The following is a 63,716-nucleotide window of genomic DNA, read 5'->3' as shown; positions in this document are numbered from 1 at the left end:
ATATATATATATATATATATATATATATATATATATATATATATATACATAGATATATGCATATCCAATACTACAATTTGTTAGTACACAGAGATGACTTATTAACACTGTGGTAAAATCAAACCCAATTACTGAAGCAAAGGTTGCTTTCACTGATGCTTCTTCTAACCATATTGCCACCTATTATATTCCCCTGAAGAGAAGCATGTTTCTTATACACAATTTTCCTCCACTCAACAGAATGAGATCTATGCAATTATATTAGTGTTACAAAGTCATGATATTATTAATTATTATTATCTTTTAATTATTATATTGTGTATAATATCATATTATATATTATATTATAAAAATATTATTATCTATTAATATCTTCTCTGATAGCAAATATGCTGTAGGTGTGGTCAATAACATAGAAACAGCAAGGATAAAAGTCAACTCCAATTACCCTATTTTGCAACTCTTTATTATGCTTCAATAGCTTATAAGGGCTAGAAAAGCACTTCTTTTTTGTACCCATATATCTTCTCATACTGACCTCCCCAGACCTCTATTTTAAGGGAATAGAATAGCTGATTCACTAGCTAAACCTACTCTACTTTATCTTTGACTAAGGCCAAATATCCTCATGAAAAAATTCCATCAGTCTACTGAGATGCTTAGGAAACAATACAAAATTACTAGGGATCAAGCTAGACACATAGTAAAGTCATGCCCAAGATCTTTTCGTTCACCTCCTGCAAAAACTGCCTTAAACCCTCAAGGTCTAGCACCTCAAGAACTTTGACAGATGGATGTTACTCATTATTCCAGTTTTGGAAAACTAAAACTCATTTGTTTCACAGTGGACATTTATTCTTCACTCATTATGGCCTCTGCACAACCTGCAGAAGCAGTTGTCCAGGTTATTGACCGTATGTTTCATTGTTTTTCTATATTGGGCATTCCAAAGTCTATAAAAACGGACAATGGTCCTGCATATATTTCTCAAGCTTTTCAAAAATTTTGCTTGTCTTTCAATATACATTATGTTACTGGTATTCCTTATAGCCCTACTGGACAGGCTATAGTGGAAAGAAAAAATAGATCTCTAAAGATGATTCTTCAAAAACAGAAAGAAAGAACTACAGCACGGCCTCAGAGACAATTATCTCAGGCAGTGTATACTTCAAATTTTTTAACACCAAAGAAGGGCACACCCTAGCTGAAAGGCATTATAGAAGAAAAGTAGAATTGGAAAGTCCTCAACAAAGAGTAATGTGGAAGGACCCAAAAACCAATTGTGGGTTCAGGCCTGATAAATTGTTAATATGGGGACAAGGGTATGCTTCTGTCTTTCCAGATGGTGCCCCTGAACCTGTACAGATCCTGGAAAGGAACATCAGAACCTGTCAAGGAGCTGATAGCAAAGTTGCAGGCCATGTAAATTAAATCAAAGGTAAAGCTCTGACAGAGAGGCACCAGAGAAAACGAAGACCTTGGAAAAGGAGAGGACACCAAAGTAAATCGTTAAGTTGTTTAATGATGCTCCAGCTGTGTGTTACCTGTGCACAATCTAAGGAGGTTATGCTATGGACTTACATAAACAATCTGCCTTGGCCAAGACTGCTTACTTGGGAAGATAAGATTAAGGATATTGTTCCGGAGGGAACTTTATCTGAAGGTTTTGGACAATAGACAGGAAAATCTTTCAGTAACTTAACAGCAATATATATAAAATTCAATTTTACAGGACATACGGGGTGGGGGGTGTATACACCATTGTGCTTTGAATTCAATGTAACTAGTATATATGAATATTGTGTTAGTCTGGAGAATATTACCCATGCTGCTCAGATGTTTTCACCAGGGCTGGTCTGGAATATGTCTATACATGGAATGAAGGTCAAACAGAGTATTCAGAGACCCATTCATTTCTCACCATGGCCTCCATGTTTCAAAATCTCAGTCCCCCTCCCCCCCATGTGGATAGCCTATCCTCCATGGGCAAAATGCTACCTGGCCAAGAGTGGAGCATACAACAACAGTAGGGGTTTAGCAATGCTCACCAGACCACTGGGCTTGCTTCAAGCCATGGAATCAATCCTTGTGGAGAGAAGATGAAGGTACATAAAAAGGAGGAAGATAACAAGGGGAAAGAGTAGAGTGAGTGATGCTCCAGGATCAAATCAAGGGTTAGCAATGAGGGAAAGAAATGGTCTCAGAAAGAAAAGATCCTAGAGGGGACTAAGTGAGAAGGAGAAGGGGAAAGACTGAAACAAAGGAGGTCTTACTCTGGAGGTAGCAGGCACTGATGAATACTCCTGAGTGAAGTGATATGGTAGTGAAGGGAGGTGAGGACTTCACCTTGGATAAGACCTAGAGCATTTGGAGCTTGGAAACTCTTATTGTCCTGGGGCCTGGGGAGGGTGAGAAGGGATGAGAACCCCTGGGGGCAGCTGGCACCTGGAAGAGTGGGATAGGAGGAGGAGACTTCCAAGGTCAACAATAGAAGATATAGATCAGTGGTGGGCTGCACAATAGGGGAGGGGCCTAATCATGGGGCATCGTCCTCTCTGACACCTGAAATAATTGGCTTTTTCTGGACAGAAGGCACAATGAAAAGGGGAATCCACAAGACAAACCCTAGAAGGTGATGCATAGAGGGGAGAGACTAGAATGGACACATTGGACGCCATAATTGCATGAAGAATACAAAGAAAAGCCATAAAATTATTGAGGCCACAAGCCGACTGATGAGGGTCTGCAGTGAGTGGGAAAAGGAGACCAGTGGGTGGTGAAGAGAACGGGAAAAAATTGAGAGGACGGCGAAAATGAAATTTAAAAATTAAGAAGGAGAATAAAGGAGAGGAAAATACTAATTGAGAAGAGGGGATTGGAGTGAGGGAAGAGACCAGGAGAGACTGGACTACCTTTAAAAAAAGATTAAAGTAAAGTAACTAAAGGAACATAATATATTGGATTTATAGCAGAAGAAGGAACTTGGAACTGAAAAGTTTCTGCACAAACATTAATGCATCTAGGATAAGAAAGGAAGTAGTCAAATGGGGAAAAAACACTTTGTATCAAATTTTTCTCATACGAGTTTGGTATCCAAGATACATACATACATATATACATATGTGTGTTTATATATACACATACATATATATATATATCATTAATAACCATTCCCCAATAGATAAATGGTCTAAGAATATGAACAGTTTTTGAAAGAATTGCAAAGTATTCACAACTACATGAAAAAATGCTCCAAATCACAAATAATAAGAAAAATGTAAATCAAAACAACCCCAAAGTTTCAACTCACACCTTGCAAATTGACAAAAAAATATTACCCAAAAAATGGCAATAGTCAATACTGGAAGGTTTGTAGAAATGTAGTCACACTAGTACATTGTTGGTGGAGCTGTAAAATGGTACAATCATTTTGGAAAGCACTTTGGAATTATGCAAGTAAAGTGATGTATCAGCAATGCCATATTCACAATGCCTATGGAGATTACAAATATGCTGATATAATTATCCATCACAAAATACATCATGCTTGCCATATGGGGGAATAAGCTGGAAAATTTATTAAGATACCAAAAGACTGAGTCCCAAAATCAGAAAGTGAAAGCCATCAGAGTAGTTATGACACTGGCACAGGTAGATAAAGTAGAAAGCACCCACATTTTCAAGCCTTTAAAACGGAACAGACTACCTCAGGCAAAGGTCCTCCTCTCCCCACTCACAGCAACCACCCAGCATCTGGGAAGCGCGCTCCCAGCAGCTCCAGCCCCTGGCAGTCCTCAGCAGGAGTCCTTAGCAGAAATTCTGGCTAACTCAAAAAGGGCTTCGCGCTGCCGCTGCCACTGCCTCTGCTGCTGCCGCCGCCGTCACCACCACCACCAGCCACCGCAGGAACTCCAGCTTGGCTTCCGCTTCCTCTTGCTCCGCCCCTTCCTGCTACGTCAGCAAGTCCAATGGGGCATGGAAGATCTTTAAATCCCATAACCCTTACAAGTGACTAAAAAGCCCAGAGATTCTATTACTAAGTTTATGCCTCTAAAGAAGCCATTTATAAGGGAAGGGTGGAGGGAAGTCCCCATATACTTGAAAATATTTAGAGCAGCACTTTTTGTGATAACCAATAATTGGAAACAAAGTAGATACTCATCAATTGGGGAATGGTTAAACAAATTGTAGTGCATGAATGTAATGGAATATTATACTCATTATATATAAGAAATGATGTGTGCACTGAATATAGAGAAACATGGAAAAATCTATGTGAACTGATGCAGAGTAAAGTAAGTCAAGACAAGAAAACAATATACACAATTAACTATAACAATGTAAATTGAAAGAACTACACACCAAAAAATCAACAGTAAATGTAAAAAACTATAAAGAACAAGTGGGACTCAAATGAAGGGATATGAGAAGATACTCCCACTGATCTCTAATGGAGTGAGAGGTCCACAGATGTAACAGATTGCACATGTTTCAGACTTATTCAATATATAGATCAGTTGTGCTGACTTTTTGGTTTTTTTCCTTTTCTTCTCTAAAAAATACTTTTTTCACATGGGATAGTTCTTGATGTAAGAAAGAGAAAATATCAAGAAAAACTTTTTTAAAAGACATTACATGAAGACTTTGGATAATATATATAGATAGATAATTATGCATATATACAAAGATACATATGTGTGTATATATATACATATATAAATCACTAAAGCTCTCATATGTAACTGTTCAGTGCAATAAGCAAACTATGTACAAAGGTGCACACTATCTCTCTTAGTAACAACACCCTGATCCTTGCTTAACTCAACGAAGACAAGCTGGATGAGGACATAGTTGGGGGAGTTTCCATGGTAGGGGAAACTAGACTAGATTAGACTAGTAGTCAAAAGGTCAGAGTTGGAGACCTGTCTCTACTACTGACAGTGAACAAACTGCTTCCCCTCTTTAAGACTCAGGTTTCTGTAAAATGAAAAATTTAAATTAAATGGTCTCCACAGTCCCTTCGAGGGCTCACAATCTCACAAGCAGTCACCAAGGATCCAAGAGCCCAGGAACAAGTAAAACCAGCACTGCCATATTCTCAATTTCCAATTAATCATAGAGTCTAGAAGATAGGGGTCTTAGAGGACCTAGAACACCAAACCCATCCCCCATTTTACAGAGGAAAAAACTGAGGCGCAAGAAAGGAAATAACTTGTCCAAGATCACACAGGTGAATCACCTCTCCCTCCTCTGAATTCCTATGACATTTATACATACACTGCTTTATGACATTTTTTGCTGTTGTATTATGTGGTTATTAAATGATTCATACATATTTATCTTATCTCCTCAACTAGACTTTAAGCTCTTGGAGGGCAGGGACTTTTTGTAAATCCCCAAATATATTTACATGTGCTTCTAGTTATCTCTCCAAGATGCATAATTAGGATTTAGGTGCTCAAAAAACATATAAAACGGATAAGAGATTTACAACTTGAAAAAACTTTTTTATTTTTGGAGGTGGAATGCAGGGCAATTGGGGTTAAGTGACTTGTCCAAGGTCACACAGATAGTAAGTGTTAAGTGTCTGGAGGCCAGATTTGAACTCAGGTCCTCCTGAGTCCAGGGCTCTACTCACTGTACCACCTAGCCGCCCCAAGGCCCTTGTTTCTTAAATAAGAAAATTGATTTCCAGACAGATTAAAACTATCTGTTCAAGGTCATACAGATAGTATATAGAGGGTTACATGAACTCAGTTTTCTAACCCTGGTCCTTTGGCTTCGGATCTAAGTCTCTACTTGTTGAGTGATGAATGGATGAATGGATGGATGGATGGATGGATGAATGAATGAATGAATGAATGAATGAATGAATGAATGAATGAATGAATGAATGAATGAATGAATGAATTTTACCCCACCACATCTCAGGTCCAGATCTGTGTGAACAAGGATGAAAATAAAGTAAATAGGCTGAAGCTATAACAGAAGAAACGGAGTTCAAATATGAAAGAACGACACTTACACCCCTTTGAAACGAGAGATGTCCAGCTGGATGTCTTTGTTTGTCTTCCCCAAGTGCACACCTCTGAAGTGCCCTCAAGTCATGGGGATTTTGTTCCCCTGCAGTTCCCTCCAAGGGACACAGCCATTTTCACACAACTAGCTGGGGAATAGGATGCTGCCATGCTCCCATCTAGTGGTCAAAGGTGGGGATTGCGCCTTAAAACAACTCATTCAGTTGAGTGATTCTTCTTGATCTCATGTGGAGTTTTCTTGGCAAAGATACTGGAGTGGTTACCATTTCCTTCTCCAGCTCATTTTACAGAAGTGACTTTCTCAGTGTCACACAGCCAGCAAGTGTCTGAGGTCATATTTGAACTCAGGAAGATGAGTCTACATGTCAGGCCCCTACCCTATCCACTATACCACCTAGCATGTGTGTATGTTTGTATATATGAATGTATTTACACCCGGTGTACTACTCACTTTTATATAACTACATAATGCTTTGTCTCTCCCCCTGTAACTGGACACAAGTCCTAGAGCTACTTCCTTCTCAACTAAATTTGACCCCTTCCATATGGCTCTGGTCCAGAAAACAGCCATGGACATTATCCCCAAGATACAGGATACCTTTGTGATCTGTGTCCCAGGGACAGAGGTGAACGGGTGAGCTGAGGAAGTATGAGGGCCTTTCCTACAAGATGCTCATGGCTTCAGACTCACACAGCACCTGGCTTCATCCTCATTGGAAAAAGAGAAGCCTATCTTCTTTCACACTCTCTGACCAGTAGGTCTACAAACATTCATTAAGCACCTACTATGTGTCAGACATTGCTGAGCACTAGGAATACAAAGAAAGGTAAAGAGACACTATGCTAAGAGCTAGGGATGCTCACAAGGAACTCACAACCTAATGGCAAAGACAACACGCAAACAATTATGTATCAACAGGACACAGGATAAATCAGAGATACTCAACAGAGGGAAGGCACTAAGATTAAGGCGCTTTCAGGAGAATGGGAAAGTGAGACTTGAAGGGAATCATGGAAGCTAGGAAACAGAGAGGGCAGAGAAAGTTCTAAGTGTGGGGGACAGCGTGTGGAAAAGCCACGTAGAGAAATGGAATATCTAGATGGAGGAGCTGCGGGGAGGAAGGTGAGGGGTGAAAAGATAGGAAGGGACAAAATTATGGAGGACTTTAAAAGCCAGAGGATTTTATATTTCATCTCAAAAGTAATAGAAATTAATTGAATAAGGGGGTGACATGGTCAAGACTTGTGCTTTAGCAATTACTGACACATCGCATCTGTGATGACTGACTTTGATAGACGGGCTCCTTTCAGCAATGCAAAGTTAGAGGACAACTCCAAAAGACTCAGGATGGAAAGGGATATCCACATCCAGAGAAAGAGATGCAGAGTCTGAACGCAGATTGAAGCAGGCTGCTTGCTTTCTCTCTTTTGTGTTTGGTTTCGTCCCTTCTTTCTCACTGTTCACTCCATTGGTTGTGGTCATTCTTTACAAATTGACTGGTGTTTGGTGTGAGGGTATTTGTAGAACCTATATTTGATGGCATGCCGCCATTGGAGGAAGGGGAAGGAGAGGGAAGAGGAAAAATTGGAACTCAAGGGATTGTGGAACTGAATGTTGTAAACTATAGGTAAATAAATAATTAAAAAAAAAATACTTGTGTTCGGGGAGGCTAGGTGGCACAGTGAATACAGCACCAGCCCTGGAGTCAGGAGGACCCTGAGTTCAAATCTGGCCTCAGACACTTAACACACACACACACACACACACACACACACAAAACTAGCCATGTGACCTTGGGCAAGTCTCTTAACCCCAATTACTCTACCTTCCCCCCTCCAAAAAAAAAAAAGCCAAAAAAATTACTTGTGCTTTAGGAAGACCGATTTGACAGCTGAGCAGAGAATGAATTGGTCAGCCATCACTGACCAAAGAACTCCCAAATTTCCAAGGTAGCAAACAAAGCTACAAAATATCCCTTAGGGTTTCTGGTTTCCAGTTGTAGACCTGTGCTTGGGGTAAGAAACACAAAGGCAGAAGAAAGGTTGCCAGGAGTCCAGACTTACACAGGATCCTCCTGCCATGGGCTTGTAGCTGCCACTGCCACTTGGAGGAGAGGAGAGAAAGGCCCTCTTCACTGGGAGCTATAAGTCAAAGGAGAATGGTAGAGTCCCAAAGTGATGTACTTAACAAAAAAAATGGGGGATAGGAGATGTCATCCTTTTTACAACTCCTAGGTCCTACTGAGTGAGTGACTCTTCCTGGCTCAGTACAGACAATTATCTTTAATGTAACTGTTCTCAAGAGAACCAAGAGATGATCAAGAATTTCTGAGTCATGTAGGTACTTTACAAGGGGTTAGGGGTCATGTTTCACAGAAAGGGGCCGGTGTGAATGCCCAGTTCAGTGGGAAGAACTCCTGCTACACATATTGTGTCCATTCAACTTGTCATTCAGTCATTTTCAGTCGTGTCTGACTCTTCATGGCTCCATTTGGAATTTTCTTGGCAAAGATATTGGAGTGGTTTGCTTTTCCTTCTCCAGCTCACTTTACAGATAAAGAAACCGAGGCAGTTAAGTGACTTACCCAGGATTACACAGCTTGCATCTGAAGCTAGATTTTAACTCAGGAAAATGAATCTTCCTGAGTTCAGGCTCAGCACTCCATCCATTGTGCCACCTAGCTGTCTTTCCATTCAATTTTCTCCACCTGCAATTTTCTCCTCCCCATTCCCCATCTTGAGCCACCTCTTCCTCTGCTCACAAGCTGCTGCTCTACGTCCCATCAAGTCTCAACAACATCTTATCACCAGGCACCTCTTTTGGCTTCTGGCTGGAGACTTGCTTATCTCTGTCCCAGAACAATTATTCCCTCCTCCTCCCACCACACTCACCCTTTCCTATAGGAGTGGCATCTCTCCCTCAAGCCCAGAATCAGTCAGCCAAAGAAAGAAACCCTCCCAAAGAGCTAAACATTGCACTCCAAGAGGATCGTAAGTCTAGAGCTCAAGGGGGCTTTAAGGTCATATAGTCTAAACCCCTTTATTTTATGGATGAGAAAATTGAGGCCTAGTAAGTGATAAAGCCATGTTTGAAAGCCAGGCTTTCTGATGCCAAAGACAGAATTCTTTATATTTAACCATACCGCCTTTCTCAGGACAGGGCAGAGATTCTCAGTGGACTCAACCCCATATCAGAAAACTTTTCCCAACCTGTGTACCTTTCAGGGGAAGTAGGTGTGGGACTGTGGCAGTGTGTAGCTGTGGGTGGTAGGGTACATCTCAAGAGGCATTTCCTTGTTAGATTCCTCTCTAAAAATCAGCACCAGTTACTAGAAACTCATTCAAAGGCAGGAAAAAGCCCCTATACCTTAGCCAGTACCTGAACATCTTGCTCTTCTCCTAACCACTCACCTTACAGCATCCCTCTTGGAAGGACTGAAAGAGGAGCTTAGAGATCATTGTATCTGATCCCTTCATTTTATAGGTGAGGAAACCAAATCAAAGAGGAAGGGAAGTGAATTATCCAAGGTCACATAGATAGGAAACAGACCAGCTAGAATTCAAACCCAGAGTCTCTCATTCCAGATTCAATGCACAGTACTTCTTCTCTCCCTTTCCCACTCCATCAGCCTCAATGAAGCCTCATGCTTCCTTCAAGAGCTATCTCAAAACTCACAACTTTCTCCTTTCTCCCATCCCAGTTTGATCAATTCTAGATTCCATATCTCTTCAGCATATACAGTGAATACCATATTAGCTTGCACTTAGAATCACTGACTAGTCCAGCCTCCTCACTGTGCAGATTTGAAAACTGAGATCCAGAATTATAATTAAATTTTTCAAGGTCATATAACCAGCTAACGGCAGAAACACACACAGAATCTAGGTGGCCTGGCTCCCAGTCCAGTGTTCATACCATTATTGCCTTTTATGTAACTTCATAATTGTTCTCTATTTATTACTTATGTATACTTTCGTCTCCCCCCCCCCAAATAGGTCATAAACTCCTTGATGGCAAAGCCAAAAGCTTTTATATTGCATCTATAATCTAGCCCCTCTACAATAACACTTAGATAAGGAAACGATGATGGTGATCCCTTGTGTATGGACTGAACAAAGAGCACCTGACCCAGTTCTAAACCGTGAGGAACACGCATAGTAAATGTTAGGTGAGAGGATGGAAGAAGAGAAGCCAACAATACAGAAGAGAAAGAATAGTCAGAGAGGCAGGAGAACATCAAAAAAGGAGTGTCATAAAACCATAGCACCACAGAATGCTAGAGGTAGAAGGAACTTTAGAGACCATCTAATCTATCTCCCTCATTTTACATAAGAGGAAACTGAGAGCCAAAAGGGAAATGACTTGGCCAAGCTAACACACAAAGTTAACGGAAGTACAAGTATTATTTTTAAGAACAAAGGGTGTGAGGGACAGCTAGGTGGCGCAGTGAATACAGCACCAGCCCTGGAGTCAGGAGGACCTGAGTTCAAATTCAGCCTCAGACATTTAACACAAAAACTAGCCATGTGACCTTGGGCAAGTCACTTAACCCCAACTGCCCTCCAAAAAGCACCAAAAAAACCCCAAATAACAAAGGGTGGGTGGGTGTGGGTATGTGTCCATCTTGCCCCTTCAGCTATATTTTAACTTCCAGGCAAGGACTCTTATACTTCCCTTAGTATAGAGCCAACCACCCAGAAGTTGCTCAGTTAATACTTGCTAATTGATAATTATACTTGAACTACTTACTTCACAGGATTATTTGGGGGAAAATCCTTTATAAACCTTAAGTTGCTACAGAAAGGTGACTCATTCTGTTAACTGACTGGCAGATGAGACACAACAGGGAGGTCAAGAAAGATAAGAAAGATGAGGTCTGTCCATCTCCTCTGAAGCCTCTGGGAGAGAGAGGATGCATAGGGAGGGTGGGGACCAGAGTAGGGTTTCCTGTGGAGCTATAGGGACAGGAGGACAGCTCCAAGTGAGCATTGGCTGGGAAGGAAGGGTGAGGGAGAGAGAGATCAACACTGACTCGGAGATGCTTATGGAGAACTTAAAGCGTCCATCGAGATCACTTGGTAAAACCCATTCGATTTTTTTGATAAGTCATTTTTCAGTAGTGTCTGACTCTCCATGAATCCCCAGGGGTTTTCTTGGCAAAGATACTAGAGTGGTTTGACATTTCCTTTTCCAGCTCATTTCACAGATGAGAAACTAAGACAGAACGGATTAAATGACTTGCCCAGGGTCACACAGGTAGCAAGTGGCTGAGACTAGATTTGAACTCATGAAGATAAGTATTCCTGAATCCAGGCCCAGTACTCTATGCACTGGGCCACCTTGCTGCCCCACTTGTGGATCTAGGGACAGGTGGACACCCATATTGGGGCAATTAAGTCCCTGGGACCTGAGATGACACTGGCTCATTCCTGAAACTTGAGTGCATTTCTCCCTACCTCAATGTCTCTGCCTCTCTCCATCTTTCTCCTTGCCTCTTTTTCAATCTCCCCTTCACTTCCTTCATCTCGAGCCGAGTCCCTCCCTGACCACAGCTGATGCAGACCAAGCTCTGTATGAGTCACTGGGTGGGGTGGGTTGGTGGAAGAAGCTGACGGGGGATTCTCTTGGAGCTACACTGCTCTGGGGACAGGCTTTGTGGCCCGTGGCATCCAATCTTGGAATCCAATCAGTATTCATTAGAAATACAAAGATAAACAAAACAAAACAAGATTTTAAAAGACAATCTTTACCCTCAAGGGCCTTATATCCTACTAAGGGATATGGGCTTTGGAGCTGAGGTTACATAAATAGTCTGGAGCCATTGTGGTACCCACAGTGAGAGACTTAGACAGAGCCTCTGGGAGAAGACATACAGTGGTAAGAGTACTGACTTTCATGTCAGAGGACATTGCCTTACATCCCACCCCTAATGCTCATTACCTGTGTAACTTTTTGCAACTTAACCTCTCCAGCCTCAGTTTCCTCCTCTGTAAAAATGAAAGGGTTGAATTAGATGGCCTCTAAGGTCCCTTACAGTTTCAAATCTATAATCTTTTGTCTCATGGAAATGGGAACCTAAACATCCCATATCAGGCACAAGAATCACTTGGGAAGGTCCTGAGTCTAAACTCGGTCCTTGTCACCATCACCACCACCCCCATACACACACACATAACCATATACTTCCTGACACTTAGACCTGACCTAAGAAGGGAGGAAGCAAGAATGAGAGTCAACAGAATGTTACTGTAAGAAAAGAATTCTGATTGCCATAAATATTTCTGATCCCCCAAACCCTTCCCTTTTAAATTTCTGACCCCAGCACTATCCTTTGAGCTATCAGCCAGGCCTCTCCCCCGACCTGGTCAGGGCCCCATCTACAAACCCTATCGTTCTAATTGACAAAGGTGAAGGGGAGACTTGAGAAACTTTGTTCAGGGATGGGAAGAACACTGCAGAAAACAGACTCCAAGCTATTATATATGATAGTGCCTGGTTGTTTATTTACAGAGGTGGCTGTGAAGCTGAGCAGCTTCTCATAACTGTAGTGGGGTGACAGGCCTGGGTCCCTCTGACTCCAGTTCCACAGCTCTTCTGAAGGAAGGTTCACTCACTCCCGATGCAGCATCAGCAATAAAAGGCCACCTTGTACCTGAAAAGGCAATCCCAGAGGGAAGTGAGTGCCAGTGACTCCCTTATCAAGTTCCTGAGCGTTATGCTTTAGGGCAGGGAGGATGCTAAAGAGAGGGGGTCAAAAGTAAGATGAAACCTGTGGACAGAGACTACAGAGAGCAAGAGAAAGAAGGGCAGGATGGAACCAAGAGTAGACACAAGGGCTTCTGCATTCAATTGGCCCTGCTTTCTCTTTTCCATTGGCATAGCCAGAAAGGCCCAAGCCTGGAGGAATGTGTGTGAATTGAGATGGGCTAACGTTGTAAGCAGCACGTAGATAGACGGTGAGTAATCAGATGAGCAGGGGCAAAGGAAATAAGTCTAGAAAGGGGAGCCTTGAAGGAGGAGTGAGGAATAAGGGGGTGCACAGGAAGAGTGGAAGGACACCGTCCAGTGGGCCATTATAGCAGGAGGCTTCTTGTGCCACCAGTGCTCTGGAAGCCTTAGGAATGGCTCTGCCCCCTGTAGGGACTGTGGAGGAGCTCATACTCACCCTGAAGGCCTCGATTCATCCAGACATGATGTGTTTTACAAAAGCTAGAAGAGAAGGTAGGAATCAGGGATCCTGACCTGGCTCCTTTTCCCCCTACCCCCTTTCTTGCCCCTCCCAGCTCCTTGACTCTAAACTTTCCCTGTCCCTTTCCAGTCCTAATCCTCTTCTCCTAGCTGGGAAGGAATGTCTCATGCACCCAGAGAATCCTTCCTCACCTCATGGACTCTCTGAGCTGGATGGCCTCCCACCCAACTCCCAGAACTGCACCATCAAACCTATCCCTTTCCTCAAGAGGCTACCAAGAGTAGAAACAAGGGCCACCCTGCCCCCTTGGGTTCTAGGTTTTGAATTTCCAGTAGTATAGATAGAAGAGCCTAGGAATGATGGAACTGGGGAGGGGGAAAGGGATTGAGAGGAGCTAAAGTGCCCCTATCCTGCTGCCCTGACCTTCATAGTTAATGCAGCCATTGGCATCCTCCTGTCCAGCCATCAGCTGCTCCACTTCTGATTCAGTCATCTTCTCACCTGGAACAAGCTTAGAGTCACTGACGGCAGAGGGTAGATAGCAGCCCACCTCCCTCCCCTCCCCACTAGTCCACAGATCTGTATCCTGACATAAGAGCAGAGCTTTCCCCCAAATCTCTCATAAGGATTTTGAAAGAAAAGTACCAAGTACAGAGTCAAAGACTCATTTCCTGACCCTGGGGCTCCAGCCCACCTTGCCTCAGATACAACCAAGGAATGGATAGGACTTAAAGGGTGAGAGCCCCAGCATGAGAGGCAAGGATAGAAGAGAAATCAGAGTGTCTCTCATCCTCCACCAGTAACTATCACCTTCTTTTCATCCCTACAAGCTCATAGACTTAAAGATGATCAGAGGACATTACAGACCATAAAAGCCCAACCCTTTCATTCTATTAGCTGGTAATTTTCCCATGGTCAGAGAGTGGATTAGTATCAGATCTGGGGACTGGAAGCCTGGTGCCCTGACTCCCAATCCACTGTTCTACTATTCCTCCTCTCTCTGCCCTCCTTTTTCTCCCCTCAACGCTTAAAGATCTTATGTTAAAGAAAATAGACTATGGGGAAAAACTACTCATGTGGCCAGAGAGCTGAGTTCCAACTTCACTTTAGCCCTTCCCCCTTTACCTCTAATTCTTCTTCTCCCCTTGCCCTGTCTCCCCATCCCATCCCACCACAACTGCCCATACCCAGTGTGGCAAGGACATGGCGCAGCTCAGCACCCATGACAGTGCCATTACTCTCCTTGTCAAAGACTCGAAGCCCCTCCACAAAGTCCTCATAGGTCCCCTGGTCTTTGTTGCGGGAGATATGCTGCAGCATGGGCAGAAACGTCTCAAAGTCCAGCATTTTGGCATTCATCTCTTCAGGCGGAAAGATTAGGAGGTGAGAGAAGAGGGATGTTAAGACAGCACAGCCCACTGCAGATGGAGACTTCATCCTCCTTCTGCCTATTCAAGAGCCAATCCTAGATAAATGACAGGGCCACACCTATTTCTAGGATCAGGGCATGACCCTACTGGACAGAGTAAAGGCAAGTAAGGAAAGTGGGAAAGGGAGCTACTGACAAATGGGAATGTGGAAGAGGGATTCAATTTGGATTCCAAAACAGCCCTGTGCTCCCATCCCCATAACCCTGATCACTACCAGGTCAATAGAATTGGCTACTAGAGGTGACATCATACATGGACAGACTACAAGTCCCCCAGCTCCCTGCTCCCTACAGTTCCTCCATCTTTTATTCAACTCCTATGAATGAAGAGTCAATTGATTCTAAAGCCAAAACCAAGGAGGAAGGCAAGGAGAGGGAGCAAAAGAAGGAAATGGAGAAGGGTCTGCAAAAAGCCACCCTGATTCTCAGGGTAAAGGTGACAATGAAATCAGCTTTACCCTTACATCATTGAATACTGGCATTCCAAGATGAGAGTCTGCCTCCTTCTAGCACCTGAGAACAAGGTAGAGATTGTCTTGGAGAAGAAATAAGGTATGCAGGACTGGTTATTTATTTAACAAACATACATTGAACATACTATGTTCACAGTCCTATGCCAGTAAGCCTCTATGTCAAAGAGGTCGCAGAAAATAAACTCTGCCTTAAAGAAACTTTTAATTGGAGAGTCAAACACATAAAAATTACTTGATAAGAATTCAAGCATTATCACAGGGCCTACATTACAGAAGAATTTGTGCCTTAGAGAGACACACAGATCTTTAGACTTAGGGAATATCCAGTAATAGGCTTGGCACAGTGCTCAGCATATAATAGGTGCTTAATAATTGTTTTTGACTAATTGACTGACTAACAGAAGGACAAAAATGAGATAGGTCAGGGAAGGCTTCTTAAAGAAGATGAGTGATGATGGAGGAAAGGGGATGAAGGAAAGCAGAGAAAGAAGATAGTCCAGATGGGGAAACTGGTTTGTATAAGGAAGTAGCAGCTTGAGTCCTGGAATGGCCCTGGATATTGGAAGAATATGATCCTGACTCTGACCTTCAGGCTTGGGCTTGCCCAGCACCCGGAGAACCTCAGCATTGGTGGGGTTCTGGCCCAGGGCACGTAGCACATCCCCGCACTGTGCATATGTAATCTTCATCTCTCCAGTTGGTGTCCGATCAAACAGTGAGAAAGCTTCCTTGAACTCTGCAGAGAAAGATTATGGCTAGAACCACTCTTGTGCCAAATAGAGGATCCATAGATCCAACCCCCTAGTTTTACAGATGAGGAAACTGAAGCTCAGGTAAGGTGACTGATTTGTTCTAGGTCCCATAGGACATTGTGAAAGTTGGGCTTTGAGCACAGAACTTCCGTGTTCTTTCCACTGTACCACAATGGTCAGGGACTAGGTACCGAGCTAGAGGCAAATAGGTGATACAATAAACAGAGTGCTAGACCTGGAGTCAGGAAGACCCAAGTTCAAATCCGGCCTCAGACACTTACTAGCTGTATGACCCTGAGCAAGTCACTTAACCCTCTTTGCCTCAGTTTCTTCATTTGTTTTGAGCTGGAGAAGGAAATGGCAAACCACTTCAGTAGCTTTGTCCAGAAAACTTAAAATGGGGTCACAAAGAGTCAGACACAACTGAACAGTAACAGCAAAAAGCTAGTCAGTGGGTAATCTTATAATTCCTATACATCTCCCACCTGAGACTGATTACTTATAAGCCAAAATTAGGGAATTTTGCACCCAGGGCAAAAGGGCAGGGCAGGGGAATGGAGTGTATGAACACACCTAGGGTGAAAACCACAATATTTCTATGTTACTAAAGGACTGGCTGCTCCTGGAGAAATTGGGGGCAGAGGCAAGGGGTGTGGCATTCAAAGAATGACTGAGCTGAAGCTGCTAAGGGTGGAAGTGGCCAGGGAAGAGCTTACTTAAGGTACAACCACGAAGGGGGAAAAAAAAGTGCTCCAGAAAGTTGCTGTCAGAATCCTTTAAATCACTCTGGAACAAAGTCCCAGTCACCCTGCCCTAGTTAGAGTTCTAAGCTATAGTCATGGTTGTTCACAAGATTTTGAGTATCTGGGAAGAATCAGTAGTGAGATCTAAGGATAAAGAGTCCTCAGCATCACAGAGCAGGTGCTTGGATGTCTAAGGGACAGGAGTAGGGTCAAATTAAGGCAATGCTGGGTTCATTGCAAAATGCTGATCTACCTCATTAACTGAAACTCCAATTTAGAATTTGTGATAATCCCCATGGACTGAATAGCTGAAATATACATTATACAGAAAGGACTTGCAAAATTTATCAATATTGTAAAAACCCAGAATGCAGGGAGAATGTTCAAAACCATTGGAGAACAAACTGCTTTTTAAATTCTATCAAATACTTTAGAGTGCTTAGAAGCACTCACTGATTTACAAGAATTGACAAATTACACATCATTATAGGTATTAAAGCAGGTCCCTCAAAGTCATCTATTTGATATTTTACAATCCCTCCTAGGCATTACTATTTGAAATGAAAGTGCATGCTGTCCTTTGGAAGTAATGGCATTAAATTTCTTTCAGAGTATTCTCTAACTCAGAGGATCATAAACTTGTAGACTCTTGAAGCTGGAAAGGACTCTGTGGTCCAGTCTGGTTGTCCTCCACTCTTCCCTCAGTTCAGTTAGTGATATATAGCTGAATAAACATATTCAGATAGAACAATGTGGAAAGGTAGCATGACGTGGCGGCCTCAGAGTCAGCAAGATGTGGGTTCAAGATCTTCCTTTGACACATAATAGATGTGTGACCCTGGGCAAATGTTTCAATGGCAGGCAACTCTCAGTAACCTTAAATTGCAGAAAAGTTTCCTACAGAAATTTCTCTCCTACAACCCTACAATTGATGAAATCATAACTCTAGCTTGAAAAAATAAAACACACATACACATACACATTAGTATACTCACCCACATTTACTGAGACAATTGCTAAAAAAAAAAATTTGGACCCAGATGGCAGAACCCTAGAAGACTACCTTATCAGTGAGAAACAGGTGAGAGCTAAGGGTTTATTTTGATACTGGAAAGAGTATTAGAGTGGAAAAAGTATTAGAAGACCCGAGTTCAAATTTACCACCCATATGATCTTGGGCAAGTTATATCTCCCTGGGCCTCAGTTTCCTCCCTTGGTTTTAGAAAACCAACTTTACAAGTATAAGCTGGGAGAGGTGTGGCTAGATAGCAGTTTGTCTAAAAAAGATCTAGAGGGGTTTAGTCAACTTCAAAGTCAACATGAGTCAACAGTATTCAAAACAGCACCCCAAAAAGGAAATGAAATCTTAAGTTTAGTTAGAAGTTTAGAGTCCAAGATGAGAATGGTTGTTTTAAGTGTTATTGGCTCTGCCTAGGTCTTAGACCCTAAGGAACTGATTGGACTATACTGGTTAATACTTTAAAGAATATAAGTAGTCATGGAAACCCAGAATAGGGATAAGTTAAATACACAAAGGCCTGATTTTTGGTAGAATTTTATATAAAACATTTTTAAGAGAGGCAGATGTTTCTTCAGATGTAATGAACAGTTTATTCCCAGCTGCTGTTACTGACCTGGGTGTATTCCCATTGGAACCTAGAAAACTATACCTTTATATCCTTTTTTTTCTTTTTGGAGGGAGGAAAGCAGGGCAGTTGGAGTTAAGTGACTTGCCCAAGGTCACATGGCTAGTAGGTGTTAAGTATCTGAAGCTGGATTTGAACTCAGGTCTTCCTGACTTCAGGGCCAGTGCTCTACTCATTATGCCACCTAGCCGCTCCTACCTGTATATCCTTGCTGAATGTCTGCTTATATTTCTTTACCTATTGTTGGGTTTATATGGGGGGAAAGTGTTACTGGGGAGCTTGTGTTGAGTTCCCCTGTTGGTTCTGAAAACATGTGGGCTGAAGGACCTACATGTTGAGATGTCTAAGCAATCTCCTTATTGTTCACTGAGTAGGAATAGCTGCTGACTCAGCAGACTTAAAAAAAGGCGTGACCTTGACTTCCATTTTTCTCTTCTTTCAACTGACAGTGTAGGAAGCCCATTTCCTGGGCTTCTAATGAAGAGTGGGGAAGGTAAAGCTCTTCTCCAGCTTGGGAAAAAATGGAAAACTATGAGTTCATGGCTACAGAAGCATATATGCTTGCCAGGATGGACACAAGCCATATACCCAGAGGGAATTATTTGGACTGGGCAGAGACAAGATGAAGTGGGAATGCTAATTCAGCAAACCCCCAAATATTTCATATTTTGGTATTTTTAAGTATCAATCTTCTGAGAGAATAAAACAGTAATTTTGAGTTATTGCTTCCATTTGCTTAAGCCTTTGTTCAAGTGCACTTGTGAGTTTCTTGTGTCAGACATTTCTTTTGTATGGAGGAAATGATTAGCTGTCCTACATTTGATTTTACATTATATGTTGGGTAACTTTGAATTTCACACTTTGGGCAGAAACCCTAGTCATGAATCAGTCTAAGATCTAGGTAATTTTTTCCCAGGGATGAAGAGTACAAAAATAAAAAGAGAGTGAGAAAAAGAGTTTGACTCTTCTCCTGTGCAGGTCAGGTTCTCCCAACATTGAACCTGGATTCTGTGTGCTTAGATTCAAGTCTGAAAGGAGTCCCTTTCTGGGAGAGGGAAAGGGTGAGCACTCTCAGCCCCACTGGTCCCAGTATCAATTGTTATTGTTACTCTTGAGGGATTATATAAGACTTGAGGGCCTAATTCCAATCAAACTCAATTCTTCAATCCCCTTTTTTGGAGCCCTACACATCTTCAGGGATCATCTGTTTTCTAATTTTTTCCCCTAAATTTTCACGTCCTATTATTAAATGAGTTCAGACCTCCAATTTAATGACCCTATGTTTTGCAGTGGTCAACCAAAAGAAGTTTTCATCAAAGACAATTTAGTTTGTTGACTAAGGGTAAGAGGGTGACTTCCAGTTAGTCCACTTCAATTTGGGATTAGGTTTAGTCCTGGGCAGCCTGCCTCTGGTGAGGAGTTCCCTTTTCTTTCCACTCATTGGCTCATTAATAAATTCCCAGGGATAATGTTAATTATAGTAAAATATATAGCTCAAAAGTCTAGGGTTTCCCCAAATAGGGGGAAGGAAAAAAGATATTCTGTATGTAAATATGAACTGGGTATGGGACAGCATATTCAATTGCTATATAGCAAGAAATACTTAACATGGAAAAATTGTAGTTTGCATTAACAGAAATACCAGGATTTGGTAACCTAACATATCTCTTGCCACACTTGGCTAGGAGGCTAATAGTTAAGCCTCATAAGGACATGGAACAGTTTTTTAAGGCCACTAATCAGGCAATCTATATTTCACCTCAGCACTGCACTGTCCAACCACTCCCAGGTGCTATATACTTATTAAACAGACCAGGCTTAGGTCAATTCTCCTGTCAGTGGACATTTCCCCATCATGCAGAAGCTTCCCCTTCTATCAACCACTGCCACTCTGGGGACACTTTAGCCACTGAACTCAAAGGGCCTCCAAGGATTTTCAGATATCTAGAACAGCCAAGATATCAGAAAGGAAATAAAAAAGAGACAGAGGCTGCCAGAGACCAACACATAAGTTCATCTAGTTATGGCCCCTGACACTAGCTGCCTACATCTGAAATGATCTTGTGGAATTCCCAGTGCCCTTTGAAATCTGGCCTCTTAAAGATGTTTTTCGTAATTCTTCCAGGTACTAGTACTCATCTACCATGCATGAAATGATTTCTTTTGTTTGGATTTCACAATTATATGAAATTTATATGTCAAGTAGACTACAAGGTCTCAGTGAGCAGAATCTCTGTCATTTTTATCTTTGTAGTCCGGCACTAATAGTACCTGACACATTTAGGTGATTTTGTGATTTAATTAAAGTATTTGTGGTTGAATTCTATTTCTAAGATTCTGTGATTCATCAGGAAAATAGAAGGGATGAGACTTAAGGATAAAACTTACGATTTCATTACTATAGGGAACACCTGGAGGAGAAAACTCTCCTTAGAGAGCTGCCCAGTGTACTGAAAAGTTAAATGACCTGCTCAGGGTTGCACAGCCAATGTACATCAGAGGCAAAACTTGAACTCAGGGCTTTCTGGCTCTACAACTTGTTCTTTGTACACTATGCTGTTTATCTAAAGCAGGGATTCATAACCTTTTTTGTGACATAAGGATCCCTTTGGCAGTCTGGTGAGACCTATGGACCCCTTCTCATAAGGGCTTTTACGTGCATTAAATAAGATACATGATGGCAGCTAGATGGTACAGTGGATAGAGAATCAGGAAAACTCAAGTTTAAATCCAGCCTCAGAAACTTACTAGGTGTGTGACCCTGGGTAAGTCACTTAACCTTATTTGCCTCACTTTTCTCATCTATAAAGTGAGTTGGAGAAGGAAATGGCAAACCACTCCAGTATCTTTGTCATGAAAACCCCAAAGAAAACTCCAAAAAACAAAGAGTTAGAAATGACTGGGAAAAAATAACTAAACAACAACAAATAAGATATATAGGCTCACAAAGGAAATCAATTTTGTAAATATACAATTATCAAAGTATTTTTTCATGAACCTAAGGTTAAGAACTCTTGTCCTAAATCATCCTTTAAAAACATCCTTCTAATTCTAAAATCCCAAGATCCTCTGTCCACGTGACATCCCCAATTCTAATGGACCCTCTACACGATTATTAACGAAATTATGCTAAGGAAGTTTAGAAAGGAGAGGGGGGAATCAATGCCGCCCTACTAATGAACCTGTTTCTCCCTATTTTCCCTCTTGGCTTAATAGGCAGACTGGTAAGTACCCAGATTGATTGTGAGTCAGTCCCGTGAGGCTGCTGTGAAAAGTTCAGCTTTGTCCAGGGGTTTATTTAAAGGAGCATGACAGACACCCCTGGGCCAAGTACTAATCTGTCCTTGGTACTCTGCATTAGTCAGACTTTGATTCCTGTGCCCTGCTTGGTCCAGTTTTGGTCACCATACTTTAAAAGGTTCAGAGAACTGGGATAGGCCCAGACAGAGAAAGTGTCTCAGATGAGGAAAGGCTATTAAAAGGATCACATCGTCTAGCTTAGAGAAGGGGTTAAGAGGTCATTTAATTACTCTTGTCTTCCATTTGAAGGGTTTTAAGAGGAGGATGCTGAACCACATATAGACTGTCAGAGCTAAAAGGGACCCCCAGGGAATCATCCAGCCCCACTTTCTCCTTTTACAGGTGAAGAAATGGAGGCCCATACTGGTTAAGTGACTGGCTCACAGTCATACAGCCAAACTGGTGGCAGAGCTTGGGATTAGGATCCATCTGCTGACTCCCAGGCTATGGCTCTCTCCACAAAGCCACATGTGGATAGTTCTTTGTGTCCAAAGAAGATCAAACAAATGGCAATGGATCAAAATGAAGTCCAAAGGGATACCAGTTGGATACAAGAAAGACATTTTCATGGTCAGTGATAATCCCCTGTAATGGGCTAGTGAGTCATAAACCTTGAAGACAAGATAATCAAACAGGGGTAGTGTGATATAGTAGAAAGAACACTAGAGCCAGAGACAGGCGATCTGGATTTGAATCCCATTTTGCTACTTGTTAGTTGGACGGCTGTTGTTGCCGTTGAGTCATTTCAGTGGTGTCCGACTCTCTGTGACCCCATTTGGCAAAGATACTAGAATGGTTTGCCATTTTCTTCTCCAGCTCATTTTACAGATGAGGAAACTGAGGCAAACAGAGTTAAATGACTTGCTCAGGGTCACATAGCTTGTCTGAGGTCGAATTTACTCATGAAGAGGAGCCTTCCTGATTCTAAGCCCAGTGCTCAATCCATAGCACCACCTAGCTGCCCCTGTTATCTGGGTAGCCTTGGTTAAATCACTTAACCTTTCTAGGGTTCAGTTCCCTTATCTGCAAAATGAAACACAGTCTTAGGGTTTGCTCTCTAAGGTTCCCTTCCATGTCTGAATCCTCTCAATCCCTTGCAATGGTTAGCTCAGAGTCCCAAACATTTCAAAGACATAGCGGCTTACCACAGTCTGATACTGCAACTTTCCCTCATATACAGGTGAATTTTTTTTAATTAGTTTCATTTTTAGGATTTATGGAGAAACTTTGGGATATCACAAAGTCAAAGCTAGAATCACTCCTTAAAAATAGACATAAAGGCCTTCTATTGTATATTTACAGGTCATCTAGTTCAATCACTGCATTTTACACATGGGGAAAATAAGGCCTAGAGAAATGAGTTGGTTTGCTCAAGGTAACAGAGTTAACAAGCAGAAAAGTCAAGAATCAAGCCTCAGTCCTCTGACTCCAATGTTTGTTTGTTTTCCCTTTTTTGAGGCAATTGGGATTAAGTGACTTGCACAGGGTCACATAGCTAGTAACTGTTGGAGGCCAGATTTAAACTCAGGTCCTCCTAACTCCAGGGCCATTGCTCTATTCACTTAGACCATCTAGCTGCCCCTGTTTGTCTTTTTAGATATTACTTTGATGCTTCTCTTACCTTCCTGTAAGTCAGAATCCTCTTCATTTTCCTTACCTTCCCTCCCTGGCCTCCTTCAAGCCTACCTTGAAATCCTACCTTCTACAAGAAGCCTTTTCCAATCTCCCTCAGTGTTACTGCCTTCCTCTGCTTGTTATCCCCAATTTATTCTTTTTTTTTTTAAGCAATCGGGGTTAAGTAACTTGCTCAAGGTTACACGGCCAGTTATTTCTGGGTGTGGTGCTGAGTGTCCGAGCCCAGGATTCGAACTCCAGGTCATCCCAACACTGGAGCAGGTGCTCTTACTTGCTGAGCCACCTGGCCGCTATCCCCAATTTATTCTATATCTATGTCTTGTTTGTACATAGTTCACGCTTGTATGTTGTATCCCCCTTCAGAAAGTGAGCTCCTTGAGGGCAGAGACTGTCTCTTATCCTTCTTGGCATGTCACAGAAGACGCACTTAATAGATGTCTATTGACTGGCTTGTTGACTAACTAGACCAGATGATCCCTCAAGGTCCTTTCCAGTCACAAGAGTCTAAGATCCTCTACCTTTAAGGCATTCATGAAGCTGAAGGAGGTCCCTGAAATCAGAAGTAATCATGATAGAGGATCCTCTTTATTTCTGAACCAGTGTGTTGGCAACAGGTGATGGGTGATGTCATTCGGCCTGCTGGTCCCTAGGGACTTCACTATAGAGGGAGGCCCTGTAGATGGAATGTACCAAAGCCCATTAAGGGAAGAAGGAGAATAAAAGACAAGTGAGTCATTTACATGTGATAATAGGAGAGTTAGGGAGAGTTCAGTATTAAATCTGCTAACCTGGTATAGGCCTATTCTAGAAGATTTTATAGTGAAAGTTTGGGGAAGGTGGTAGTAATATCAGAATTGCCTTGGACTGGATGAGTGGGGAATAAAGGCAAACACTGCACCTCTACTCCAACAACCAGATGGGGTAAAACTTTCTCCCAGGACGCTAAGCAAGTTCATCAGCTTGGAAATAAGAGGATTCCAGCAAGTGGCTATGGCTACTTCTTAAGGTTTCAAAATAACTTGGCTAGAGGACTGAGCGACTGTCAGAGGTTCTGGGAGACTCTTGGAGAATGTGGACAGGCCTTCTCTAGGGAGGTGTTGATTCTCACCGAGAAAGAGGACCGAGGACACACAGCAACAGCAGGCAAGGAGAGATAGTGCTTACCTTCTATCTGGTCAGCAGTGAAATCAATCTGTGGGGAGGGAGAGAACAGAGTTGTGAAGGCTACTGATGGGAAGAAGACTCCGATTACTGTATTACAAAGGGTATGATGGGTGTGAGCTGAACCTCCCTAGATGCTAGCTAGCTGAGGAGTGCTTATAGTATATTCCATGGAATAGAACAGAATGGGAGAAGGCAAAGGGAAGGGTAGAGAGGGGACAAGTGAATGGAAGTGATGGGGGAAAGAAAAAGGGAGAAAGAGGAGTCAAGGATGACTGAGAAATTACAAACCTCAGTGATTGGCAGGATGGCAGCATTCTTACATAAATAAGTAAGCTCATAAGGAGGGTGAATTTGAGGATAAAGAAAATTAGTTCTGTTTGGGACATTCTGAATTTGAGAATATCTCTCACTTTCATTCCCTTCTCTCCATTCACTGAGTTTAGGCCCTCATCAGCTCTTGCCTAGACTGCTGGTTTCCCTGCCTCAAAACTCTCCCTATTCCAATGTAGAATTCACTGCCAAAGTGATTTTACTAAAACAGAAGTCTGACCATATCATTCTCCTACTCAAGAAATTCCAATGGCTCTTTGTCAGTTCTAGGATTAAATATAAGCTCCTCTATTTAGCATTTAAAGCTGACCTGACTCCAACTTACATTTCTGACTTTATTATACATTATTGCCATTCATATACACTATAGTTCAGACAAACTGGCCTCATTACTCTTTGTCATACAACATACTTAATCTCCTACCTCCTTTCTTTACAAAGGCTGTCCCTCATGCCTGGAATATACTGTCTTATCACCTCTACCTCTTAGAATCTCCAGTTTTCTTCAAGATCCACCTCAAACCCTGCCTTCTACATTAGGTCTTTCCTGATTCCCCCCAGTCTCCAAGCACCCCTGAGGAAGGAAGGAGAGAAGGAAGGAAGGAAGGAAGGAAGGAAGGAAGGAAGGAAGGAAGGAAGGAAGGAAGGAAGGAGGAAGGAAGGAAGGAAGGAAGGAGGGAAAGAAGGAAGGAAGGAAGGAAGGAGCAAGGAAGAAATTACTTTGTGTTTATTTTGCATATAGCTATATAGGTAAACAGGCAGCTAGATGGCTCAGTAGATAGAGCACTGGGTCTGGAGTCAGGAAGACCCAAGTTTAAATTCAGTCTTAGATATTTACTAGCTCTGTGACCGTGGACAAGTCACTTAACCTCTGTTTGCTTTAATTCACTAAAGAAGGAAATGGCAAACCACTACAGTATCTTTGCCAAGAAAAACACATGTATAGTATTGTGTGCTATGGTCCCCAGGGTCATGAAGAGTCAGATGCAACTGAATGACAAATATAGGCACACATGTGTCTCCCCTACTGTAAATTAAGCTCCTCAAGATCAGGGACTGCTTCAAGTTTGTTATTGCATCCCCAATACCTAACACAAGGCTTGACACAATGTAGGTGCTTAATAAATACTTATTAATGAAGGACTGCATAGAGATAGGGACTAGATAGACCCTGAACCTGTGATTTCATTAGTAAAGAAAACTCCCATGGGAAGACACTCCCTCTACTACTGAAAGTAGTATCATCTTCTCTCCAAATATGGGTCTCAGAGAGTACACTAAGAGATCAACAACTTGTCTAAGGTAACACAGCCAGTGTGTGGTGTTAGAAGTAGGACTTGAACCCAGATCTTCTTGTTTCAAGGCAGCTTTCTATTTATACCATGCTGACCTCTACTGATTGACTTGACCAATTACTATCCCCATTTTCAGATAATACTCATAAAAGTTCATAGGATCATAGAATTAGATATTGAGCTGGAAGAGACCTTAGAGATCTTTTGGTTCAACCCCCTCATTCTGTAAAGGAAGGTGCTTATTATATAGAAGTAAAGTGACTTGTCCAAAGTCACATAGATAGTAAGTAACAGAGCTCAGTTCCTTGGTCACATTACTCCAAGTCCAGACGTTTTTCCATTACATCACATGGGAGAAATAGAGAATGGCTTAGAAGTGGGGAAGAGGTTCTGGTATAATTATAGATTCCTTATTTCCCCCCTCCCAAACTCTGACAGACTCATTTAGAGTTCCCAATTTCAAATCTGTCCAAGTTCAGACAGACTGTTGAGTGACACTTTACTGTTTCACAATGTATGAAAGAAAAGGTTTGCTATACCTAAGAACAACGTGAATAAGTTTGCAGTGAACACGTTTAAAAAGTCACCAAAACAAACAAGTTTCCCAATACTTTTAAGGAATGCCAGCAACATGGGGTACAGTAGTGTGCAGAGAGCCAGGACAGTGTGGGGAGCATTGGGTAAACAAAGCATTGGGTAACCATCTCTTAACCTGGGGTCTGTGAACTTGTTTTTAAAGTCTTTTGATAATTATACTTTAATATAATTGGCTTCCCTTACAACCCTTACATATTTTATGCATTTAAAAACGTTATTCTGATAGGGCTTTCAGAGGTTTCACCAGACCACCAAAAGGGTTTGGTAGAATGGAATATTTTGTGGACTGTGATGGGAGAGGAGAGGGAAAGGGAGGAAAGAAGAGGGGGGAGGAGAGACAAGGGGAAAGGAGAAGTGAATTTGGTGGGGAGAGTGACCTCAGTCACTGGTTTGACACAGAAAAGGGGTTTAAGAGAACCTGGGTAAGAGGAAAGGTCCAGAGAGAGGTGGTGGGTAGTTCAATGGTTTCACTGACTCATATGCTGAAACAGTTGCCAGGGTCAAAGGAGGCACCACTGGATGGCTAGAGAGCCCAGCCTGGCAGTGGCTGTCCAAATGGAGTGGTGCTTAATCCCAACATGATAAAGACAATAGCAAAAGGCTGTCACAATGAGTGGATTTGTACCTGTCAGGCTCTGCCCATAAAGGGAGAGAGACACATGGCATGCAAAAGCCTCTGGATCCCTTTAGGACTGAACCCAGACTAATTCTGGCCCTATCCACCTTCCCTCCATCTCTGTCTATCCCCAGCTCTGTCCTGAAGGCTTGGCCCCCTTGTCTCCTGCCCCACCCCTCCCCCACCCCAGTCCAGCTATAAATAGCTCTCCCTACCAGTGACAACTAGACCTCCCTCATTTTGGTGTTGAGGCTTAAAATTGTTCTATTCCCCTGAGGAGCCTCTTGGCCACCTCTATCCCTGCTCCCCACTCCTTTTTCTAGCTTCCCCTCCCAAACTAATTCCTTTCACAGCCTGATCTGTGAGCTTGGAAAATTCAGCTAAGCAGCCAGGTTGGTAGGAGTCACACCTATTCTAAGGAAAGGAACATTCCCCTGTGGGAGGCTGAAGGCAAGAGAGACAAAAGGTAAAGATTTCCCGTTCCTAGGAGCAGCCTATAGTCTATCATACGCTCACTCTTGTGGGGTCTGGGTGGAGGTTCCTCAAATTCTACCTCAAGGTAGAAAAAAACTTGATATGGGGGCAGTACCATCAACATGCTGAGCATAGCCAGAGTATATGTTAGCCTCAGCTACATCTGTCCTAGGATTGACATTGAAAGGCTTTGGGAATATAAAAAGCTAACAGAGAATGGAGAGAGATTGTTTAAATGCTACTCTCCCTACTCCACTAAGTCTTCTCTGACCAGCCTGTAAGGATCTCCCCTCTCCTCTGAGCCCCTCTAAGCTCTTATTACCTAAGAAACATGCTATAGTTGAGAGAGCACCAGATGTAGAGCCTGAACACCTGGGCTTAAATCTTGACTCTGACTTGCTAGCCCCTCTCTGATACTCAATTTTTTCATCCATAAAATAAATGGGTCTGTAAAGACCTTCCAGACTTAAATCCCATGAACTATTCACTTAGTACTTATCATATACTGGTTTGTAAGGGTAAGATATCTTTTTATGTCTGTGTATGTCTATTCTCCCCAACTAAATCAGTAGCTTCTCAAAATCAGGAACTATCTTTAAAAACAAAAACTGCTTTGTATCTCCCAAAGTCCCTAACACAGTGCTTTGAACATAGCAGGAACTCAATAAATGCTTCTTGAGTGACTGATTAAAGCCCAGGGTCGTAGTACAGTGATACTTCCCCTTCCTTAGCTTTCAGTTCCTCTATATCAATGGTTCTTAACCTGGAGTCTAGTGAACTTCTTTGTTGTTTTTATATTTTTTGGATAACTGAATTTTAATATTATTGATTTCCTTTCATAATCCAATGTGTTTTTTTATGAACTTAAAAATATTCTTCTGAGAAGGGGTCCCTAGGCTTCAGCAGACTGCCAGGAGATAAAAAAGATTAAAAACACAATGTGCCTATTCTCTAGGGCAGGCACACTATAGTATTCTGTCCCAGTAAAGAGTTAATTAAGCCTAGAAATGTTCTTCCCCAATATGCACATCCACCCTAGCCTCCCAAGGAAAAGGTCCTTGATCCCCCTCCTCCCAACTAGATGCATATCACCTTCACACTCTTTGGATCAAAGGCAGGTTCTTTGGGGGCTTCTGGAGCAGGAGCTGGAGCTGGAGCTGGAGCTGGGGCTGGAGCTGGGGCTGCGGCTGGCTTGGCTGCCTCCTTCTTGGGCTCAGGCTTCTTGGGAGGCATGGCGCTGGGATCTCTGATGGAACTGGAAACCCTAAGAGGAAGCAAGAAGAGCCTGGAAGACAGAGACAGGAGCCTTGAGTTTCTCTGCCCTTTATATCACTGACCTGAACCCCACCCACCCAACCAGGGATTGGGCCAGAGCAAGAGCAACTGTCACTGACTATAAAAGGAAGAAACACCCACAGGGTCCAGCTGACAATTGTCCATTGTCACCAGATTTGGGGCCACCAACCCCCACCTTCTCCTTCCACCATACCCCTGGCATCCAGGCCAAGAAAAGGCTGCCCTCTTCCTGTTGCCTGGGAGAAACACAAGAAACACAGAGGGGATAGGGGACCAGGGCCCCCTTAAAAATGTCAGAGTCTGACCACAGTGCTGAGCCAACACATAGCAGCTGATAACCCCACACACAAAGCTCAGGGGAGTGCGGGGCTTTTTTTAGCCCCTCCTGGGCGGGGGCTGCCTGATGCACATTCCTTTCAGGCAGAGATCTGTTCTGTACCCTCCATTCTCAACACTATCCAGGGGGCTCAGCTTTTGTGCCCAGAAACCCACAGTCAAAGTAGATGGACTGAAGGATAATGAATCCATTCTAGAGACTGTTCCCTTACTCACCAGTTCCATTACCTCCAGGTTCCCCAAATCATGAGCCTCCACAAAGTTAAGTCATTGAACTTCCCTCACATTCATTCATTCAAAAAATATTTGTCAAACGTCCTCTTTATGCAAGTTCCCAGGTTCCTGAGACCAGAGTCATAGCTAGCATCAGGGGAAAGGGATTTTGGCATGGGGAGGGCAGCAGGGTGGATGGAGTACTTCCTCTCTACGCCTCATATTGTGGCCTTTTGCTGGTCTACACCACCCAGGGTCACTGCTCTGTGGCCTACTGACCTATTGACCCACAACTATTTTTGCCCCCAGAAAAATAATTCTAATTAAGACTTTCCCTGAAAATTACCTATATTTACCACAGGCAATAAGGCACCCTACTTCCGAGTCATTCATCACAGACCCATAGAATTTTTAGGGCTGGGAGGGGCCTGAGAGGTATTGGTCCTAAGCACAGCACAAGAGCCTTTCAGAAGGGGACCAAAGTCAAACATGAATGGCATTAAGGGCTGTGTCCTGGTCCCTGAAGAGGCAGAAGAGAGACGAGAGCTGGCAAAAATTCCTCCCTGAAGCCCGTGCCCCTTTTCAAGTCGGCAAAGTGGCATAAGACTGCACTGATTCTACTCCTCTCACATCTCAAAAGTACTCTTGGTATATCCTAACCATGGCTGGGGAGAACAAAGCACTTAACTTGGTCCACAAGCACTAAGCCTAGAGTAATAATAATAATAAATACATTGCAATTTACAAAGCACTTTACATATATGATCGCACTTCATCCTCACAACCCTGGAAGGTAAGTACTATTATTATCCACACCTTACAGATGAAGAAACTGAGGGAGAGAGATATTAATCAGCTTACCTAAGGTCACACTGATAATAAATGTCTGAGACAAGATTTGAACTCAGGTCTTTCTGACTCCCTAGGACAGTTAGGTGGCACAGTGGATAGAGTGCCATGCCTGGAGTCAGGAAGACTCCTCTTCCTGAGTTCAATCTGGTCTCAGATGCTTACTTGCTGTGTGACCCTGGGCAAGTCACTTAACCCAGTTTGCCTCCATTTCCTCATCTGAAAAACAAGCTGGAGAGGGAAATGGCAAACCACTCCAGTATTTCTGCCAAAAAAAACCTAAATGGGGTCATGAAGAGTTGGAAGTGACCGAACAAAAACAACTTTCTGATACCAAGACCAGTGCTCTCTCTCCACTGCACCACCTGAGAACCTGAGTAATGATTTAGTCCAACCCCGTCACATTACAGAGCACAATGTATTGAGCAGAAGGCTAGACCCAAAGTCAAAAGACCTGAGCTTAACTCCCAATTTGGAGACATAATAACTATGTTGCCATGAACAAGTTTCAGTTTCATCATCTGTAAAATGAGATTAATCATACTTACTTTCCACCTACCTGGAAACACTGCTGCAAGGAAAGCATTTTGTAAACTTTCACATGAGATATATAGATATATATGTATATATATATATATATATTTATATGTGTGTATATATGTGTATACATATACATATATGTAAGCTATATACATAATAATTCCCTTCAACACACTGACTAAATTGTGTATGTGCTGAGAACTGTTCTAGGTTCTGGAAACACAAATACAAAATCAGACATCTTCTCTGCCCTCAAATATCTTATAATTTGGTAGAAAGGAGGAGACCTGTGCATATAATTGCAATACAAATTATAAAATGAGTACAAAGCAGAGGTCGATTAAAAAAAAAAAGAGGAATGATTCTCAAGGACAGAGAGACAATAATCAGTTCCATCTAGAGGAGTTCAGTTAGGAAACTAAGGCTCAGAGAGGTGGCTAACGAAAAAAGACACCCGAAATCCCTGGTTTTCTAGGTAACTGTCTATTCCCCTCTGCAACAAATACTCATTATTTCTTTAGTCTCCTTCTCTCACCTCTTTTCCTTTATCTTTATTATCTGTTCCCTATCTTGCTTTCTCCAATTACTTCTTAATCTATTAACTCCCTTTTTCTTTCTTTATCTTCTTCCCAGCCTAGTTCACTGTAGTTCCCAGATGATTGAGGGCTCAGAATAGAATGGGTGGAAAGGAAAGAGGAAGATAACATTTAGCCTCTCCTCAAACCCCATGCCCCATCCCATTTCGATCACCTAAGTCTCAGGACTGAGTTTGGGGTAGTGCCAAGGAGGAAAAAACAGACACAAAATCTGAGAGCCAATGAGGTATATTGAAAAGAATGCTGGCATTGGAATCAGGAAACCTACATTCTAATCCCGGTTCTCCCAATGGCTGTGACCTTGGATATGTCTAGGACTCGGTTTACTCATCTGTAAAATGAGAGGGTTGGAACACCACAGACCTTTCCAGTAGGAAAAGGAGCAAAGAAAGGATATCCATTGTCAAATATTATTTGACAGTATTCTAGAAGTGTCAGGCAAAGCATTAAGACAAGAATAAGAAATTGAGAGAACATAGATAAAGAAGAAACAAAATTATAGCTTTTGCAGATTGTATTTTGTATTCAGAGAACTGTAGAGACTCAGTAAAAAAAGTTAATTGAAACAATAACTTCAATAAATAACAGCCTATAAAATAAGTCCACAAACTCATCAGCCTTTATGTATGTCACCAATAAAACTCAGCAAAAGAAATTAAGAAACAAGAAATTCCACTCAACAACTACAAGATGAATAAAATGTCTAGGAATCTACCTACAGGATACCCACAAAAATTATATGAATACAAGTACAAAATACATTTTACAGAAATAATGGAAGAAAAATAATTTTTAAAAAATAATTGCTTATAGTTGGACCATGTGAATATAATAAAAATGACACTTCTACCTAAATATATAGATTCATTGCCACGCCAATCAACCAAAGGATTATTTTACAAAACTAAAAAACGATTTATCTGGAGGAATAAAAAAGTCAAAAATCTCAAGGGAAATAATGAACAAAAGTAGGAAGAAAGAGGGTCTAGCTGTAGCAGCATTAAAAAATAGAAAAGGGGGGGCGGCCAGGTAGCACAGCGAGTAAGAGCACCGGCTCCAGTGTTGAGAAGACCTGGAGATCGAATCCCGGGCTCAGACACTTAGCACCCACCCAGAAACACCTGGCCGTGTAACCTTGAGCAAGTTACTTAACCCCAATTGCTTAGGGGCGGCCAGGTGGCTCAGCGAGTAAGAGCACTGGCTCCAGTGTCGGGATGACCTGGATCAAATCCAGGCTCAGATACTCAGCACCACACCCAGAAATAACTGGCCATGTAACCTTGAGCAAGTTACTTAACCCCGATTGCTTAAAAAAATAAAAAATAAAATAAAAAATAGAAAAGGTGATCCATGGAACAGAATAGATACATAAGACTCAGAATCAGTGTAACACAGTAGTATAGTGTTCAATAAGGCCCAAGGATACCAACTAGTGGGGTCAGGCTTCATTATTATACAAATGTTTCTGGGAAAATTCTAAAAGCAGATTCATAGGAATTAAGTTTGGAACAAAATTTCACACCACATATCATAATTAGTTCCAAATTAATATGTAACAGTTATAAAAGGTCATATTATAAACAAATTAGAGGAACAATGAAGAGGGTCCATTTTATAATTATGGATGGAGTTCTTGACCAAACAAAAGATATAGATAATCATAAAAGATCAAAAAGATAATTTAAATTGCTTCAAATTGAAAAGGTTTTGCACAAATAAAATCAATAGAAATAGAATTAGAACAGAAATAGTTACCCAGCTTAAAAAAAAAATCTTCCTAGAAAATTTCTCTGATAAAGATCTGGTATCTAAGAAATAGAATGAATTGATATAAATAGATAAACAGTAAAAGGATGTGATTAGGGAATTTCAACCCTGAGGTTCCGCTTCAAATCCATCAGATTGGTAAAGATGACAAAAAAGGAAAATGACAGTGTTAGGCTGTTGGAGGACAGATGCACTGTTAATGCAACTGTGACACGCTCTAGCTATTTTGGTAAGCAATTTGGAACTATGTGCTGTACATGCTCTTTGACATAGTGATACCACTACCAGGCATTTATCTCCCAAAGAAATCAACGAAAGAGGAAAAGAACTAATGTCTACAAAAATACTTCTGAAACGCAAGCACCAAAGCCTGCTGGTATAAGAATGTCTCCTCAATGGTGGGGAGCAAGCCTAATCACTGAGTGAGACAAGATAGAATTGGTGAGAGAGGAAGAAAAGACAGATTAAGTCTCTTCAATCTCTTTGAGCTCTTCTGTTTTCTAGCTATGAGACAGTAGGTGTATGATGCTACTCTTTCCTTCAGGTCGCTGAAGTGAAAAAGACTCTGGGAAGAATCCAAGAGAGGAGCTGGAATCTTCACTGTGCCCCTATCACCAACTTACAGAAATTTCAGGAATTTCCCTTCGGATTGGATCTGAGATGCTTTCACTTTTGGTTAAACTGACTTACCGCATTCCCAATGGGAGAGCTCCTTCACTCTGAATTGTCTAGTGTATATTCTCATATGTATACTTTCTCCAATTTCTGCTTTGCTATCAACTTGGATAAATGGGTTTCTCTACTATCTGCTATGCACATTCACTGTGGAGTTGGTATTTGGTGGGAAGGAAGTTAAACCTTGGATATAAAGTTTGGGATCCCCGCATTAAGGAATAGTGATCAGAAGTTTAGCTGAAAGCTAAAAATCACATCCCCTAGATTAATATTTAAGGGAACAGATAGATATGATTCTAGCCCAGTATTCACCCCCCTTCTCTGATGAGAACAGGGTAGTAGCCATCTTCTAGTCCCTAGTCTCCTGCTTCCTCTCTCGGGAGGAATTAAACACTCCCTTGGAGAAAGGTGAGGGGAAGATAAGCTAGAGATATGTCTATTCCAGCCTTCCTGTAAGACACACACACACATACCACACCATACTACATGTAGGAGAGAGCTCACACTTATAAAATCACCTTTTGTGATTTTATGTGACAGCAAATAACTGGAAACAAAGTGGGTACCCATCAATTGGAGAATGGCTGAACAAATAAATTATAATATATGAATGAAATAGAATATTCTTTCCATAATAAATAATGAAAGGGATAGACTCAAAGAAACCTACAAATCCTTGTATGAACTGATGCAAAGTGAAATGAACAGAACCCAGAGGACAATATATAAGGGAATTTAAGTGCCTACTGTGTGCCAGGTACTAAGAGTTTTACAAATATCTCTAATCCTCATAATAACCCTATGAGGTAGGTGTGGCTATTATCCCCATTTTACAGTTGAGGAAAATGAAGCAAACAACGATTAAGTGACTTTCCCAAGGTCAAACTGCTAGCAAATATCTAAGACAGGATTTGAATTCAGATCTTCCTGACTTCAGGTTCTGTTTATTAAGCAACCTGGCTGTCTCAACAACAATAATATAAAGGAAAATAACTTGGAAAGAAACACACAACCAACTGATAAATTACTAATATGACTCTAAAAGTCTAATAATGAAGAAGCATCTCTTGGCTAAGAGATGATAAACCATAGGCACAGAATGAGATATTCATTATTAGATAAGACTAATGGGTGAATTTGTTTTATGTGATTACACTTATTTGGCAAAGGAAGAGGTTTTAAGTGGGAAGTAAAGAGAATAGTGCAGGATGTTTTGGGAAATGATATAGAAGAAAAGGAGAAAATGAAGAAAGAGAATGAAGGAGAAAGGAGGAGGAAGAAAAAGAGGAGGAGTGGGGTGGCTAGGTGTTACAGTTAATAGAGCACCAGCCCTGGAGTCAGGAGGACCTGAGTTCAAATCCGATCTCAGATACTTAACACCTACTAGCCGTGTGACCTTGGGCAAGTCACTTAACCCCAACTACCCTGCCTTCCCCCCTCCAAAAGACAAAAAAGGAGGAGGAGAAGGGGGGTTCTAGGAAACATTTTTTTAAATACATAGAAGAGAGCAAAAGGAAATTCAGAAGAGGAAACAGACAATATTGGTACTGTTGTATTAAATATAATATGAGCTTTTAAAACAAAATGACCTGTAGACTTGTAGTTTTATATAGTCATCTTTTTCTGTTCTTTGCATGTGGAAATGGTCCTGCTTGCCAAGTTCACAATAAAAAAAAAAGAAAATCTCCCAATAAATCAATAAATAAGCAAATAAATAAATGAGTAGATAGAGAGATGGATGGATGAATGAATAAATGAAATGAAGAGGTCGAGTCAGATGATCTGGAAGGTCCTTTCCAGCTCTAATATTTTATGGTTTTGGTAAAGGAAAACATCACCTCATTCCCCTCCTCCCTCAAAGCAGAGGAGCAAGACATTTTCTTTTTGTCATCTATTTGTTTTCTAAGGTGAAATATAATAACAATTTCTATAAATATAGGTTCATGTGGATAAGAATCCAAAGGGTATAGTGTGCCCAGGATGCCAGACAGTCCTAGAACATGGTTCTCCCACTAAGGCTTGGGATGGAGAAGGGGGAGAGGGGAGAAGGGGGAGGAAATAACTTTAGTGAAGCATGGAGCTGGAGGCAGAACTAAGGACTGGAGTAGAAGGGACCTGAAGGATTGGTTAACAGAGCTGGAGGAAGAATAGGGATGAGGGAGAGGAGGAGACAGGAATGAAGCCAAAGACAGAGATAGATAGAGGAGGGGGAAGAGCAGCAGCTGGGAACCCAAAGTGTGAAATAGCTTATATCTTAGGAAGCATGTGGCAGGTCCCTGGGGTCAGGCTGCCTGCCTGTCAAGATACACTTAGACAGGAGCCACCCAGGCTGAAATCTTAGAGCTTTTGCTGAGGTAGTGAAGGCTATCCCAAATCAGTCCATGATTCCACCTAAGTGAGCCCAGCTAAAAAAGTATCTAGGCACTTAGTTCAGATAAATACGCTGACTATGCAAGATATGAAGATCCCTGGATTGAGACTCTGGATACCTGAATTCTAATCTTGGCTCTGCCTTTACAATTCATTCTTCAGATTACTGGGTTAAGATATGAGACTAATGTCATCAGAAATAAGGGTTTGATCTCTATGTGGATTTCTGTCATTTCAATAACCACAGACTATACTTAACCTCAAACCACAATGCATGTTTTAAGAATTGCTGTAACTTGCAATTCAATTCAACAAGAATTTATTAAGCAATACTAAACATTGAGGACTAGAATTCAAAGATGAAAATGGAAAAGGCCCTAGCTTCAAAGACCTTCCATTCTAATAGGAAGAGATAGCATATATACAGATAAGTAAACACAAAATACATTAAAAAAAAATAAATGTCATTTTCCCCATACAATGTAATATCCTTGAGGTAAAAGGCCTATTTCTTTTTTTTCTTTTCCTTACCTTTTTTTTGCCTTTGTATTCTTAGTGTCTAGGAATGCTTGCCACATAGTTGGTTGATGGTATGAAAAAATAATTTTCTGTCCTGGCTTTATGACTGCTACTTCCTTAAAGTCACACAACTAGCTAGAGCTTACAGAATTTAACTAACATCATATTTTAGTTTCAGTGATTAGTGATGGGAGAATTTCTGGCTCAGCTTTATTACCTCTATTTACTTAAGATGAACATGTCAAGTAACTAGGTAGAGTTCCAGTGTTATTGGTTAGTCTGCAAATTCCAGCTTTATCCCTAGTATTTACTGACTTGTTTATAATTTTTCTCTGATGTGATCTTCCCCTTCTGTTAGCTGTTCTATCATGTGAAAATTTTTACCTTCCCCTTCTGCCCTTTGTAAAATTCCATTGCATTTGTTCTGGTTTGCTGAAACTGCTTCTCAGGACTCATTGAGTGGGTCTATTCTCTAAGCATATAATAAACAAGTTATCATCAATAAATATGATTGGCCTCAGTACTTTTCAAAGAATCACTGGAAAATTTTTATGACAATGTTCTATTTGCATCTCTTTTTTTTTTTAATCCCAAGACTGAACTATCCAACCCACCTAAGTCAAGGCTGGCACAGAACACTGAGCACAACCAGAATTGGACAGGGAATAAAATTCTCCTTGTGTTTGAAGTGAAGGGTGACTGTGAAGAAGAGACTTTAGTGATCAGATGGCCAGATACAGGAGTCTAAAAGGACTCAAATATTTCATAGCCACAATCCAGAGCTTCCAAGTTAAACATATTACAAACAACAAAAAATGTTCCAAAACAATGAATAAAGCATCAGTCCTGGAGTCAGGAGGACCTGAGTTCAAATCTGGCCTCAGACACTTAACACTTACTATCTGTGTGACCTTGGGCAAGTCACTTAACCCAATTGCCCTGCCTTCCCCCCTCCAAAAAGCAAAGAAAAACAGGCAACTAAGTTAAATATAATAACAATAAAAATAATAATGCAAATATCCAGAAAGAGTTCACATACAAAAGAGATACAGTCAGGACTACACAAGATGTGACATCGATTACCATAAAGGAGGGAAAATCTTATAATGCAATATTCCCAAAAGAAAAAGAAAAAGGCTAGGTGGTGCAGTGAATAGAGCACTGGACCTGGAGTCAGGAGGACCTGAGTTCAAATTTGGCCTCAGACACTTGACACAAAAACTGGCTGTGTGATCTTGGGCAAGTTACTTAACCCCAATTGCCCTCCAAAAAAAGGGGGGGGGGGAAGGCTTACAACCAAGAATAATTTATCCTGGGAAACTGAATATCACCAAAGTAGGTCTGCAGTAGAATAGAGGAATCAAGCATTTTTGATAAAAAAGACTTGCGTCTAGAATAAATTTTTAAATGCAAACCAAGGTTCCAAGAGAAATTAGAAAGGTAGATATATTTGAACAATTAGAAGAAGCTTAATTGTGATAAGGCAGCTAGGTGATGCAGTGCAGCCCAGATTGGAGTCAGGAAGACTCATCTTCCTAAATTCAAATCTATCCTCTGAGACTTACTAGCTGTGGTAACCCTGGACAAGTCACTTAACCCTGTCTGCCTCAGTTTCTTCATTGGTAAAATGAGCTGGAGAAGGAAATGACAAACCAGTCCAGCATCTCTAAGAAAACCCCAAACGTGGTCAATAAAAGTCAGTAAATTTAACAATAACAATAACAAATGATGATAAAAGGACATTGAAATAGGGGAAGGAAAGACAAACAGCACTAGACTTGGGTGTGCCATTGCTCTCTGTTGCTTGGCTTTTAAGAAAGGAGAAAAGGGCATTAGGGAAGAAATGAGGAAGAAGGAGGAGGAATCTACTTCCTACATAACTGAGATATAAAGGAGTATGAAAAGAAGCAGGAGGGAGCTTGGGGGACGGACATCTCGTGAACCTCCCTCATCTGAACCAGAAAAAGGAAGGTCAAATACCTATTTACTAAGTGTTTCCTATGTATCAAGCGTCGTGGATTCAAAGACAAGAACAAAGACAGTCCTTGACCTCAAGGGACTTACATTCTAATGGGAAAGACAACATATCATGCAGGAACTGTCAACCTGAAAATGTGGTTAAAGGAGGCAAACAGGCTAGGTGATATGCTTTTATGTCATTTGTTCCCTTAAAGCTAGACAAAACTAGTAAGCTTGTACATACAAGGAGCAAAACCCAAGTTTTGACTGCCTGACACAAGAATTACAAAGTTCTTTTACATGCTTTACGACAACTCCAAGATGTCTATGTCCCTCAGATTTATGGTCCCCATATGTTTTTTTAACCATACCATGAGAAAGGACGTTTCTTAGTTGTGAATATTAGATTGACAAGACAATTGACAAAGTAGTGTTAGTTAGAATTTATGATCTCAGAATGTCTGTGTTTTTCCCCATATGGAGTGTGCCCCCAGATAAAAGAAATCTTTCTATTCTGAATTTCAAGGTCTCCTGTCATGTATGGGAAGAAATAACCGCTTTCGACCTTGTCTGGACTTTCAAGTTACTGATGCTGGAAAGGGCATTTTTAAAGCAAAGCAAAGCAGTCTGATTGATTAGTCCAGGCTCTGGCTCTTATTGAGGTCCAAAAATGATATTAAATTATTATCAGAACATTTTCATTGGAAAGTTACTGAGAAGGTGAGTGAGGTCACCCCATTCAGTTAGCAAGTGAATAAATACTTACTAAGCATTTGCTGTGTGCCAGGTATTATGCTAAGGAATTAAGGGAGAGAGGCAAAAGATTATCCCTGCCCTTGAGTAGCTTGCAATCTAAGATGGGGTGAGGAACAAGAAAAAAAAGGCAGTTCTCTATTTCTGTAAGTGGATACTGCAGCAGACCAGCAATTTTTTTCAGAGAGGGGAAGGCAGGGAAATTGGGGTTAAGTGACTTCCCCAAGGTCAAACAGCTAGCAAATGTCAAGTGTCTGAGGTTGGATTTGAACTCAGGTCCTCCTCACCCCAGGGGCTGTGCTCTAATCACTGTGCCATCTAGCTGTCCCGAAAGCAATTTTTGCAATGTGAATTTGCTCCAGATGTGGGGAAGAAGGGAGGGAAGAAGGCAGAAAGGGGGTTGTGCATCCAGGGAGTGGGCCGGAGGGGATTGGCAGATAGTTTAAGGACATGGGGACTAGGACAGAGAAGTGAGGGCAAGAGGAGGAACAAGTTCAAACCAGGTCAATCACGTGAGGGCCTGGCCAGAACCAAGAGGAAGAATCCTCAGGGAGACAGACACATGGGGGCTGAATACAGACACAGACAGGAGAAGACGGAGGAGATTGGCAGAGCCTGGGGACAGACACAAGATACCCAAGAGTGGACAGACAGAAGACCAACATGCAGGGGTCATTCACAGGAGACAGAGTGGGGCAAAGGGCTCCTCTCCCGGTGCCAGAGGCCCCTGTCCTGCAGTGGCAGCTGGTCTCCCTCTCAGATGTTGATCATTCTGCTTTCATTTGCAGGGGCTTTTTTTTCAGGAAGGTTTTCTTAGATTTATTTTTGGTGGCTCTTCTGAAATAGGTTAGGGAAGACTTGGGTCTTTGTTAAATTACCTCAGTATGGGGGTGGCTAGGTGGTGCAGTGAATGGAGCACCGGCCCTGGAGTCAGGAGTACTTGAGTTCAAATCCGGCCTCAGACACTTAACACAAAAACTAGCCATGTGTCCTTGGGCAAGTCACTTAACCCCAAATTGCCCTCCAAAAAAAAGCAAAAAAAAAAATCACCTCAGCATAGTATTCCTTCAAGGAGCCATTGCATTACTTGCTGTCTTTTCCGCTGTCCTGGTTTTATTTTCTCCAAAGTCTTCTTCCAGGGCTGTATGTGCCACTCATCTTGAATCACCAAGATGGAAAGCATTAGGAAAGAAATAAGGAAGATGGAGGAGAAACTTACTTTTTCCATAATTAAGATACAAAGGAAGACAAAAACAGGCAGAAAGGTAGTCTACAGCCTACAGTCATTCAAGTGGAGGAAGATCCTCTAAAAGACCTATAGAGAACATTGCCATCAAGGGGTGGAATAAGGCAGGAGCATCTACTAAGAGTATCTGCCCCACAGGCTAGGCTAGTTTTTTCCTGAAAAGACAACAAACCCATTGAGAACTAATTGGTCTAGAGTGGTGATTCTTAAACTGTGGATCTCGACCCCACATGGGACCCCATACGGCTATGGTATAAGGTTTCAGAATGGAAAACTACCAAAAATTAATTCAAAATCAAATGCATAATGAATCTGAGGCTGTTTCTGGCATCACTTGCCCGTGTTGCCCATGTTCGTGCATTATGAACAGCTTCACTGTAGCCTTGGTTCTGAGTACTTTGCAGTGCACATGCCCTCAGGTCACACAACACCAAACACTGCTAAAAATCAAAATGGAGTTGAGTGGAAAAAGTTTAAGAAGCCCTGGTCTAGAGGACCAAAGCCTGAAGCATAGAAGTAGCTTCCTAGTCATGTAAGACATTTAAAAAAAAAAAGCAGTACACAAGAAATCAATATCCCTTAAATCTGATAGTCTTCTTTCTATTATGTGGAACAATATACTCTTCCTACCAGGCAAAGCACCATGGTAAATGTGGTGGCCGGGGGAGCTATCTCCACCAGAACCAGTGCTGTATCCTTGCTAAATATCATCTCTAGGCTGTTGTTAAGCAAAGTCATTTTTGTTAAATATTAGATCATCTATGAGTACCTTGTTTTGTTCTGGTATGGGTTAGGCCCAACCTTAAATAGGCATGACATCTGCAAAGACCAGTCAGGTTGACTCCATAGATCTGTGAGAAATGTTAGTAGTTTGGTTTCCATAGATTCTATAGGAGAAATGGGTGTTCCAAAAACAGACACTACATAGGACATGTGGGAAGGTATAAATCAGAATAAGGGAGGAAAGGTAGAGCAGCCTATTCAATCATATAGCTGGAAGAAATCTATAAGTTTCCTCCTGGAAGGGATCTGAGCTAAGCTGGCTAAGACCTGTTGGGGGTCAAGGCATGGTCACCAACTTTTCATTAGCACACATGTTTAACTAGCCTATGTAATGGGCAGTTCAGAAAGATTATAACCCAGAAGAACTGGGACCAATCCCAGTTCTGAAGGGAGGAACAAGGCAGGAAATTCAAATGGTAGCAGCATAAAAGGGCTTACCTTTGTCTGAGTCTTTGTAGTCTTTTCAGGAGGCTACCTATTTATTCAGGAGAGAATAAATGTAAAACAAAGATAATGAAAACCTTCCTTGCTCTCCAACAAGTATTGTTTATTCCTAGACTGAGCATGTTTATAACAGATCTTCCCTTAGCTACTAAGACCAGATCCTCAAAAGTCAGACACCTCCAAGATGCTGCCAAGAACCAGAGCCTCAAATTCCAAACCTGTTGTTGTCAAGGATTCACTAGGAATAGAACCTTTGACATCTGAAACAACTTTCCTTCTCCTCTTCCCAAACGGCAGTGCCCTCTGTCATCCCAGGACTGTCATGTATGGGAGCTCTAGTCTATATTCCCATCCTCTAACTAGTAAACTTCCCTCTCGAGCAGATAAGTGGTGCAATGGATAGAGCACAGGCCTGGAGTCAAGGGGATCAGAGTTCAAATCCTCTTTCTAGATGTGTGACCCTGGGCAAGTCATGTAACTTGTTTGCCTCAGTTTCCCCATTTGCAAAATGAGGATAATAATAGCACCTACCTCCCAGGGTTGTTGCAAGGATTGAATGAGATAATACTTGTAAAGCATTTAGTACAGTGCCTGGTATATGGTAAGCCCTTTGTAAATGTTAACTATTATTATTAATAACTCTTTCCCTCCTAATCCTGGTGATATAAAATCCCTAGCTGTTTAAGCCTTGCTTGGTCAGAAAAGTCAAGTTGGTAAGAACAGAGAACTCTGGTATTCAGACAGGGAGGAAAGGAATAGTGTCCAGGCAAAGGTTTTTCCCATTTCTGGGGTCCTGATTTTTCCCACATAACTGAAAGCTTGAACAGAGTCCTCCTTGAGATGGAGAATAGAAATCTAGTCTCATTGTAACCAGAGAAGAATCTATTTGATTTTCTTTAGAGGTTCTGTATTTTTTTCCCCACCCTGTATGCACCTTCCCTGTAGTCAGTAGTAAATTAGTTAGAAAGACACAAGTTGATTCTAAATATGTTTCTAAGGAAGCTGGGAAAAGGGGAATATTGACATGCAGCAGGGGAAATGTCTAGATTTGGAAATCTATTTTTATTTCATGGCAGAGTAGACTTGGATGTAGAGTCAGGAAACATTTGAGTTCAAATCCTGCCTCTAACCTTGCTAGCTGTATGACCACAGGCAAGCCCTCAATCCCTCTAGAGCTCAGTTTCCTCAATTGTAAAATAAAAGATTTGGACTATATGATCTCAAAGGTAACTTTCAATTGTAGAATCCTATGATCCATCTTGAGTCAGATGACTTGGATTAAAGTCTTTATTCTTCTACTTGCTAGCTTTTGTGACCTCTCTCTGAGACTCAGTTTCCTCATGTATAAAATGAGCAGGTTAGATTTAATGATCACTAAGAGCCCTTCCAAACCGAACATGCTATAAATTTTTATAATGCAAGCTGACTGTAAATGTAAAGTCAGAGGATGTTCTTGGTAGGAGAATACAACAGATTTTCCTGGGTTGATGGAAAGAACATAGAGGCTACAAGAAATTCTGATACTAGCAAGACATTAGAGGAAAGGATTTCCTTACTGCCCACAATAACTCTGCTCAAAAATATCTCCCACATACATTCTACTGATTATATTTATTTTAGCTTAACCAGTAGTGAGTGCTCAAGTGAGATTATTTATAAAGAGTTCAGCATAGTTTCCTTCCCCACCTCCCTCCTTCCACCTTCTTTGCTGTGCTAGGATATAGGGAAGGTACAAAGGTTTATAAAACAAGTTCTGCCTTCACGAAGCTTATAATCCAAAAGAAGATTCTGACACACTAACAAATAATTTAAATGACACTCAAATATATGAGGGCTATAAACCAAGTGCTATGTGAGATGGGGGGGAAAGGGTGCATGAAACACTGTCATTGACTGGAAGATCAGGAAAGGTAGTATTCAAGCTATATCTGAAAGCATGGACAGAATTTTAGCTGGTGGAAATGGAGATCTTAGAAAGGAATGGAAAGACTTGCATGAAATGGTTAATAGTGAAGTGAGCAGAACCAAGGGAATATTATATACAGTAAAAGCAGTATTGTTTTAAGAACAACTTTGAATGACTAAGCCATTTTGACTATTATAAATATACAAATCGGGGCGGCCAGGTAGCACAGCAAGTAAGAGCACCGGCTCCAGTGTTGAGAAGACCTGGAGATCAAATCCCGGGCTCAGACACTTAGCACCCACCCAGAAACACCTGGCCATGTAACCTTGAGCAAGTTACTTAACCCCAATTGCTTAGGGGTGGCCAGGTGGCTCAGCGAGTAAGAGCACTGGCTCTAGTGTCGGGATGACCTGGGGATCAAATCCGGGCTCAGATACTCAGTACCACACCCAGAAATAACTGGCCATGTAACCTTGAGCAAATTACTTAACCCTGATTGCTTTAAAAAATTTAATTTAATTTAAATAAATAAATATACAAATTACAAATAAAGGATCTATGAAGAGAGATACTATCTGCATCCAGAGAAAGTTTTTAAATAGATGTATAGAATAATTTTACAAATATAGACACATATTTGTGTCTAATGGTACCATCTTGGAGGGAGGAACAAAAAGGAAAAAAAGAAATTAACATGATAACTATTACACATTTTTAAAGGATAGCAAGTTGTACATAATAGAGTTGTAGTTTTATGTGCAATCATCTTTTTTTTATCATATTATGTTATGGAAATGTTTGTTTTATTACATAAATGAAAAAAGAAATCAATACTGGGGTAATCCAAATTACTGGATTGCTATTTTACTTGGTTTATGTTTATAAAGGTGTGTGCCTGGGTATACACATGTATATATGCACATAAATAAAATTTTCTAATTATGAAAAAAATGAAGAGAAGTATGCTTTACAGGGCAGCTATGTGGCACAACAGATAGAGAACTGGTCCTGGGGTCAGACCTGAGGTCAAATCTGGTCTCTGATACTTACTAGCTGTATGACCCTGGACAAATCATCTAACCTTGCTTGCCTCAATTTCCTCATCTGTAAAATGAGCTGAAGAAGGAAAAGGCAAACCACTCCAGTATCTTTGCCAAGAAAACCCTAAATGGGATCTCAAAGAGTTAGACATGACTGAACAACAGCAAATATTTTAGGTATGGGGAACAGTGTGAACAAAGGTAAGGAAATAGGATACTGCGGGATGTTTTCCTTATATTGATCTAACCCTGCATTCTTGGCTTAATTTCAACTCGGTGAGAAAGTATAATCTTTGTAATACATTTAAATAACATATTTTCTATCTTTATCCAAAACTAAAAATGAAATTTTATTAATAGTTTAATTTATATTTCTACCGTAAAATTGAAATGAAAAGAGAGTAGCTAGTGTGTGGCCTAAGTTCTGATCTCTAGTGCCTTTTAAAGGCATCAAGTTCTGGCTACACTGACAATCAAAAAGAATTCTCCTCATTATAAATACTCAACATTGTAAAGGCAATAACTTTTGAAAGCTGTAAGCTATGATCAATATAATGACCATCCATGTCATGATTCCAGAAGAACAATGATAAAATATACTCTCTAATACAAAGAGGAAATGGGTTTAGAGTGTAGAATGAGACATATATATGTATATGTACATAATGTGTGCATCCACACATACGTGTGTGCATATATATACATACATGTGTATATACATCTATGCATATATGTGTATATATGTGTGCATACATAGATATTATATATACACATTTTTCCATATATAGCAATTGGGAATATTTGTTTTGCTTAACTATGCATATTTGTTGAGAGACATTTGCTTTTTCCCCCTTTCCTTTTTTCAATGAAGTAGGGCTAGGAGGGAAAGCAAATAAATGAGTGTCTATTCACTAAAAAATAGAAAGATCAGGGGGCTACTACAGATTTAAAATTCTGCATGTATTTTCGGACTAGGTTACTGTATTATTAATTTTACTTAACTTTTTCACTTTGTTACAAGAGACTTTCCATGAAGTGGGAGTCATCTATAAATGTTTGTAAATGTAAAAAACAAAACACATAGAAGAAAAAGACTCCTCCTAACCTCCTAACCAGATCAGAACCAGTCACAGAATGTCGACACTTATTCAAGTCTCTCCAAGACAGTTCCATTAGTTGTCATCATGACTCTCCTGAAGGAGGCCCCCTATCCTCTTCCAACATGGCAAGCAGCATCCGCAATACTCTGTGAAGGTGCCGTACCCCAATTCCACATTCTCCCCTTTCCCTATTTGAAAAATCTTTTGTTCTCAGAAAATCAGCAAGGGTGTTTTGAACCAATTGTCCATGTCCCTGCTGCAGAATAGATCTCTGGGATCTCAGGGAGGTACAAGCAGTGTCTTTGTTTGCTTCCCCAGTGACACATAGGAATATATTTTTATGTTTTTTTTATATTTGAGACTCAGGAAAAAGTCTCAAAATAGTCAATATTACACAATCTTATAAAGTCCAACATGTACAAGAGAAAACCATAATTGTCCTGAAATACAAAGTTATGCAGACTCAACAAAGAACATCTTGCAAAGTTTACCAAAGATTACTGTTTACTTAGTATTCAAGAAGTGCTTGACTTGGTGCTCAAAATGGCCTTCCCCAACCCACAGTCAATAAGCAAAAGAAAAAATATATAACCAGCTTCCTGCTTAGAATGAAACCTGGTCCCTCCAGAGCTTCCCAGATTATTTACATATGGAACAGTCCCCAAAGGGATTTAAAACCTGGGGCCTTCTGAAAGTCTTCTCTTCACTCTCAGAGGAGAATCGAAACTGACTTGTCTTGGTGCCTTGGGTCCCACAAGTCTGGGATACTTTAACCCTCTCCCTTTTCCACTAGGGCCCTCAATCCTGTTCTGAACCCACACTTACAGAAGAGATTTAATCACTGAATAACTACAAAGAAAAATAAAATCACACTTTTCATTTAAGGGAAGCTGAGTCTCCACTGAATCCCAGAGAACATGGGGTTCTCCCAATAGAGACTGGAGTTGACTGCAAGTAATCCCTTCACCCTGTGGTGAGAAAACAATTATCCTGGGTGAAAACTACCGGGATTCCTACAGCACATAAGATCATGCAACTGGGATCTAGACAAAGTTCTTGAAGAGTCCTTTTTTTATTTAAAAAAAAAAAAACACACTAAAATTTATCTCTCAGCATCCCACTCCCATAGGTCCAAACAAATTTTCTCTACATTCCTATTCCAAAAGGGCATCTGAAACTTCCCACTCCCCACCTTCAATAGAGCTCTGCTAGTGAAAGTACAATTCCTACTGGGATTCCAAACCCACCCAATAACAGAACAAGTAGGTTCAGTAAACAAAGCAGAAGATGGATGAGGCACCACCACCCATAAAGGAATTAAGTTCACTGGGTTAATTACTTGAGGTTTCTAGGTCATAACATACACACACATATGTGTATACATTTCTGAACTAAGCATCAAAATTTCAATGATACAATGTCCATATTTCTGTCATCAGTCTCAATATCAATACTTATACAGGATTTAGTAATATAAAGTTTCAGTACTTAAACATTCCAAGAACCAATAAATGCAAAAGTTCTAGCTTCAGTTTCCTCAACTATAAAATAAGTGGGTTGCACTAAATGAACATTAAAGCTTGACTACAGAAATCTATTTGCCATTTATAATGAGTTACATAATTTTTAAAATAGTTTCACAGTACAATTTCAAAGTGGGGACGGGGGCATTTAAAAACCAACAAAATATTACAAAGTGTGAAGAAAAGTCCCCAAAGTCTTGGTATGTAGGGATCCCAAGAGGTCTTAATATAATGCAGTAATAGACATAAATTCCAGGATGGTTGGGGGCTTTTGGAGAAGCAGTGGTCAACATGAGAACCCTAAGAGCTAGGGAGAGATTGCCTGAAGAGCACCACCTGGTGGCCTGTATCTGAACTGAACCAGGAAATCCATAGAGGAATCCAGTGACAGCTGGGTTCGACTGCCTTTACTCAGAGCAGAGAGGTGATGACAGCTAGTGTCTGGTTGGACATCCACTGAGGAAAAGCCATAAGTAAGTAGTTGAGACTCCTCCCTCTCCCATTCTCCAGCTGCATTCCCCCAGGGATTCCACTCTAAGATGCCAATAAGAGAGACAGCTGGAGGAGCAGGTGTCCCTTTCTTGTCACAGAGGAGGGTCACAGCTGCCTCCCAGGGGCTAGGACTTTCCAAAGAAAGAAAGGTGACATGAACATGATTACAGCTATGGCATGCAGAGTTCTAAGCACTCAGTAAGAAAGAAAAAAGCAAAGTGGTGCAGTGAATAGAGCCCAGGAGTAAACTTCTAGGTTATGCTTGACCTCTCACTAGGTACCTGACCTTGGCAAGGTTCTCTCCTCTGAGTTTCCATTGTCTCATCTATAAAATTAGGTGGCTGAACTACTTGATCTTTAAGGACACATACAGCTCAATGTATCTATCTATACTAGCTTTTATAGTATCATATCTGGCGTCAGACAGCTTCGAGACCCTGGACAAGTCTTAACCCTGTTTGCCTCAGTTTCCTGACCTGTTAAATGAGCTAGAAAAGGAAATGGCAAACCACTCCAGTATTTTTGCCAAGAAACCCCCGAATGGGGACACAAAGAGTCAGATGTGACTGAAATGGCTGAACAAAAACAATCCACAGGCAGCAAGGTTGCTCAGTGGATAAAACATTCCTCTTGGAATCAGGAAAATTCATCTTCAAGAATTCAAATCTGGCCCCAGACATACTTATTAACTATGTGACCCTGAGGAAGTAATTTAACCCTGTTTGCCTCAGTTCCTCAATGGTAAAATGAACTGGAGAAGGAAATGGCAAACCACTCCATTATCTCTGCCAAGAAAAATCCAAATAGGGTCACCTGAAATGACTGAACAATAACAACATAGGATTAAAAGCTCTAGAATAGGGATGTGTTAAAGCTATGATTTCAATGATATACAGAACTTCCAGAGGAGCAAAATGCAGGTTGGTATCTTCTCTGCAACTTATAGTATTAGTGAATTGCCTAGAGAAATAGATATGTATGTACACACATACTTAACAGTATATGTGTGTGCACGTACATGCATGCACTCATTTAATATACATATGCATATGCACTCAACTAGCATACATATACATAATATATATACATGTGCATATATGCCTACAGTATGCATTGTATTATGCATATGCATAGTGTATGCATATGCACACATGTATACATATTGCACTGCATATATATACATGTGTGCTTGTTTTGTATGCACATATACACCCATAGAGTATATATGAGTGCTTATACATATAGCATACATATACATATAAATGCATAGAGTATGATGTGTACATACGCATACATATATTACATAAATGCGCACATATGAGATACTTAATGTGCGTGCATATAGTATACAAGGCATATATGCATATATAGCATGTGTGTCTGTTCCTATATATAGTTTATAGATATACATATATAACAGTACATGTATGTATAATACATGTATGTATAATATAGTATGACTATGTGTGTGTCCATACATACATGTATGGTGTACACATACATCAAACCTAGACATGTAATGTTTGTGTACATGTATGCATGCATACACGTGTGAATGCATGTTGTATATCTACACACATGTATGCATACATCTAGTGTACATGTGTGCAGAAATATATACGTGAGCATATTTATAAAGCTGTTTCCAAAACTCTTTAACTACATCAATAATAACTCACCTTTATATGGCACTTTAAAGGTTAAAAAGTGCTCACTTCACCAAAACCACTGTGTTAGAAATAATTCAAGTATAATACCCTGTTACAATGGGATGCCACTATTCACTCTTATTAGGTCCTTTATTACTTTTATTAGGTGATTACTTTTTAATGAAGGCCCCTTTACACAAGTACTATACCCACTTTATAGATGAGGAAACTGTGGCTCAGCAATGGAAGTGACTGGCCTAGGGTCACATTGCTAGTAAATGCCAGAGCAAGGTTTCAAAACCAGGTCACCCGGCTCTTTCTAAAACATACAACTTCTTCTGAGCCTAATCCAAATCTTGCAAAGGAGGTTATTCATGAAAACTCAAATCATTTACTTAATCAATTGCATAAGTGGGGCTGGTCTCATGGTTAACCCCCAGCTGCAGAAAGGGGTTATGAAAAACTGAACTAATTCCTTTTCTCTACACTCAAGGGCTTAATATTTGCTTTTCTTTTATAAAAATGATTTTTGTTTTCCATTCAACTCCTTTTGCTCCCTGCAGTGTGGGGGTCATCTTTATTTTCCCTTAAGACTACTCTTGCCAAAGCCTCCTGTTTCTTCTAGCCAAATCCATTTTGTTCTTTTCAATTCTCAAGCTACCTGACTTCTTCGTTGAGTATCTGACAATACTTGACTAGTGTTCTCTCTTTGGCTCCCATTTCTTCTCACTTTCAATGATGATCTAATCCATTCCCATGACTTCTAACTTCACATCTATGGTGTCTCTCCAAAAACCCTGTCTCCATTTTGAACCCATCACAGAAAATCTAATCTCAGACCATAGTTCAAAGGAAAGAGTCCTTAGGACCTGGGTTCAAATCCTGACTCTGCCACCTGTGACCTTGGGTGAATCATTTTACTTTTCTGGGCCTCAGTTTCCTCATCTGTAAAATGAAGTGATTAGAGTTAAGAGACTACTGGTATGGAACACTTCAAATACTGTCAGATTCTGTTGATATGGAGGTTACTTTTACTGACCTTTATTTTTGGCTTTTTTTGTAATTCTTTGTTATGAAAAATAACTTACTAGGTACAGGAGGAGGGGAAGAGATATATTTTGAAATGAAGGTAATATAAACAATTATCGTTTTATGCAAATTCAACTAGCTAAAGAATTAGGTAAGAAATCATCATTCAAAAGAAAAAAACCACCTGTTAACTTTACTGTACAGTACTGTGCTCTCTCTCCACTCCTGCCCCTTGGCTTGGCGTTCGGCGGTTTTCAATCCCTCTACCAAAAAAAACCCCAAACAAACAAAAAACCCTTTTAAAAAAATCCTCCAAGTGAAAGCAGAAGAACGGACTTGTGAGGAGACATCCACCGCTGGACCGGGGGCTTGGTTTGAGACCTCCTACGCTGCCTTGTTATTTCCCGGTGTGCTGGTCTTCCGTTGGGGATGGGTATCACGTGTCTGTTCCCCGCCCCCGCGTGTTGCCAGTCCTCACCTGTCCGTGTGTGTCCAGTCCCCTCGTGTCTGTGCCCCCACCCCTTCTAATCCTCCTGCTCTAGTTTCTTTGTCCTGGGACCGAAAGTGTTCTTGAACGCTCCATCAATCAGCGTCCGCCGGAGGCTTTCCTGCATCCTTCTCCCCTTCCCTCCTTCCCTCCTTCTACCTTACCTTCTGTAAATTCTCAATATGAAAAAGTAAAAAAAGCTTTATGTAGAGGTCTGCAGAGACCTGTCCACTTACATAAAGCAATAACTGTCTGTATAAAAATAAAACACACCAATAAACACTTTAAATGAAGGGGCTGGCCTCATTTTAAGACTTTCAAAATAACCTCTAAAGTCTAGAGCTTAGAGATCCAGAGATTTCTAAAACCTATGATCCTGTGAGCTTCTGATTTACTTTACTTTCTAATTTAGCCTCCTGAACATTTCCACCTAAATAACCTACCCATACTTCAGCCTCAATTTGTGTAAAGCAAAGAGTTAGGATTCTGCCGCAGAAAGAAGGCTAGTCCTGGAAGTAGAAAGACCAGAGTTCAGATCTTGACTATGACAATAAATATGTGACCTCTAACAAATCCTTCAAATCACATACTTCAGTTGAAATTATTCAAATATATTTCTCTTTTGTAAAATGAGGATCATTATGTACCCCTGAGATCTACAGATTCACATATCACTTTGGGACCCCTTACTACTTCCCATGTTTAACATGTTGTTTTACATTATCTACCATCCAAACCACAGTCTAAACTCCAACCGATGCCATTTTTTTTTTACTCCAGATCATATAAAAGCACATGAATCCAAAAGCTAAAAGACATTTAATCAAGATTGAATAGGAAAGTAAGTCCCAGGGAAGTGAATCAGATAGTAAATATTTTCTGTAATTAATGTAGTAAATATTGAATTGAATTAAATTGACTTGAAAATGGTTAGCATTTGATACACCTCCAGGAAAGTAGTGATCAAATCCCACTTTAATCCCTTTGTAGCACTATTCTCAAAACCTGTGGTGGTGGTAGCATGCTCAGGCTTCAGCCCTAAGATCATATCTCTAGAAGCCTCCCAATTTCTCAGTAGGCCCCTGTCCTATGAGAAAATTATCTGTTGTTGCAGAACACATTCTCTTATCAGGACAGACAGACGGGTGCCTGGTCCAAGGATTTTTGTCCCTGGTTGGCCCAAGGACTCCTTCAAGTCAGATTCCCAAGGTCCATGCCTCTGACAACTCCCTCAATGTCTAGTGTACTCCCTACACTCTCCCCTTCATAGTTCCCAAAGACACCTGAACCCCTAGATTACCTAATGAGCATCCCTGGCATTCCCTTCCCCTTTTCCATATAAGCCCCAACACCATTCCTAAAGACCCTTAAAGACCCTTACAGGTTTTTGCTAAAGCATTACAATAAATTTTTGCCACATGACTAAGAGAAGGCTTGAGTGTATGAATTCATTCCAGGCAACTCTGCTGTGGCATTCTTGGGGTCCCAGCACCGCCAAACCTCATCAGTGGTAAGGTTAATGTTATGTACACCTTGAGTTTCTTTCTATCCTGTTTCAGAGAGGAAGGCTGCAGCACACTAATGGATAAGGGACAGCTGACAAATGCTGAAAACCATTTCACTGCAGCTCTGGAGTCATCATACCACAACCAGGTCACACTGAGCTATTATCCCATGTTCTCTATAGCTCCCTAACCACACTGCTGGTTTCTTCAGCTTTGTAGTATCCACCATCCTCATGCTGCTCAGCTCTTGTTCTCTCCACTTTCTTTCTTCTCCTCCTCCCCCCATTCATTCCACCACCACTACTGCAACCATCTACTCTCTTCCAAGTTCACTCATTTTAATTGTAATAAACAGAGAGGGGATTTCTTTTTCCTTTCCTCCAGTTCCAATGAACATGTAGTCTTGTGGAAGAAACAAATAGCACAGGAGACAAATGTTTACATGCCACCTTCCCCTTGCATGGGGTACCCCCCCAGGTGTCCTGGCCCTCCCCTTCACTCCTCCCCTCCCTTTGTGTATTGTCTCCCCTCATTAGATTGTAACCTCCTTGAAGACAGGGGCTTTCTTTTTAATGAATTCTATCCCCAGAATTTAAAACAGTGCCTGGCACATATTAGGTGCTTAATAAATGTTTATTGGATTGGACTGGATTTCAACAAAGGTCATCTGCATCTGCCTCTGTTAACATTCAAAAAAGCTTTTATAATCTGTCCCCAAAATACCTTCCAGTTTTATTGTATATTATTCCCCTTTGCAAACTCTTTAATTCAGCCAAACCAGCCTTCTTGCTCTTCCTTGCACAGGACACTCAACTCCCATCTTTATAATTTTGTACTGGCTATCTCCCATGCCTGGAATCTACTCTCTTGGCAGACTCCTTAGTTTCCTTCAAAGCTCAGCTCAAGGACTACTTACCATGTTAAGTCCTTCCTCTACTCCTCAGCTCCTAGGGCTTTCTGTATTTATTTCCTATATTCTGGATCTGCATCTATATCAATATCTTGTTCCCAAATTGCTTAAATTTCTCCTTGTATTCCTCCTCCTCCCCACTCTCAGAAAGTCAGCTCACAAGATAAAGAATCTTTTTTAAAGAAAAAAAAGGAAGAAGAGGGAAAAATCAACAAAACATGTCAATGAATCAAAAAATGAAAATACATGCAATCTTGATCGAACATGTACAACCTATATCAAATTGCTTACTGTCTCAGAGAAGGGGGAAGTGAAGAAGAGAGAAAGAAAATTTGGAAATCAAAATGGTTTTTACATGAATGTTTAAAATTGTCTTTACATGGGAAAAAAGAAATATTTTTTAAAAAAAAGAAAATACTTGCAATTTTCTACACACATGGACCTCCTACTTCTTCAAAGGAGTTGGGGTGAGTTGAAGGGTCCTTTCATGTCTCCTTTCTTGGGGCTAAGCATATTCTTTGTAATTTTGAAACATTTACTTTTAGTTGTTTTGTGGATGAAATTCTAATAATGTTCTATTGTTGCTGAAGTCTCTACCAAAGAATTGCTTTATAGAACTAGAAAAAATAATAACAAAATTCACCTGGAGGAACAAAAGGTCAAGACTATCAAGGGAATCAATGAAACAAAATAAGAAGAAAGGGGTCCAGAAGGACCAGGTCTCAAACTATATTACAAAGTGGTAATCATTAAAACAATTTGGTACTGGAAAAAAATAGAGAAAGTAATGTGTGGAATAAATTAAGTATACAATATACAGAAGTAAATGAGCAAAAATCAGGTGTTTGATAAACTCAAAAATCCAAACTATTAGAACAAAAACTCACTATTTGATAAAAATTTCTGGGAAAACTGGAAAGTAGTCTGACAGAAACTAGACATAGAATAACATCTTACAGCATATACCAAGATAAACTCAAAATGGGTACATAATTGAACCATAAAGGATGATAGCATAAACAAATTAAAAGAACATGTAAGAAATTACTTGTCTATGCAATAGGGAAGAGTTCGTAACTAAAGAGATAGAAATATTTTATGGGAAATAAAATAAATAATTTTGATTACATGAAGTTGAAAAGATTTTTTTCTTTTTTTGCTTTGGTTTTTTTTTTGAGAGGGGAAAGTAGGGCAATTGGGGTTAAGTGACTTGCCCAAGGTCACAGGACTAGTAAGTCTGTGTTAAGTGTTTTAACTTATTAATCATAATTAATAAGTTAATTATTATTATTTAAGTGTTAAGTATCTGAGGCTAGATTTGAAGTCAGGTCCGGTGCTGTATTCACTGTGACATCTAGCTGCCCCCTGAAAAGGTTTTTACACAAATAAAACCAATGCATGCAAAATTAGAAGAAAAGCAGGAAACTGGAGGGTGCAAAATTGCAGCAAGTTGCTTTGATAAAGGTTACATTTCTCAAACATACAGAGAACTGAGTCAAATTTATAAAAATAGGAGTCTTTCCCCAACTGGTTAAATCAGGCCTGCACAACATATGGCCTGAGGGCTGCTTGTAGCTCACCAGGGATTTCAGGCAGCCTGCGAAAAATGTAGAGGATATAAAAGAAAGTAAAGATGTAAGGAATGTTTTGTCCATGCCCCAATTAACCTGCCTTTCACTGGTTACTATTGTGCCCATCATGTAACTTGACAGGTGGGTTACCACTCTCTCCTGTTTGTCACATGACCCACAGCAACCAATCAGTGTCAGTCTATCTCTAATCTGAGAGGATCTTTTTGCTATATTTTCAGTCATCACTGCCATTGAATAGGGACAAAGTGAGTGCAACCAAACACCAAAGGAGCTGATGCCCACTATATAAGGAATAGCAATAACACTAGGGTTTCTTCCCCTCCCTTGCTGAGCTACTGCCCTCCAAGTTACATGAGTGTCTGGCTCTTTCTTCAAAATCAGACACTCCGTTCAGTATTTCTTTGTGAGCAGTTGCTGTGGAGATTTTTTGGTTCTAACATTAAAGTTTTGGGGGTGACTTTGTAAAATGGGTAATAAAAACAAATGGAATATCAAATCAGAGCACAGAGTGTTTAATCTGGAGTGGACAAATAGATACCTGTTTACTTACACAAGAGACAAAATATTGTCTCGTTTTCTGAGAATTAATAGTTGTTAGTGTGTTGGGTACGGAGACCCTGACCCAAATTGACTACTCAGAGACCTCTCAAAGTGAAGGTAGTTTTATTAGAATCTCACTAGAAGCGGGCAGTTCAGTCTCCAGGACAGCACCAAGAGAGAGGAGGCTGGCTGCCCCACAGAAGCAGAAGCCAGCTTAAATAGACAAAAATTACCCACCCCTCCCAACATATCTCCCCAATGCAAAGCATTTGCTTTTGATTGGCTCTTGTGGTTACTTTTCCCTTATATGGCAGGTGAGTTGATAGTAGGTGAACCAAGGATGAAGTCATTTCTATGAGGTAATTCCTACAGGGGAGGGGGTGAGTGAGTGAGGTAACCTTCTAAGAGGTCTTCTATGCAGATCATTCTGAGGCCTAAGGCTTCAACTACTCTAGTAAATAGTCTCTGAGAAACCACATTGTATTCTTTTCCACACAATAGGAAGGAATACAATCTTCATCGACATTTTGAATCAAAACATCCTGACTTAAGCAAATTAGACACCAATAAAAAACAAATCAAGACATCCAAATTGTTGAAGAATCTCAGTGGGGAACAACAGTTTTTCAGGAAAGTAAACTCAGAAAATGAGGTGGCTACTAAAGTTAGTTTTCAGAGTTCTAAGGATATAGATTTCAAACATGCTGGAGTACAATAAACTAATTGCTGACAAGAAATGTAATGGGTCCCATTAACTAAATGTAAACAGTAAGAAAATCTGAAAAATGTATTAAAACTTGTACTGCTTAGCAAAGTAATTTTTTAACATCTGATTTCATGATAAATAAAAATCTTAAGTAATAAGTGTAATTAATTTATATTAATTGAAATTTCCCTTTTTAAAAATATGGTTTATTTGCAGAATAGTCTAATTATTAATTTATACTTTTACTTGGAAAGAAGTTTAGCCTATTTTAATTTTGGCCTCTACTGCCAAATTGTGCAGGTCTGGATTAAATGGTCAAAGGATCTGAATAGGCAGTTTTCAGAGGAAGAAATAAAAAGTATACTAGTCATATAAAAAAATGCTCTAAATCATTAATAATTAGAGAAATGCAAATTAAAACAACTTTGAAGTACTACTGATGAGGGATGATTAGGTTCAGCAGAAGCTCTGATCTTATCTAAGACCAGAACCTGCGATTCAGTCTGGAAAGAATGGAGCTCAGGCTTACTTGGAGTCAGAGCTGAAAAAGTTTATTATACGCCTTACAGTGGGCAAGGATCCTTAGGGGACCTGCAACCTTAAAGGGGTAGAATTAGGATTTATATAGAATCATTCATAGTAGAACCTGTGCCAATTATGCTAACTAGGTGATTAAGGGTAGGATTAGGGAGGAGTTAAGGTGGGGCTAAGGTGGAGCCGTTGTTTAAAGGGGCAGACACGATTGATGTAACTGCTCAGTCATAGATACCCATGATTCACTGGGGAAATGCCCAAGGCGGGACTACCTAGAGGTGTGGTTTTAGGCTTGAAAACGTCACTAAGTCAGTGGCTAAGTCAAGGGCTGATGGAGAAGTGCCCAGTCTGCCTCCCCTCAGTGTCATGTTTGACAGGATTGATGTCTGGGAACCAAGGTTAACCAGAGACTCAGTGGATAATAGGCAAAGGAGTTAACCCAGAGATAGGATCCTGAAGAATTCATGGGGGCAATGAGGCACTATGCAAGGGGGAGATAATAGTTGTCTAAGCTGGAATGTTTATAGATACTTTTGTGAAGGATTAATAGGTATAGCTTGTTAGTGAGATAAACAATCCATGAGTTGTTGCTGGGCACAATTAATGCTTTGAAGCTGGGAGGGGTGGGGGGCGGGAAGGGACAGAGTTAATGCTCTGAGACTGGGGGGGTGGGGAATGGAGTGTGATTTTACAAACTGGTTTTACAGACTGATGTTACAAATATAGATCCCAAGCACCCCATCAGTACCTCTCACTTATCAAATAGACTTAGATGACAAAAAGAGAAAATGACACAGTGGTATGGGAAAATAGATTCACTACTGAACTATTGGTGAAGTTGTGAACTAGTCTAACAGTTCTAGAGAACAACTTGGAACTCTATGCCCAAAGGATTATTAAATTATATATATCCTTTGACCCAGATATACTGCTACTAGGTCTATACCCCAAGGAGATCAAACAAAAGGGACCCATATGTACAAAAATATTTAGAGCAGCTTTTTTGTGGTAATAAAGGGTTGGAAACCGAGGTGATGCCAGTAATTTGGGGGATGACTGAACACATTATGGAATATGAATATGATAGAATATTATTGTACTGTAAGGGATTGAGAAGAGGATGGTTTCAGAAAAACAAAGTGAATACAAAGTGAATTGAGTAGAATATTCTAACATAATAATATTCTAACAATTGTAGCAATAATATTGTAAAGATAAACTGTGAAAAACAGTAACTCTGATCAATACAATGATCCATGACAATTCCAAATGATTGACAATGTAAAATGATATGCAACTCCAGATAGGAAACTGATAGTCTCAGAGTGCAGATTGAACTGTTTTCCCCTTTTTAAAAGGGGGGAGGGAGGATACAGCTAATTCAGAAATATGTTTTGTATAACTTCATACACATAATGGGTATCATATTTCTTGCATTTTCAAGGAGTGTGAGAGGAAGTAGTGGGGAGGAAGAGAACTTGTAACTGAAAATAAAAAAATATCTTGTAAAAAACATTGCTGTAGTCATCATTTTTGGGGAGGAGGGTTATACTTCACCTTGCATCAGATCATATAAATCTTTCTATGCTTCTCTGTATTCACCATGTTAATCATTGTTTATAGCACAGTAATATCCTATTACATCTCATGTATCACAATTTGTTTAGCTGTTCCCCAGTCAAAGGGCATCTGCTTTTTTTCCAGTTCTTTGCTACCACAAAAAGTGCTGCTATAAATATTTTGCTGCATGTAGGAACTTTCTTATCGACAATCTTTTCAAGATATATGCCTAGGTATATGCCTAGTAGTAGAACCTCTGGGATAAAGGGTATATACATTTTTGTCACCTTTTTTGCATAATTCCAAAATGGTTGTACTAAGTCACAGTTCCACCGGGAATGCACAGATGTGCTAACCTTCCCACAACTCCTCTAACATTTCATATTCCAATATTTTGTCATCTTTGCTAATTTGAAGGGTATAGTGTAAAGTAAAACCCGAGGATTATATTAATATGAATTTCTCTTACTGTTAGTTATTTGGAACATTCTTTCAAAAGGTTGTTAAGAGTTGACAATACTTCATTTGAGTCATCTTTGAGCACTTTTCTATTGGGGAAAGGCTAATATAACATATGCATGACAAACAGACAGATAGATAAATTGCCTTTATATTGGATACAAATCTGAAAGAGGGATATTAAAGTATGCAAGTTATATTGTGTTGTTGTCTATTTCTTCTTGTAATTCAGCTAATATTTTCTTTATGAATTTAGATACTGTGACATTTGAAGCATAAAAGTGTAATATTAATATTGGTTTATTGCCTATGGATCTTTTCAGTATAATGCAATTTCCCTGTTTATTTTGTGAATTTTTATTTGTACTTTGTCAGATAGTATGATTGCAAATCCTAATCTGATGGATTCACCTGATGAATGATAATTTTTTTTCAGTACTTCTTTTTTATACTATTTATGTCTTTGCTTTTTGGTGTGTGTTTCTTGCAAGTAATTGATTGTGGGGTTTCTTTCATCTTATTGAAGGGTAAGAGTGGAAATGGCACAATGGATAGAATGCTGGGTCTGGAATTAGGAAAATATAAATTCAAATATGACCCCAGGCCAGATTACTATTAGCTGTGTAACTGTAGGAAAGTCACTTAATCTCTCTTTGCCTCAGTTTCTCCAACTATAAAATGGGTGTAATAATTGCACCTACCAGGGTCATTGTGATATTCACATGAGATTATTTGTACAGCACTAGCATATAGCACAGGGCCTGGTATGTAGTAGGTATTTAATATATGTTATTTTTCCTTCCTTATCCAGTTTGTCATTCTTTTTTGTAATATTGAATTTTTTCAGGGTGGCCAGGTAACACAGAGAGTAAGAGCACCAGCTCCACTGTTGGGATGACCTGGGGATCAAATCCCGGGCTCAGATACTTAGAACCCACCCAGAAACACCTGGCCGTGTAACCTTGAACAAGTTACTTAACGATTGCTTTAAAAAAAATTTGAATTTTTTCATTTACATTTAAAGTTATGAGTAAGGCTTAAACTTTCCTCTGTTTGTCTCTAATGTTGCTTTTTTCTGAATTATGAATTTTTGTCATTTGCCTTTTTAAAGACCATACTTCAAGAGAATATAATGTGTGATGAATTACTGTTTCACATTTTTAAGAATGTATATTCACATGTTCTTTATGAATCCATGTGTTTATGAGTCTGTTATGTTTTAAGCATTTGTTTTGGGATGGAAAAAAATAGCTAACTCACACCTGCTATAATAACTTATATCTTTCCTAGAAAGAATTGTGGTGATCTTATTTAAGGGAAAACTGTAGAAATAAGCCATGTTTAAGAGACCTTTCCCCCTCTCCCCCAGAATTCTGGGATGGGAGAAATAAGCCAAAGAGTGTAAGAAAAAAAATGTCTGATTCCCTCTCTAAAAGATCAGGCTCCCCCAGAGATAAACCCAGATCAGCTTGAAGCATCAAGGGACAAGAAGTCCCTTGTGAGAAGGAAACATGGGGTTGGAAATAGCAGTTGAATTGAACTAAACTTTTGCTGATAAGGAAAGATGGGTTTCTTTGATTAAGTCTAAATGAACAGGAAAGTCCATCTTGAGAGAAAAACTCCATTAAAAATAAAACAACTAGGAGTCAAGATGGCAGAGTAGAAACAGGACATCCAAGCAGCTCTGGCTCCCACCTTCCCCAATCCATGTAAAAGGGGACTCTGAACAAACTTTGGAGCTACAGAACCCACAAAAATGACACAGAGAAGCTAACCTCCCGCTGAGGACAGCCTGGCAGGCCAGCACAGTGCTCTGGTAGCCGAGCCCAGCCACACAGGAGCTGAGGTTTTAGCCTCAGGGAGGGCCTGACCAGCCACTGGCTGGAGAGACTCCAGATCACCAGCAGCTGTAGTGGTCCAGAATTCTCAACACAGAGATGCTAAGGACAAAGTGAGAGGTCAGTGCAGTGTGGACTTTGGGACCCAGTAGTTGGGAGTGCTTCAGCTTTTGCCCCTGGAGTGAGAAGGCCCTGAAGGCTATGGTGCAGCCATGTGGCAGCTTCAGCTCCTGGCCTACAGAGTGTAGGGGGACCAAAAACCTGTCTGAGGGGTAATCACTCTTGCTTTAACCTGCTTGGATCTGGATTATGGTCTAGGGTGGAAGACCTGAGGTGTGTGACCAGCTTGCCACAGTGTGTGGAGGCTTCATAGAGGGCACCCAACTAATGCCTCCGGCAGCTGAGAAAACCCCAGCGTTTGGGATGAAAGCTCCCCTGTCTGGTGGCAGAGTCCTACTGTGGCAAAAAGCACAGGGGTCAAGTGACTGAGTAGCGATATGTCCAGGCAAAGGAAGCAAAGCAAACAGAAGAACCCAATATTAGACTCCTCTTTGGGGAACAAAAAGAAGTAAAGCATGGAATAGGAGGAAGACAGTGAAGACAGAACTCCTGCACCAAAAGCTTCAAAGGAAAATATGAGATGGTTACAGGCCATAGAGAACCTTAAGAAGCAGATAAGAGGAGCGGCCAGGTAGCACAGAAAGTAAGAGCACTGGCTCCAGTGTCGGGATGACCTGGGGATTGAATCCCGGGCTCAGACACTTAGCACCCACCCAGAAACACCTGGCCATGTAACCTTGAGCAAGTTACTTAACCCCAATTGCTTAGGGGCAGCCAGGTGGCTCAGCAAGTAAGAGCACCAGCTCCAGTGTTGGTATGACCTGGGGATCAAATCTGGACTCAGATACTCAGCGCCACACCCAGAAACAACTGGCCGTGTAACCTTGAGCAAGTTACTTAACCCCGATTGCTTTTAAAAAATAAAAAGAAGCAAATAAGAGAAGTGGAGGAAAAATTGGGAAGAGAAATGAGAATGATGCAAGAAAATTACAAAATGAGACTCAACCACCTGCCTGAGGAGCACCTTAAAAAACAGACTAACTCAAATGTCAAAAGAGGGTCAAAAAGGCAATGAGGAGAAGAATGCCTTAAAAAGCCGAATTTGCCAGATGGAAAAAGAATCTCAGAAGCTCAATGAGGAGAATCATTCCTTCAGAATTAGATTGGAGCAAATAGAAGCTAATGTCTTTATGAGAAATCAAGATGCTGTTAAACAGATCCAAACAAATGAAAAATAGAAGGCAATGTGAAGTATCTCATTGGAAAAACCACTGACTTAGAAAATAGATCCAGAAGAGATCATTTTAAAATTATTGGACTACCTGAAAGCCATGATCAAAGAAAGAACCTAGAAATCATCCTCCAAGAAATTCTCAAGGAAAACTGCCCTAATGTTTTAGAACCAGAGGGCAAAATAGAGGTTGAAAGAATTCACTGATCACCCCCTGAAAAAGATCGCAAAAAGAAAACTCCTAGGAATATTATAGCCAGGTTTCAAAATTCCCAGATCAAGGAGAGAATATTACAAGCAGCCAGGAAGAAACAATTTGAATATTGTGGAAACAGAATCAGGATAACTCAGGATCTGGCAGTTTCTACACTGGGGGATTGAAGGGCTTGGAATATGATATTCCGGAGGGCAAAGGAGCTGGGATTAAAACCAAGAATCACCTACCCAGCAAAACTGAGTATCATGTTTCAGGGGAAAATATGGTCATTCAGTGGAATAGAGGACTTTCAAGCATTCTTGATGAAAAAACCAGAGTTGAATAGAAAATTTGACATTCAGATACAGGAAGCAAGAGAAGCATGAGAAGGAAAATGGGGAAAAGAAATCATAAGGAACTTATCAAAGTTGAACTATTAACATTACTACATGGAAAAATGATAATTGTAACTGGTGAAACTTTTCTCAGTATGAAAATAGTTGAAGGGAATAGAAATATATATATATATATTTCTGATATATATACATATATATCTATATATATATATATATATCAGAGGGTTTACTGGCATATGAATACATATGTGAATGTGTGTATATATGTATACATAGATAGAGGGCATAGGACCAATTTAACAGGAAGGGATGATACTTAAAAGGGGAAATTAAGAGGTAAGAGAGGAATATAATGAGAGGAGAAGGGGAGAGACAGAATGGGGTAAACTATCTCATATAGAAGAGGCGAGACAAAATGGTTACAATGGAAAGGAAGAATAGGAAGGCAAAAGGGAATGGATCAACCTTATTCTCATTGAATTTGGCTTGGGGAGGGAATGAAATATACATTAAATAGGGTATCTCACCCTACAGAAGAGTAGGGGGAAAGGGTATGAGAGGGGGGATGATGGAAGGGAGGGCAGACTGGGGGGGAGGGAAGTTGGAAGCACCCACTTTTGAAAAGGGACAGATCAAAGTAGAGAATAGAACAAGTGGTAGGTGGGATAGGAGGGAAGGAAATATAGTCAGTCTTTTACAATATATCTACTATGTTAATGTTTTGCATTAGCTACACATGTACAACCTATACTTAACTGTTTATCTTCCCAGTAAGGGTGGATAACAAGGGAGGAAGGGTATGAATCTGGAATTCAAAGTTTTAAAATCAAATGTTTAAATATATACATACATACATATATATACTATTATTAATACTATTTTACATGTAATTGGGAAATAAGATATACAGGAACTAGGGCATAGAGATCCACCATGCCCTACTGGAAAAGTAGAAGGGGGTATGGGAGAAGATAT

General features: G+C 40.6%; 1 protein-coding gene across 2 annotated transcripts; it reads right to left on the bottom strand.

The window, feature by feature from the left end:
- Positions 1 to 12,515: 12,515 nt before the first annotated feature.
- MYL4 (myosin light chain 4) lies at positions 12,516 to 29,014 on the bottom strand. Of its 2 annotated transcripts, XM_069076210.1 has the most exons (7): positions 28,775 to 29,013; positions 24,371 to 24,398; positions 15,717 to 15,866; positions 14,416 to 14,589; positions 13,652 to 13,729; positions 13,205 to 13,248; positions 12,516 to 12,691 (listed from the first exon to the last, which is right to left on the bottom strand). In XM_069076210.1, the coding sequence occupies exons 1-6, from the start codon at positions 28,913 to 28,915 to the stop codon at positions 13,220 to 13,222; spliced, it is 600 nt and encodes a 199-aa protein (XP_068932311.1). In that variant the 5' UTR covers positions 28,916 to 29,013; the 3' UTR covers positions 12,516 to 12,691; positions 13,205 to 13,219. The 2 variants fall into 2 exon arrangements, with proteins under 2 accessions (XP_068932311.1, XP_068932312.1); XM_069076211.1 differs by lacking the exon at positions 15,717 to 15,866 and having other exon boundaries at positions 28,775 to 29,014.
- Between the last annotated feature and the right edge of the window lie 34,702 nt (positions 29,015 to 63,716).

The sequence above is a fragment of the Petaurus breviceps genome, unplaced genomic scaffold (assembly GCF_028583685.1).
Source record: "Petaurus breviceps papuanus isolate PSGF00001 unplaced genomic scaffold, PetGlider_PUasm1.0 90925, whole genome shotgun sequence".
NCBI lineage: Eukaryota > Metazoa > Chordata > Mammalia > Diprotodontia > Petauridae > Petaurus > Petaurus breviceps.
The sequence above is the reverse complement of the archived record's forward strand: the minus strand, read 5'-3'. Positions and strand labels throughout refer to the sequence as shown.

What these genes read in the sequence shown, in the direction of transcription:
- MYL4 (XM_069076210.1), bottom strand. Translation starts at nt 28,915, where the DNA reads ATGCCTCCCAAGAAGCCTGAGCCCAAGAAGGAGGCAGCCAAGCCAGCC. An exon ending in TTGATCCAAAGAGTGTGAAG is followed by an intron (nt 24,399 to 28,774) that starts GTGATATGCATC and finishes CCCTCCCCACAG; the next exon opens with ATTGATTTCACTGCTGACCA. An exon ending in GGGCAAGCCCAAGCCTGAAG is followed by an intron (nt 14,590 to 15,716) that starts GTCAGAGTCAGG and finishes TTCCGCCTGAAG; the next exon opens with AGATGAATGCCAAAATGCTG.